Source organism: Prionailurus bengalensis, chromosome C2 (genome assembly GCF_016509475.1).
Source record: "Prionailurus bengalensis isolate Pbe53 chromosome C2, Fcat_Pben_1.1_paternal_pri, whole genome shotgun sequence".
NCBI classification, from domain to species: Eukaryota; Metazoa; Chordata; class Mammalia; order Carnivora; family Felidae; genus Prionailurus; species Prionailurus bengalensis.
Genome location: NC_057350.1, coordinates 90591445 through 90663533, shown reverse-complemented (window position 1 = coordinate 90663533; position 72089 = coordinate 90591445). Strand labels below are relative to the sequence as shown.

Genomic DNA, 72089 nt, shown 5'->3' with positions numbered 1-72089 from the left:
TTCAGATTGTTAAAAGAAGCTGGACGGAGTAAATTGGCAAATTACCAAACTATAAAACTATGCTGAGCCAGGACAGGGGTATCCTGTTGTCAGTTATTTTGGAACACACCAAGTAAATTAAGAGTGCATTTGGAACTAAATAAATAAACGTGGTGATTTTATTGTAGCCAGTCGTTTTGAATGATGCATAGACAATCACTTTCTACATATTTTTTCAGCAAAGTGCCCGGAAGGGATGTTGGATTATTTTTTACCAGCAACTGTTCAGAGGAAACGAGTAGCCTAAGGGGAAAAAAAATCAATAGCATGATTTGGAGTAAGTCAGTTTGCCACTCTGGACCTCAGTTTATTTCTAAAATGAGATGATTAAGCTAAATGGGTCCCTGAGGTCCTATCATGGTTCAGCTCTTGGGTTTCCAGTATTTGACCATCTCTGGGGTCACTAAAAAAAAAGAAATCAAATAATATTTTTTATTATATTTTAGATTGAGAGAGAGAGAGAGAGAGAGAGAGAGAGAGAGAGAGTGTATGAGTGGGGGCGTACCAAGGGGGAGAGAAAGACAGAGAGACAGGGAATCTCAAGCAGGCTCCACACTTAGGGCAGAGTCCAATGTGGGGCTGAATCCCACAACCCTGTGATCACGACCTGAGCCAAAATCAAGAGTCAGACACTCAACCAGCTGAGCCACCCAGGTGCCCCAGGAATCAAATACTCTTATTCAGATACTATAAAATGCTAATCTCTAACTGAATGGGCTAGAGAAATAGCCATGATCATCTGTAGGGACATTAAGTCTCAGAAAATAAAGGTGCAATTAGGGTCAAACTGGGTGATCCAGGAAAAGTGAGGACTTTCTGAGACTAATGCCTCGTAATTCTTAATCCGTTTTGTCCATGTTACTCAACCATCAAAATTTATTTGTTCATATAGTTACATTTATTATTATATGCCAGATATTCTTAAGGTGCAAGGGTATACACAAAGCCTAATGGCTAGTAATACAGATTTAAATCTTTTTAAATTTCTTTATATAAATGCACAATATTTCATTCACATTTCCACTTTAATTTTAGGTTGTGCGCACTTCTAGAGGACAGAATGCATTCAAACAATTTATTTTTACAATCACTTTGTTGATGATGGAGATGACATTGATGATAAGAAAGTATTTCATCTTGAGCACTCTCCAGTCTTGCTGGTAATTGAGTATGTATGCTATTGGCCACAATCAGAGATTTGGGAAATTCAGTTACTCTTTTGAAAGTTGTCTTGAAGCTAGAGACAGAGGATGTGTGTGTAAGTGGAGAAGGGAAAAGGGGGAGTATTATTTGTCAATTCAGAGATAATTTCTCAGTAATGGCAATTGATTTTTATATATTGTGTGAGTTTATAAAAATATCATTTCATTCATAACATTCATGATCATAGATTATTAATCCTCATGAAACTTCCAGACTCTGTTTTTTAAATGATTGAGTGCACATGAAAATAGCAAATATATATGCATACAGAAAATGTGGACTTGCCTCATTCAAAAAATACAGACACTACAGAAGATAGAAAAATGATAGACAAATAGAATATCTCATGATTTTCTAATTCTTCTAATATTTTTTTTTTCTTTCTCAATGTGCTTCCCTTCCATTCATTTGCTTTCTTAGCCATTCTTGTTTACTGCTTCTCTGTTTACCTGTATTTTCTGTCTTCACCATATTCTAAAAAAATTCCCTCTATTTCTACAAGTTCATCTTCTGGGCCTTTCTTGGTGCTACACAGCCAGGATAAAATGAGATGTCCAAATTTGGAGTTGTCAATATTAGGAGCTCTGCCACCTATGGTTACAAGAATCCAAACAGCTAAACACACATCCACTGATTTTTGCCCCATCTCCTCATATGTAACTATACTGCTACAAATTACTCCTCAGTACATTAGAGAGTCCCCAAGAGATATTTCACACATGCTTACAAACCAGTCCCAATTCACTTGATGCTGCTCCACTGGGTACCACAGTTTTCACTGGGAACCACCAAGCTCATTCCTCTAATGTAAATCCCTGATTAGCACAGCTACTACTACCAATATCTTCTGCCACCATAATTGGTGCTCGGGGACCCAGAAGATATCAAAGCAACATGGCTCTCTATTATAGAGTTTCTCAAAGTAGCAAGTTCACAAGAGTAAGGAGGTCCTGCACTCTCTCCTTCAAGAACGTCTTGCTATAATAAAAAGAAAAATATTAGCTGAACTAAACATTATGCTCAACAACATGGTTTATTATTTATGTTCTGACTCAAGCTCCTTTTTTCAACATAGACCAACTGATAGACTGGCACCAGTCCATGGTCCACACTTTGCATAGTTCTGCTCTATTGTGCAGTGAGGAAGAACAATGCCTCTCTCCGTTATGATCTTCAAAGCTTTATAGGGTATCTGGAAAGTAATGCCGATGCCCGGTGCCTGAAGTTTTCAGGGAGAAAGTTTTCATGTTTATTCAAGTACAAGGACTCATGCTTGAGTCCAGTGGGAAGGGCCCTGGGATAGTGTCAAATCCCAATATCTCCTCATAGTCAGCCCACTCTTACAAATCACAAAGATCTCCTTCTTGGCAAGCTTATTATGCCAGATTCTTTCCTCCCTTATGATAACATCTCTTCCAAGAGGCTCCTTGATCTTCATGTAAATGAGCCTTTGGAAAATCTGTCCCACCAGACCACCAGACATGTCTTAATCCCACTTGGGACACAAGCTTGTAAGCAAACGGAACTCAAGCTGGATTCATTCTCAATGTCCTTACTCACTTATTCACCACTGATTGAGCAGTACGTGCTAAGTCATACATGGGGTAGAGTAGAGATGTGGATCAGGTATGGCATTCACATTAAGAAACCTGAAGAATAAGTGGGGATAAGATACGCATACAAATGCACAAACTATTACATTAACTCTAATGAGTATAATGAGACAAATATAAAATGTTTATAGGAAGCAGATGTGACGATTAAAAGAACAGAAAAATATTTGAGTAAGAAGCTACATTTGATCTAAGTTTTAAAGCATGTTTAGGATTTATGATTGGGCAGAAGGGTTAATGCAGAAATCACAGTAAGAGAACCGTGAAACTCTTGGACATTTTTGTTTGTGCTATTCTGTACCCACTCTGTGCCATGTGAAACCTGAGTTGATTGTTGATAATTGCTCATGCTTTGGTCTTAAATGACTATATAAAATAAAACCACCAAATGGTTCAAGGCTAATACTGTATCCACTAAATTTTTTGTCATAATCTTAGTTTATACCACATAAGCATTAAAAAAAGGAAAGAACATGATTTATTTCTGGTGTTTTGTCAGACCAACGCTTTGAGGATGTGAATAAAAGGACAATGATTGATCTAAATGATTCAAAAGTTAATTTCATAGCAGCTATATTTGTGCAAGACAGTGATTATTATCTTGGGAGGCCTTATCATTATTTAAAAGCATTTCTCCTTAAGTCAGAGAAAACTTTTATACCATCAGTAATTTCCTTGCATCCTTTCCCTACTAAACTTTAATTGCTTCCTGTGCTTCCAGTTAGATTGATTTGGATCTCATTAATGTACTGTCTAAAAGCTTTAGTTTATAAAAATGAATAATTTGATGAAGAATGGCAATTAGGACTTGTTTCTTTAACAGCAGTTTCAGTCAATTTAATGCAAACCACTATGGTGTATTTGGTTCAATTTTGAGACTTCTGCTTCCGATTATATTTTGTGTGAACTAAATTTTTCATTGATCCCTGAAAAATAAACATTAGTAATAACTCACAAGGAAACAACCTCCCATTTCCTGTGGTAGTATAACAACTTAAGATGTTTACATATATGATCACATGAAAAGCAACTTCCCTCCCATCATATAATAAAAGATAATGGTTTCTCAGGGGCAGCTAAGAGATTCCACAGACTAACACCAGAGAATATTTTGTTCTAAGTTTACCTCTTAAAAGAAATTCTATGGTCCTTAATAAAAGAAAGTTAATAGATAAGATCCTTCATGATCAGTACCTGAAAGGAAAATCATTGGAGAGGACAACTTGGACTCCTTGGATCTCTCTATCCCCAAGATCCCCTTTTCTCTCAGAGACTCATTAATTTCCACTGTTGTCATCCTCAGCGGGGGGCGGGGGGATGATTTCTCTTAACAGTGCCCCACACCTGTTCCTCTTGCACTGCTAAGGCAGTCTGGAACATTTAGATAAGACTTATGGAATGTTGGGGAATAACAAAAGGCATGTCAATGTGGATACTGTTGGCTTTAGATAAACTGACTAGCTTTTTCTCTATATTCTCAGGTCACATGTGTCCTTGTATGACCTCAATAAAAGGGGAATCTCTCTAAATTCCTCTCTTTCTAGTACAATGGTGAACATATAGAAAGACCCCATCATCTTTCACTGATCAGTAAAAAGATATAATCATCATATGCCTTAGGGTGAGGGAGTGAGTTTAATCCCTGTCTCCCACCTACCAGTTCCTCAACTTTAGTGCCTACAAGAATCACTAGAGAGATGAAAGAAATGAGAATCTACAACCCCACTTCCAGAAAATTTGATTCAGTAGGACCAGGGTAGTGCCCAGAAATTTGTATTTTAACAGATACCTCAGGAGGTTTTAATGTAAGTTCTTTGAGCCACACATTGATAAACTCTATACTAGAGACTTTGCTATGACTTTTCCAGATATTTTCTGGTTATTGTCTTGGAATGATCTCCAGCCAAACCTCATCACAAAATCTCAGCATGGTCTTACCATTTCAATAGGTTAAATTGAGCATAATGATCTTTTCAGAATTGAACTCAATTACATTTATATGAGACAGGTACAGAATAATGAAGTTCCTTCTATATAGGACCTACCACCATGTTGCACCACAACCTTAGGAAAGTCATTTATCTATGTCCCTGAAATGAAAAGGTTTGGCTAGATCCAGAGTGAAGTTATTTACTCCACCATTCAACACATATCTGTTGAATGTCAGTGACGTTGCTAGGCACTAAAGTTTCCAACTATTAAAATAGAACCTTTTAAGTTTTCAAACTATCACAGACCATATTCTCCAAAAGATTGCCAACAAATTTTTAGATTCCACTGATTAGGAAAGCATTGTCAAAACACCACTGCAACTTCAGAAACACTTTAAAATAACTCCATTTGATACTATTCAAAATAATACCTAAATTGGTTTCAAAACTACTGACAGACAGTTCATATAAACATGAGACTTCTTACTTCAGCTAAAGACAAGGATTGGTGTCCATATGGAATTATAGATTCCACACCACAACCCTGAGATCCTCTGTAGACCACAGGCCATACAAGGAAATCACAGGACTAGATGCTCTTCAAGACTCTCTTCAAGGATCCTTAAATTTCAGTTTGTTGAGACTCTAAGACTGGGATTATCAATAGAAAATATATTGATAAACTGGAAGAAAATCTTAAAGTATACAACTTGATTTCTTTCTTATTTCTTCTTTCAAAATGTCAAAACCTGGTTGAGAATGGAATGGAGTTCTCAAGATGCAAACTACTCTAGGAAGAGGCCTTTATGATGGGAGTAAACAGAACTATGAAATTAGCTTAATCAGGTTTATTTAAATTCATTTTAGGACACACTAATTGATTGTTTTGATTGGCTTGTGCCTATAAAACCAAGCCTAATTGTATTAAAAATATTAGAGTGGCATCCTAAGTAGCCCTCAATTTTTCATGATCATTTCTGGGAACCACGAAGAGTCAAGTGGCCTAATATCATCTTCATTACAATTTGGTTAATCTCAGCCTCAGGGAGGCATTTTTGCGTATAAATGCCTTTATAAGTATGGAGGTTAACAATCTGCACAAGTTAGTCAATTCAGTTGGGAGTCTGTTAAACTATACTTAAGTTTATTTTTATGATAATGTAAGCAAACACCTGGATGGAACTGCTTGGTTTTTAAGTCTGTTCATTGGGCATAAATCTGACTCCTATGCTATAGGGTCCTCAAGACCAGTGGCCATGTGTTATTCAATGTGCTGATCCTCACACCTCAAGATCATAAAGGCCATTCAAAAGACCCACAAGTAATATCATCCTCAAAGGAGAAAAACAGAGCTTTCGCCCTAAAGTGGGGGAATAACACCAGCATTCTTCACAGAGCCAGAACAATGTGCTGATCCTGGCTCCCATCAGAGCATTCACACATAGTAAATGCTTCACAAATTTGCACTGAATGAATAAACCAATAAAGGTACATAAAGGCCTTTCCTCTCAACTTTCTTTGTATCATATGACAGATAGTTATGTACACTTGCTTTTTTTAAACCTTTATCCTTCCTGTGCTTTTGTGATAAATATTATCTAGTAACCAGGAAATTTGAACATTGATTCTTGAAGTGCCTATCTCGTTATCAGTGACAATCTTACCTGCTAAAAGAATTCAGCTCAAAAAAAAAAAAAAAAAAAAAAAAAAAGAATTCAGCTGAATGTTCTTTACATACAAATGCAGGTCTTGAATTTTACTCCCAGGAAACTGAACAGAATGTCAATTTATTTAACAATAATCCACTGAATACTAACAATTAAAGGTGAAATGAAGGACAAAAAGAGCATTCAGGCTAAAGCCCTACCCACAAGATTTTAAAATATACTGGGAGACAAAAGGCTGATACACAAATACCTAACTAACTGTTAATAACTACTATAAAGTGCAGGCAAAGTGTTATGAGAAGTAATTAAATCAGCTATAATTACCCTTAACTGGATTTACATAGACTCAAAGAAAATGCCTAAAAGATTCAAGCCAATTTCTATAGTCCTATTTCATCTGTTCTTTATAAGCAAAAGTTCCCATTGCCTTTAATGTGCAACAGTTGATTCACATTTTATTCTCCTATCTCTACTATTTAATTATAATACTTAAGTATATAATCAAATGTTCATACCCAAATCCAGAATTCAAACTGAAAGGGCGGGCCTACGCCAGCCGACTCCATCTTGTTCTGTGTCCTTCACCTTGACCACGCCTCCTCCCCTTAGGTAACCTCCCCCTCACCTGCCTAACAGGACTCCGACCCTTCCCCAGCCAATCTGCTGAGGCCACAGCCATTACCTCACCAACTGCCCCTAGGCCCCAATAAAACCTTTGTCCTTTTGAAACTCGCTCTCTCTCCCCAGTATCTCACAGCTGTGTCGGTGCAGGTAGGGGATTGAGCTCCAGCTAGCTCCAATAAAGGCTCTTTTGCTTTTGCATCAGACTCGGCTCCCTGGTGGTCTTTGGGGATCATGAATTCTGGGCATAACAAAACAAGTTTTTTTGCTTGAAATTGCAAGCCCTTAATTTTATATTCACCTGTCTACCTACCAAGATTCCTAATAAAAAAATTTGGATTAAACAACAACTGATATTCAAATGTTTTATGTGGTCTGGGAAGTCCAATGTGGTATGGTATTGACTACTTCTCAATAGTGTGCCTGAAACTCACATTGTTTGCATTAGTAACCCTTAATTATAGATGATGTTATCTGAAGACCTTCCTTTATTCCTAAATTTGCAACTTAGTTTGTAGCATTTAGGAGCAGATGAATTACCTTCTATAGCTTTGCTTTTCCACTGTACTTTTAAAGTTTCAATCTCTATGTTATGTTTGGAGGATACAGAATAATTTATTTTCCCAAGCATCACCAGCATTTTGTAGAGTTAGATAGATTCTTAGGGGGAGGAATTTGGGGGAAGGGAAGGAGGTAAGTACGACATAAAATCCACTAAAATCCACCTGTTACCTCTCAAGTTGAAGTATTAAAGAATGTAGATAAATGTGGAGATGTAAGAATAATATCAGAATATAACACTAGTGTCATCTTTGTAAAAAAGCGATTGATAGCAATTTACATCTCATATTGGATAAACAAAATGTTGTCAAGCCTGATTAATATTAGAAATGACAATATATTTTTCAGTTTAATAACATATACTCCAATTACTTTACCTGCTATGATTAAGGAGAAACCACAAAACATTTAATAATTATAGATGAGATTGTGACAAATTTATTTACCAAGCTGAATTTTTCCTAATTGCTAAGATAGGTGCATACCATTTAGTAATTCCTGGAATGCAAACAATATACATACCTTACCCAGAGATGGATTCAGGTTTTAGGGACTTGAAGTTTGCACAAATTTGGGAGATCCTTTTAGGGTAAAAAAACAAAAAGAAAAACCAAACACAAAATCACGAATACAAAATCAAGTACAGAGCCTTGGAAGGGTCCAGACCAAGTGAGAGAATATGAAGAAGAGCATCCTCGGCTTCATGGTAATCCCCTCTGACCAAAATTTATATGTTTATTTTCCTGCAATATATTTGGTCTGAAAAGGCACACCATGCACAGGTTGGCTTAGTCCTCCTTGATAATTTGCCCTTCTAAAATTATGAAATGCCATTTCTACTGGCTGGTTGAGCTGGACTAGTTCAACCTAGTGTATGGAGTCATCTCCAGTCTTCTCCCAAGCAGCAGTAGCTAAGAGCTGTGTCTACAGTCAGATTGCTGGGATGTGAACCCTCGCTCTACCCCTATTTGTGCAACAATGAGAAAATCACCAACCATTCCTCAGGCTGCTTCCTCAAATGTAAAATGAGAATAACAATAAGAACACCTATTTCACAGGGTTGTCAGAGCATCAAAGCATTTAAAGCATGTGAACTATCTGATACAGCATCTTAACACCTACCAAACAGGTACTGATTCTCACTAAAAAAATATACTTGTGGGCTTTAAGTACAGTGATAACATGACTATTCCTATGCGCTATCCCTAATAATTTCTACAGAGACTCCTTTGCCAGTGCAATAATATAATACACCTGGCAGTTTATGTAGAGTTTATCCTATTGATGGATACCAGACATAAACCTCAGAAGAGATGCATCAAATTGTTAAATTATTTTATCCTTTCATTCTATGTGAAAAAGTTTTTACAAAATTGCACAGATGACTGCATACATCAGACAAGCCTTAGATATTATTGAAATTAATAAATATCAGATTCAAGCTTTGATCTCCAGATACATTCATCAATGAAAGTAAAACAAAAAATCATAATTATTCATACATTTGACCTTCCTTTAAATCTAGTTGACCTCAGTCTCCAAAATATTTTTGATAGATTGGGACCAGAGCTCCCTATGTGGGTTGATTACTTCAAGGAAATTAAAACAGTGTAGAAAAGAAGAAAACTGTTGAATGAATTGCCCTGACTTTTTGATCACAGATAAATAGGTAACTGTTTTTCCATTTTTAGTTCTAGGGAATATGGATGAGGGCCTTGCAATAAAAGACTTTCTTAATTCTTAATATTGGAAAAGAAGTGATTGAACACTGTTCTCTCCTTTAAAATTTCCTTTCAAAGATTTTCTTCAGAGGCCATAGGGTTTTGATAGATTTTTTTTTCACTTAGCTAGTTCACAAAGTTTCAAATCCTTTTGCCTTCACAAATTTAAGTACATTAATCCATATTTTATTAAATTTGAGTCGATATGTTTCTGAGAAGCTGATAAAGAACAGGTGTGTGCAGAAAGTCTGTATGTGTGTTCATACATATACATTATATATGATATTCTCTCTCTTTCAATATATATATCGAGAGAGAGAGAGAGAGAGAGAGAGAGAGAAAGGCATCTATTGGTTTTAAACAACAAAAGTAAATCAGATTTATTTTCTTATTTGAGAAGTTTGGATATGGCAGGTCACTAGTGTTAATATAATTGGTTAATAATACCATAAAAGACTCAGATTCTGCTCTGCTGCTTTGCATACTTGGGATTGTATCACTATGTGCTGACTGCATCTGTCCCTTTTATCAGAAAAGCCAAAGCCTTCCCAGAATCTTCCTTAGCAGATGCCTGCTTAAACCTCTTGGCCAGAAATGTGTCACTTTTCTTCCATAGCTGAGAGGCTGAGGAAGTGAGTACCTGTCCTACAATCCATAGGGGAAGCAAGCCAGGATCAAGGGAATGGGGACAAATGTTATATTTGTCACCAAAGCAAACACAACATTAAAAATAACACCATACAATTATTATACAATATATACATCTCAAAGCATCTTCATATCTACCATATTAATTAGGGGAAGTAAGGTTCCTTGCTGGATAGTAACTGAGATTCTCTATTTGGGGCTAATTATTTAAAAACTTAACTCTTCATTCATTATTTAAACACGTTTTGAATGACAACTGATGACCAGACACTATACTATTAAGCACTGCAGTTACACAAATAAACTGTTCATAGTTCCCTTCCTCAGGAATAAGCAAACCCATTAAAAAATCAATTACAGTGTGTGGTAGGTAAAAATAAAATACCCCCTGTACCCAAAAATGGCCACATCCCAATCCTACAAACATATTGCTTTGCCTGCCAGAAGAAAATTAAGGCTGTAGATGGGATTGGAGATGGGGAGAGTGTGATGGATTGTTTATATGGGTCCAATCTAATCGTGAGTCCTTAAACATGGAAGAAGAGCAGAAAGATGAGATGTGACTTGCTTGCTGACTTCAAAGATGAAGGAAAGGGGCCAAGAATGACAAAACGTGGTGAGCTCTAGAAGATGGCAATAGCTCTGTTTACAGCCAACAAGAAAACATGAATCTTGCTCTGATAACTGCAAAGAACTGAATTCTGCCAACAACCTCATCAGCCTGGAAGGTGATTCTCCCCTGGAAGAGCCTCTGGAAAGAGATGCAGCCTGCCAATACCTTGATTTTAGCCCGATGAGACTTATCTATACAGTTACAAGATCATCAATTTGTGTTATTTTAAGCCACTAAACTCATCGCCATTTGTTATAGAAACAATAACAATTAATACATAATAATATGGTTAATGACTGCATAAAACAAAAGATTATGGTGTAGCATGGTAAGAGTTTAAGAAATGTCTGGGATGTAATATTAAGAATTTTAGATTCTATAAGTAGTAAGTCACAAGAAACCAACAGTAACTTCACTATGGCTGAAGCCACAGGAGAGAAAAGTTGTAGAACTTCTACACAGCACTTTCCCAAATGACTACTTCCCTAAGTCCTACAATTCCTGGAACTTAAAATGGGTAACACCTATGGTTTGGATTTTTAACTTGTCACGGAGAGCTCCATTTAGTAAATCTCTTTACTAATAAACATCTGATACGGGGCATCTTCTGGAAAATAGACACACTATTTCTGTGAATTTGTTTTCAGAATTGTTAGTAGGATAATTCATGCTCCTATGAAAAGAATGTGTGTAATCACTAAACTAAATACAAAATATTATCTTTCTATTTGAGTTCTCTGGTTAGAATAAAGCAGTGCACATAGCAACTTATTTTCCTGTTTTTAGTACTGTGAAAACCCTTGTTTACCTATGGCAAGCATGCCTCAGGCACTAGTTTCTATTAAAGCTTATATACCAATGCAAGTTTGAAATTTAAAAAGGGCTTCTACAGTGACCTAAATAGAAAGAATACATTTGTCTTTAGTTTAATTAGTGAATAGATCATTCTTCCTGCCATACACCATTGAAAATATTAGAGCGAGAAAAGGCAATCCCAGCTCTTCCAGTTGAGGCAAGAAAAAGGCAACTCAGAATACATTGTTTAATTCAAGTAACAGAATTAAAGTTTTTAATATAGCAACATCAGTATCATCAGAAGAAATTTGAAAAAAAAAATGCCTGCTGTATCTTTCAGTGTGATTTTCAAACTTTATATGTTTACTTTTTTTGAAGATGGCTGGAAACAGAGTTTACTACCAAGTGTACATGGCATGGCCAAATTCACTGGCTAAGCAGATTTGCAATTTTCTGTTGTCTTAGTAACTGGCTGTGAGGCTAACCATCAGCCCGCCTGTGTGGTAAGCCAATTTGTTCATCAAGGAGATATAAAATCCTGGTTCAACTGTGCCTCAGTACATTTTTTGCAGTTGCCTAGCTGTTAGGAATTCATGTCCAGTTTATGACTGGAGGGAAGGATTTGGGTCTTACATTGCAATTACTATCCTGCATCAGGATGCTTTAGTTGTTTACAGCAAGACAGTCCAGGAGCTGGCAGTAGACCCAGCCAATAAAGAAGGACAAATATTTGAGAGATGACAAAGGCAGAGGCTTGCAACAAAAGTTCAGTCTGGGGAGTAATTACTTCCTTTAAAGACCCAACAGTCTCCAGTTAAAATTGAGGCAAAGTATGTAATTGGTTAAAATATGTAATTCTATCTTAACAGCCTCCTAACTGGCCTGCTTGAATTCACTCTGACCCCCTCCAGTTCTCTACAAGGCTGTGTGAGAGATTTTCCCTAAGATATAAAGCTCAGCAAGACACAACAATGCCCACCCTTCCACCTAAAATCCTCCAATGGCTCCCCATCCCCTTAGGATAAACACAACCCTCAGCAGAGGATATGTGGCTGCCACCTGCCTACTACCCATCTGATATCACTGGCCTTCCTTTCTGTTCCCCAGTTACACAGGTCTTTGTGTTCCTTGTACCTGCTGTGCTGTCTGCTGCCACAGGGTCTTTACATGCACTGTTTTCTCTAATTGGAAGGGGTCTTTACATGCACTGTTTTCTCTAAATGGAAGACTGTTTCCTCCCTATTGCCTAAATAATCTCTACTTTCCCTTCAGGCCTTAGCTCAAAGATCCTTTTCTCAGTGACATCTTCCCTGATCGTCCTAAGATAAATCCTTTTTTCCAAGTTCATACCCCATGCACCAGTTTGTATAGCTTTTACATATAATTATTTGACATTGTTTACCTCTGCCACTAATGGTAAGTTCCATGAGTGCGTTTTTACTCATTATCGTTTCTCTAAAACCTGGAAGTGCCCAAGACATAGGCACTCAAGAAGTATTTCTTAAACATACCAACAAATAAAGTAAGAATATTTTCAGGGATTCCTGATTACATAACCTCTATTACACATTGTTAAGCCATTATCCTCCACAAAGAAAATGAACCACCATATTGTGCAGCATAATCCTTTCAACTATCAGTTGCATAATGCATGTTTAAGAACTAAAATTAAAGTGATATGGACATAATTGTGTTTTACAGACAAAATTCTCTATACATAGCCCAGGGAAAGGTTCACAATGGTTGTTTTTGACCTATATAAGTTAAGAGCAGAGAGAAAGAGCACCAGTTTTCCTACCTGGAGTAGGTGGTTCTGGAAAACACAGCATATAATATCTTTACAAAGTCACTGAGAGGTAGCAGATACTCTTGGGTTGTACCTTATGTAGATCAGCCAATACTAAAAAATCAACTTAACCCTAAAGCAGGAGTTATAACTGAACAAACAGGTTAGGGATCCATGAACCCAAGAGTTAGAATATACTTCATAGATATACATCTTCATTCTCTTCATTCTGTAGTAGATAGACTAAGCCCAAAGAAATATGTCCAGGTTCACATCTCTTGGGTCAACATCAAGGCTAGAAGCTGGATGGCACAGTCAGACATTCTTGAGTGGTTTCTATGTCTAATACAAACTGATTCTTTAGAGAACTGAATTTTTAAAAACTCACCCATCCATTTGTGCATACGGAAAACATTATTAATAGATATTTTTTAAATATAAACATATAAATAAAATATAAATAAAAATATAAATAGATGTTCTGATTTCCAAAATCATAATCAAGGTAATTATTACTTCAAAAATAAAATTTGAAAAAAAATCATACAAGAATGAAACTATAATTATAGAACATTACTTGGCTGAATGGCAAACAATATTTCTATAGTCATAATAATGTAAGGAGTAACTATATTAATTTAACCAAATATGATATTACTATGGGGAAGACTGGAGAAATATAAGAATGGATAATGTCTAAAATTGATAAACCCAGAAGTATAGTGTAAATAAACTAAGTATATATGTATGAAATATGGAAGTATGTGAGACTATTAAAGTATTACTTCTGGGGAGTGGGGACAGGTGGTGTGGGGAATAAGCTTAGGAATTCCCTGAGCCTGCACTGATGGGTTAACAAGGCATAAAGAATTACAAAGCCACAGGATGTTCACACCCAAGTTTGGGTAAACAAGATTAGATAAATAGGGATAGAGTGGGGGTGGGGGGCAAAGGCCCCCAGGATAGAGGGGTGGGGGGACAAAGACCCCCAGGATAGAGACAGTGGGGCAAAGACCCCAATACAAAGGTATATAAGGTAAGCAAGATCAGGTATTCAGGACAAAAGCTCCTCCCAATTTAGTACTGTAGCAGAATGCTACTTTCACAGGAAGGAAGGACCAAATTAGTTAAACAGGTAAATAGGGCCATTTAGTTGCCTAGAGCAGAGCTGATTAACAAAAGAAAGGTGCCTTGTTAACCCTGAGGTTGCGTGCTCTGTTTTATCCCCTAGGCTAGCTAAGATAAACAGACACAGCGTCTCCTGTCTGCCGTTAACAACCATCTGCCCATCTGCCCGGCGCCAGGATTTTGTTTTATATTAACCCAAACCCCTAAACCCGAATATCTTCAAGACCCCCCTTTCCCTCAGATCCATGAGTTAATGTTCACAGTTTGTCTTTTTGTGCATGTCCATCACCATGTTTGTAAGCCTTCTGATCCTAATAAAAATGGAGCAAGGACCCTTAATCGGGGCTCTTGTCTTTTCCCAGACATTAGCCTTCTCTTGCTTTTAATACTACGTCCATTCTCTTGCTGGACAAGAGAGAACTGTGGACTTAGAGTCTACGACAAGGTGGTACAACCCAGTCATAGAGTCAGGTACTGCTGCTTTTCTTCAGCCTTTCAGCACTTGTTTCAGTTAGGGTCCGCTTAGGAGAAAGTAACTACCTAGTTATTTGAACAAGAAAACTTTAATATCAAAGAATTATTAACTATAACAAGAGATTGGAGTACTGAGATATTAGCTAGTAAAGGATAAAGAGGACTCCAAAGAATGTAAAAACAGATATACAGAGAAGCCACTACTCCTTGGATGGTGGCAGAAGATGCAAGGAAAGAAGATATCTAGAAGGTGCCCCCCCCCCCCCACACACACACACTCCAGGGCTAAACTCCAGATCTTGCTTCAGAGAGTCCAGCTGTGGCCTACTGCATGGCATAAAAGTTCTTTGAGGTACCACATTGGCAAGATTCACTGGGAAGTCATCCTCCCAGGTGCCAAAGTAAACCATCCATAAAAGAGATGCCACAAAAGGGGCTCTCACCAGGAAATTGGTCTCTGGAGTGCCAGAGGCTGTACCCACGAGGAGGTGTCTCAGAATGCCCTTGGAAGCCACTTGAGTGGTAATTCTGAGGAAAGCTCTACAGTGAGGTGCCACACCTCATGACTCACTATGGGTGGTGCATGGCAGCTGTCCATGGGGAGATACTGTTCCTTGGGGCTTGCTACCAAAGTTCCAGGACTTTGGCACAAAGAGGTGCCAAGGGAAGCCATCCACCAGAAGGAGCAACGCTAGGATAATGGGATGCTGGGATACTGTTCTCAGAATGCTATGAGAAGCTGCCCATAGAGACATACATGATCTCCAGAAACCTACTAAAAGGAGCAGGTCAGAACCAGGAAGAGAAACACCTTTCTCTTCCAGTGTCTTTTTAAAAAGTATTATTATTTTAGAGAGAAAGAGAGAGTGCTAATGGGGGGGGGGGAGATAGAGAGAGAAAGAGAGAGAGAGAGAGAGAGAAAATCTTAAGCAGGTTTCATGTTCAGTGCAGAGCCCGACACAAGATTTTATCATATGACCTTGGGATCTTGACCTGAGCCAAAATCAAGAGTTGGGTGCTCAACCTACTGAGCCACCCAGGCTCCCCTCCTCCAGTGTCTTTCTAAAGCACTCTACAAACAAAGTTTAATGCCATGATTGCTAGCAAAGGAGTGATATTTAGTTCAGCTCTGGTTTTGCACAGCAGGCAATGAAGAACAGACTTGGAGCTGAGGTACTACTGTCTATAACTTGCTAAGTAATGTGCACTGATATAAGTCAAAATTAACCTTTTAAGAAAAATTGCTAAGAAAAGTACAGCTTGTCTGAGGAAATAGCATCTTTTTTTCTCTTTGATGGTAAGAAGTCTATTACTCACCTTGCTCCCTTCCAATTTGGCACCTATAAAAAATCATGTTTTCATTCTTAAGGTGTGCATATTTATGTCATTCCCCTTACTATTATCCTCATTTATTAGGTCACTGTTCTTTGCTCTGAGATGCATTTACAACTGTTTTATAATACGTAATTTTGAAGGTGGTATCAACAGCTTCTAATAAGTAAGAGTTAGTCTCTAATTTCCAGAAGTGTATTGTCTGCCTGAGGCCGTAAGACAAACTCCCTTAAAACAATTAGGAAAAAAAAAAAGTACAGAATCTTATTAAGTGATAAATTTTACAGGACAAAAATCGATGCTCTGGGAGTTCCTTGAAGGGAAAATATCCAAATTGTAACAGTCAGTAAAAGCTTCCTGAAGACTTAAAGTGAACTTTAAAACGAGAAAACAATTTGTTTCCCCCAAGTAGAAGCAGAGGAGAAGCAGAGAGAATACGTTGCTTCATCCTCAGGGAGTTCCCAGGCCTGGGGAAGGTCAAAGTTTGATAAACTAGAATCCACTGTTGGCCACAATCTGGCCCCACCTGACCCTCACACATCAATCATCTTTGACCCCTGTTTGACAAAAGTTCTTTACTTCTTTTGCTTTGGCGTATCTATTCTATTGCCCCCAAAACATCCATTCATATTTCTTTTTTGTGTGTGAGAGAGAGACAGAACAAGAGAGAATGAGAGTGAGCATGAGAGGGACAAAGAGAGGGAGAAAGAGAATCCCAAGCAGTCTCTGTGCTGTCAGCACACACCCCACGACTGTGAGATCATCACCTGAGCAGAAATCAAGAGTCAGACACTCAACAGACTGAGCCACCCGGGTGCCCCTCTTATTCACATTTCTATTAGACATTCTCATCTCTCCTCCTTGGAAGTCACCTTGCTCCCTCCTCTTCATCTGTCTGAGTCTTGACCATCACTCAAGACCAAGTATTCTGGCTTACAGGGAGTTTTTATCTTTTCTGAATTTCTATAGTACTTAATTCTGTATCACTTGAAGGTCATAATATTGCGTGGCAAAGTGGAATAGTGAAAAGCACATGGGCCTATCGTCAGAAAACTTGGTTTTAAGTTCCTGGCTCTCTAAAACCCTTGCTGTATTCTCTACCCTTTCTCAGCCTGTGTTTTTGCAAACTTAGGGCTGGTGATATAGGCTTCATTGAGCTGTTATAAGGGCTGAATGGTATTATAGCTGTATATGTACCCTGAAATTTTTGCTGAATAAAACATGAGCTATGGCTTTGTGTGTGTGTGTGTGTGTGTGTGTGTGTGTGTGGTGTGGTGTGTTTCCCCCCTACCTCAGATATAAATTTACAGATGAAAGAATGTCTAATAATTGTTTGCATTCCCCTTAGACCTACGACAGTGCTCAGGCACTAAATAAACTCTAAATAAATGTTTTAAAAGAAACCAGTTTCCATAAAAATAAAATAAAATAAAATGATACATCTGCACTGATTTGCTTGTTTGTATGCATTAGATGCATCTAAGTTACAAAATTAGTCACTGCAGAAATTACTGGTGAAAAACAATTTGAACTGGTAATAACCGTCTTTGCTGAATCAAACCCTGGGCTTATAAAAGCAGTCTGGAACTCATGAGCTGTCATAGCAATAACGCTCACTTGATACATTTTACAGATAGCAATTGCTGGTAAGTGTTCTTGCAATGAAGTACTCAAATAACTGGTATGACTAGGAATGTCAGTCACAGATCAGTCAAGTGGGAAATCTTAGGAAATCAATTTCACCAGCCGTTGTGGAATTCCTCATATTTTTTTTCTTTCAAAATATAAGTCATGTCCAGGAAAGTCCAAACAAACTGTATTGACAGTGCAGTTCGGAGGCAGGGTGGAAAGGGGCAGAGCTAAAAGGAGTTGGTTCTGTGTCATAACATAAACAGAGCACACTTTGGAGCCAGTCACATCAAGGGGCAAATCCCAGCTCCATCATTTACTACCATCTAGGCATCAGGGCTTCTTTGAGTCTCGATAGTTTTGTATATAAAATAACAATAATGCAGTTGTCCTGAAAATTAGAAATAAGATTCTAAAGAACCTAGCACAGAGCCCTGTGTGAAACCTGGGTGATAAGCACCGCGTAACTCAAAAAGATGAGATAATATTTTAAGGCTTGCGCAAACCTGTTCCAGGACGTTTCCAACATTCAGGTCCAGCAAGTTGGCCACCTCAACACATACTCATGGCCCACACCATTCCAAGGGTCTTGCCCAGGGTCATAGACTCAGTTAATAGTTCACTTGGGCCCAGACTTGCCGTGTTCAAGACAAACTCTGTGACAGCTGTATTTTCCAACATATTCTCCCCGACCCCCTTATCCCCAAGAACAACTCCTTGGGAAAATCATTTGGTACCCATGGAGTAAATAGCAGTCCACCTGATACCATCTAATGAATTCACTTGTGATTAGTAAGGACCTCTGCTTTAAAGGAAAAGATGATCCCTCCGTTGTCCTCACTGGGACACTACAGGAAAGGCTGTGACCGAATTTGATGAGATCTGACATTGCATCTCTTGAAGAACTTAACTTCTGTGAGATTCCTGTAATATGCTTGGGCAGGTTAAATAAAATGAGATCTATGAAGCACTCAGCATAGCGTCAAGCATACAGTGACCAATAGTAGCAGCAACAACAGTGTTATTATGACAAATCCTTCCTTTAGGGACAGCTCCAAGAACCCCCAGAAACATCAACCTTAGAAGCTGCTATAAAGGCTTATGCATTCTTTGTAAATTAGATCACTTTTCAAATGTTAAAGTGAAAGAGGGAAACAAGTAGGAAACAGCTGTGGGAAGGTAACAGTGTGACCTTTTACTGTGGGTGGCTGTTTAAGGGAGCTGAGTTCTACCCCTGGCTGTGCTGCTGCTTTGTGGTTGAGGCAGCACCTTGGGCAAATCACTTCATGTCACTGCGACTCAGTTTCTCTGGGTAGGCTAAGGCTGTTGGAATGGAAGTGTTTGGGTTGCTTTCAGCTCTACTACACTATGATTCTTATTTTAATTTTTTTTAAGTTTACTTATTTATTTGGGGGGGGGGAGACAGAAAGAGAGGGAGACGGAGAATCCCAAGCAGGCTCTGCACTGTCAGTGCAAAGCTCCACTCAGGGCTCGAACTCACGACCATGAGACCATGACCTGAGCTGAAATCAAAAGTCAGGCGCTTAACCAACTGAGCCACTCAGGTGCCCCTACTACACTATGATTCTTTTTTTTTTTTTTAATTTTTTTTTTCAACGTTTATTTATTTTTGGGACAGAGAGAGACAGAGCATGAACGGGGGAGGGGCAGAGAGAGAGGGAGACACAGAATCGGAAACAGGCTCCAGGCTCCGAGCCATCAGCCCAGAGCCCGATGCGGGGCTCGAACTCACGGACCGCGAGATCGTGACCTGGCTTAAGTCGGACGCCCAACCGACTGCGCCACCCAGGCGCCCCGACACTATGATTCTTAAACATGGAATCTGTTCTGGTGGTGGTAGAAGAAAGCTCTGTGGTAAGAGAGAACAGGAGCAAATTCAGTGATAGAAGATCTTGGAGTTGAGATTAAAAATGAAAATGCTTTAAGAGAGTAACCAAGCAATATATTTGCTTAGAGCTATGACTTTTTAAATGTCTGCCACTGACTGCATGACATATTTGCTTGAACACAGTTCCTAGAGTAAGTTGACAAGAATTTGATTTTCTCTGTTGCCTGACACTCTAAATTCTTATTTCCTAGGTTACCAAAGAGCTCTCTCCAGCCAATGTCACTCGGTAAGTTTTGACCGTGCAGGCTTAATGGGATGGCAATTTTGTGCAATGCTATTTACTCTCTATCCCTTCAAATTAGATATTCTTCTATTCCTGAAAATAAAATATCCACAGAGCTACTAGACAAGTCTTCAACTTAGTAACCTCTCAAAAAATATAGCCCTTCTATTTCCGTCTGCTGAGAACATGAGGATTTTTTTTTTTTTCTCTTATTTTGGAGCAATGTGTGCAAGGGGGCAGGGAGAAATGTGCTGGATGGAATGGGTTGGAATCTTAAGCTAGAGTAGAGGCAGGTTTCCTCAGGGGAGCCTCTAAAAAGAAAGAAATACAGTATGTGAAGAAAGCAAAATCTTTCATCTCAGAGCAGGTCAAAGGAAGCAGACGCTGAAGTGTGTATGTGAGAACAACAATGAACATAGAAAAAGGTCCACTCCTCTCTAGCTCTTTCTCCAGCACAAGGAATACCCTCCAAAATCTTCTCAAGATTCTCGTTTCTCTTGCAAGCCCCACATGGGTCTTGCTAGATGAAATGCAATTGCTAGGAGGGCATATTTATTCGCCACTCCTCTGGTTTCACTTCCCTCGAAACCCCAGGCCTCTTGCTCTGCCTTTCACTCATTTCCAAAGAGGAGGAGCATGTGACCTGTTGGGTGAAGTCAAGAGAGGAACACCGCATGCCTCACTCAGCCTCTTGCACCTGCTGCCCTCCGGGAAGCAGCTTCCTGCACAGGAAGGACATCTGCTTCTGCTGAAGGGCCCCTGCCCTGAGGGGAGGCTGTCTCACTTCGTGTCCCAGCATTAGGAAGCCTGCACGCAGGCACAATTAGATGTGCAACTGATGTGAGTCCTTTTTGATCTCTCATCTTCCCTACTCTTTTACCTTACTTCACCATTTTGTTCAGAAAGCAGGTGGGAGGAGAAAGTTATTGCGGCTTCTCCCCAATCATAATTATATGACTATATGTTCTAGGGGGAAATCTGCTATAACTTCTTCAGCCATTTCCTTCACTTCTGTTGGTTCCTTCCCCTTCCAGTACCTCTTTTTTTCTTGACGTCATGTGCCTGCTGACTCATGGATTGATTATCAAGTGAGCCATCTGTGTGAGCCATTGATTAATAAAACAGAATAGTCTAGACCAAGAAAAGATTAGCTTCATATTTAATGTGTTTCAGCCATCAGTTTAACTAGACTATTAACTGCTTAGAATTGAACCCTGTTGTAGTGGAAATGTGGGCTGGAAATAACTCTGTGTCTATCTAAATGGGCTGTCTAAATCATGGAATTAAACTAGAAGGAAGCATATATGGTCTGAATCCTCTCTTTTTTGCATCTGAAGTACAGTGACAGGCATAGTATAGGGTTAAAAGTAGCATGGTTTACTATCTAGGTTTTGTCACTGATCTGCCATCTGTAAAATTTTCCATCTGTCACTGATCTGTAATAAACACTTCTGAACCTTGGTGTTTTGTTTTGTTTTGTTTTGTTTTGTTTTCTATAAAATGGGGACAGTAAAATCTGCCTTGCAAAATTCTAGAAAGATTAAATTAGATAACTCATGGGAAAATATTTATATTGTATAAAATATATATGCATGTGTGAATTGCTAATCCCACAGACTGAGAAACTGAAAAGAAAACATCACATGTCCAAGGCCACATAGCTATTTGGTGCCCTGTCAAGAGTAGAGCCCTTCTTCTTGTCGTCCAACTTCTATTAGAGTTTCTGAAAGTGAGGTCCAGGGACTACTTTAAAAAAAACACATATTTTTGAAACCACCCAAGCTGTAAATCAGAATATCTATAGGAAAACCCTTGAATTTTTATTTTAACAATGAACACAAAGTTTGGGAGCCACTGTATCTGGTCCACATTTTTTAAAACTTATACAATGTTGCATTCCCATCAATTATAGATGTGACTCCCCACCCCCTTTACTTGAAACCATCTTAAAAGAATCAGTTCAGTCAAAATATTTATACTTCACTCTATTTTAAACCAATTGGGTCACTCTAAGTTGGAAGTACATCTCTGTGCAGTTTAAAAAACAGCCTTCAAATTCTGATAGCCAAACATCTCCAGCTCAAATTTTCCACTCTCCTAATGATTAATTCTAATATTTATTTTCTCTTTCGTTAAGGTCAGTTTGCAACTCTCAACCCTTGGGCAGTGATAGGCCTAGATAAAAATCATTCAACCATAGTGTGACCTATAATAAGTTTAGCAGGTGAAACCCAATTATGAAAAACTTCATGATACTGACAAACAGTTACATTCTAATACAATTGGGTTATAGTGGACACAGTGCCAGAAATTAGGTCCAGCTTTGTGGAACTTGGAAAGCAAAATGGTTTGACTTCCAGAATCTTTGAAGTGAATTAGAAACTGCTTTGAATACAATACAGATACAAAGACTGCATTATGTAGGCTGGGAGCTGCAGAGCTTCTGTTTTTTTCTGCAGGGTGGTCTTCCTGTAAGTGCTGACCATGCATGGATTAGGACTGTGGGTGAGCTGGAGAGCCTTTAGATTGTGAGCAGAGGGGTAGCATGACATGGCCTTCATTTTCACGGCATCTCTCTGGCTGTCATGTTGGGGCTGAGGTAGGAACAGGGAGACAAGTTAGAAGGCTATGGCCACAATCTACTGAAAGACACTGGGTAGTAGCAAGGGAGAAGATGAGAAGCAATTAGCTTCTGGGTATATTTGAAAGGCAGTGGGGCGCCTGGGTGGCGCAGTCGGTTAAGCGTCCGACTTCAGCCAGGTCACGATCTCGGGGTCCGTGAGTTCGAGCCCCGCGTCGGGCTCTGGGCTGATGGCTCAGAGCCTGGAGCCTGTTTCTGATTCTGTGTTTCCCTCTCTCTCTGCCCCTCCCCCGTTCATGCTCTGTCTCTCTCTGTCCCAAAAATAAATAAAAACGTTGAAAAAAAAATTAAAAAAAAAAAAAAAGAAAGGTAGAGCTGACAAGATTTGACCCTCAGAGTTAATTTAACTGAGCATTGTCCATATGAAAACGGCTCTGCTCTATAAAACACTTTTCAATGACGTATTTTTCAAGGAAATAACCTTAATCTTAAAGAAAAATGGACACCAGAACAAAACTAAACAATTATATACACACATAGTATAACATATAACATACATATGTATCATATGTGATACATAGTATAACATGTATCATATGAAACATAAAATAACATAAGAAAATAACATACATAAATACAAAAAATAAATATAATCTATTCACACATGCAACAAAATATATAGCCTGCATATGTTTCAGTGCAAGCATTTTATAAGCTAGGTAGGTATACTCTCAAATATACTCAACCAAATTCAGTTTTGTTTTGTTTAAAACATGGTATTTTGAAAAGCTCCACAATATAGCTTTAACAATAGCTATATTGTTATTGCCACGTTCCCTTTTTTCATCTATGAATTTTATTTTAATATCCAGTTTGAATTTTTCTCCCTTAAACTAGCTGTTCACTCATAGTATAGCAGAGTTTCCTCCCTTTCTATTTTTCTTCTGTAGGCTCAGCTTATTATCTTGCCCTTCCATTGTCCTCCAAGTTCTTAGTTTTTGAAACTGATCTTCCACTCACACACATTTCCCCCGGGAAACTTCTGTTCCACCTTTCACATTGCTGACTAGTTTTCTTCATCTTCTCTCTTTGTTTCCTTGAGCTCGCTTCCTATTGGTGGACCAATCAGGGAGGACTATTTCCCTTCACCCAGGAGGCTTATAAAACCATCTCTGCAAACTAACTAGAGGTTCTGTGATTGAAGTCAAGATATCAGTTGAAGCTATAAATAAAATGTAGCACTCAAAGCTGAAGCAGTGTTTTTTTTCTTTAAGTTATTCAGCAGGACACCATCATTTCATCTCTTCTACACATCTTTTTATTACATTGCATTTTAATGTTCAATATGACACCCCAAATGAAATGCTGAAGCCCCCTGTGGACACTTTATTGTGTATTCCATCTCTTTTCTGCTTGGAATCAGGATATTAGTTTATAAAATGATTTTCTCAAATGAAATTAGAGAGTAAAGCAGTGTGATTCAGGCATTCACAATTGTATATCAGCCTCCTATTGTGGAAGGATTAAATGTGATTTCAAACAATAGAAGGAAATCCTAGGAAAAAAAATTATGCAGGTGAATGTGCTGATTATGATGTCACAAGTGGGCTTTGGGTTAATATCCTTCAGCAAAGATCTACTGATAACAGCTTTATTAGAGTCATGATCATTCTAGGATCAACTTTGATCACTTGGCTATCCAAAGTTTGCTTTACCTTTGAGGCTCCTCCATGTATATTTTCATGTCAAGTCTCTTTTCTTGTTTTAGTGGGATAAATTTGCTTTATGATTGTCAATAGATTACAATACGCTTGGTTATTACCATTTTGTGTTAATCATACAAGTCTTGAATTCTCAGTCAGTATTGTTTCATAATTACACTTGTCATGAAAACACAGCTTAATTACTATCCTCACAATATTTTCAAAGCACAGAGATTTAATCAGCCTGTATGTAAACAATTCTTTTCTATTGTGGTTTATGACTGCATCATCTTCATTTATAAAAATGTATACATTATGCCCACCATGTTGTCAAATACCTGGACAGAAAATAAAATCTCTATTAAATGCCTAGGTAGAAAAAATTTGATCATATTTTCTAAAGAATGTTTCTGTTTCCATCCTATCTACCATCATATTTGTTGACCATTAGAAGTAGTCAAATTCCTCTATCTTCCATTCATCTCCTTTCAAGTATGAATCACAATTTATAATAATTATTACCTTACAAACATAATTACTATGAAGTAGTTACTGTTATTACTCCCATTATACAGATGAGATAACTTAACCTATGTCATAACACTTAAAAGTGGTAGAGCTGTTAATTGAAAACAGAGAAATCTGATTTGCTGCTTTGTCCCCTATGTGACATCAGTACCATCCCACCACCCCATCGCTGCCAAGGAAGAGGATTGGCTCCCATTTGAGAAGCAGTGCTTTAGCTATGTTTTTAGGAGTGCCATTTTGGAAAAAGGTAAATATCATCAAGCACATGGATCTGAATACTCATCTTTCCATTCAGAGTGGTTACTTTCGGTCCAGCTCAGAATTCCTGCATCCTTGCCCATACACTATCATATTAATAGTACCCAATACAACAATGAGTTCTAACAGTACTAACAATGACTAAACAAATTTGAAAATGTAGGCAGTTACATAGAAAACATCTCCCCAAAAGGGCAAAGTAAAAACATTCAAATTATCAAGACAAAATGAATTGGTACCTAACTTCCACAGAAAAATTCTAAACCTCATTTTGCTTATATTGAGCTCTTGTGGACTCAAGGACACAATCTATATCTATACTGTGAAAAAAAAACAATCATTCTTTTATCCAATACATATTAGATGAAACTCACTAGGCACCAATTGTATGTACAAACTAGTACAGACCATGAGTGACTGTACTACAGTGTACCTGGTTAAAAAAACAAAATTGTATTCCCAATCCCAGAAAGTACAGACAAGCTAAATATTTAACACGATATTTCTATTAAAAAAATTTTTTTTATTAGTTTTCTTTATTTTTGAGAGGCAGAGAGAGACAGAGTGCATGTGGGGGAGGGGCAGAGAGAGGGAAACACAGAATCGGAAGCAGGCTCCAGGCTCTAGGCTATGAGCCCAATTCGGGGCCTGAACTCACCAACCACGAGATCATGACCTGAGCCGAAGTCGGATGCTCAACCAACTGAGCCACCCAAGGGCCCCTAACATGATATTTTTATATTTTAAATTTGTATTAGGAGTTTTATATTCATACACATGCAACAAACAATGACAATAGGAACCCTTCATAGATCACAGATAATTTGTTTTAATCCCTCATCTCCCCCTCCCCTAGAGCTTTGAGGCCATGGAAACATAATTACAAGCAACACAATCTCTGCTGTCAAGTTCAACATCTGGAGGGGACTACCTCCCTGGCTGGCAGGAATTTCACATGACCCTTTCTACGTGTATGCACACCTTCTTATTCACTGCCTTCAACGTGTGTCCTCTGACTGACCCAGTTCTAACTGCCCCTTCATAATTCTGGTAGGTCATCTTTGTTCTTATTCTCATCCATCCCAGCTTGATCGAGGACTGCTCCAAGGTTGTGGGCATGGACTTGCCCAGCACCTGTACTCCTGTGAGCCCCATCTGACCCACCGTGGGCTCCCAGGCTCTGCTCCCGGGCATGCTTCCTGCTGGGCAGGCACCTGGCTCACCATTTGCTTGGCTTCTCTTGCAGCCTGGCTGCTCTCCTCATACACACCTCACCTCCCTTTCCCACCTCCCTGGGCTATAAGAGCAAGCACATAAATCAGTCAGTATTTACTTGTTGACATCCAAGAACATTTCACACAAAAACATTCCATTTTCTAAGGCAGGAAATAAAGTGAAATCAAAGACATGCTTACAGGGTAATACATTCTTAAAGTCTTTACTAGCTGAAGTTTAGAGGTTTAGTAAGAGTTAGGTTTGCTCTTTTATCTTTATTTGAGATATTAAAGAACTAAATGAATAACATGCTATTCAGATCACCACAGGCAATGGAAAAGGACATGGTGTAAAACCCAGTTTGTAAATCTCCAAACAGTCAATTAGCATACCAATATGAGCAATGAGTAGACCTTACAGCCTTTCCCAAGCAAACACGGTAATTAAAAACAAATTACTATGTAGCCTGGATGTGGTGCTTTACAATATACCCCACCTGCCAACCAGCAGCTAGATTCATTCCAAGACTGTCTGGCCAATTAGCTGCTTCCCATTGGGTGACTCAGGCTTCCTGTGTGAACACCATTTGCAAGAATCCACATCAGATCGGGCCTTTTGTTCTCAGAAGGCAGATTTTGCTGGAGACTCAAGAGTGGGTCTCTTTCTGGATAAATTCTGCCTCAGCCAGAGAGTGTATTCTTTGTACTTCACTTCACAAGAGGTTGGAGATATTCCAGTTCCAACACCAGAATAGAATCCCCAGGTTCTAACAAGAAAAGAATACTATCACATATTTTTCCTACAGGTAATTGTAATTAGTAAAAGAAAAATCAAACATTGGATTTTGACAACTTCATCAAAGTCTCTTGGCAAAAAAATTCAAGTAAAATGTCTAATTTTTTCTATTAAATAAAAATAAATCCAGGAAACCAGGTCAAGTGAAATGTACTGGCTTATTTTTGCGACTTATTTTGCACATGTGTGTCGAGATACAGATGATTAGAATTAAAAGAAAAAAAAAAACCAGAGCTTAAATCTTACAGCTGAAAAAATGGAGAGCCAAGGTCATATAAAGGGGGAAACACAAGCAAGGCCTAGCACCCTCCACTTCACTATACTCTGAGTGAATTTATATTTATGTATATACTCATAATATATGTATATATTTCATATGCATAAACTAAATAGTTCTTCACATGCATTTTTATGTGAAGGTGAAGGTGTGATCCTCACCTTCCGTATTCAGGAGGGTCCAGTAGCAAAAGACTTTGCTGACAGAATCACTCTTACTTTATGTCGTAGGAGAAATGAGATCCCGACTATGCAAATAGAGAATTTTTTTTTTCGTTTTTGGGAATCTGGAACATTTCATCACCCATTCAATGAACACTTATTTAACACCACCATGTGCCAGGCATAGAGACAGTGAAACTTACAGCAGGAACCATAAATAGGGTTCAATTCTTGAAATAAAACCAATCAGCAGCAGCTCACTTCTAGTGCTGTGTTAAGAAAGATTCTAAGGAGCTATCTGAATTCTGCACAAAAGAGGGATTATGTATGATTTTCACTGACCATAATAAGTGTAAGGATGGTAGCAAGTGTTTTATTTAAATGATGCTCCTATTGTAGGATTCTTCTTTCAGCTCCAGTATTCCCTATAGGTTCTATCTCCCCTATTTCTGTTTAAATGTTTGCCTGAAGTTGTAAAAAAAGAATAGTTGCTTGTGGATATTTGCTTCTCTCCTTATTCTAACATGAAAAGACAAAAAAAGGGGGGGGGGAGAATCCAAAGAGTTAGGATTGGGGTGACAGAAATGCAGGGCAATTAAAAACAACCAGTGTGTTCACTAGGGAGGGATTTCCTGAATCTGAGCTTCACAGCTGCAGCAATAGACCATGTTAAAAATTACTGCTTTGCTTTAGCGACTGGGACAAAACACGAGAAGTATTTTGGAAAGGTTCTTTATTATAAAACTTTGTTTTTCTCTTATGACTTATAATAGTGATTTATTGAGAAAATTCACTCTTTCCTCAATGATAAATGCAGTCCAATCTTCAAGTTAAAACACTTTCTGAGTAACTTTATCAAATCAATGAGTCTTTCTTCATCAAAATGAAATCATAGATATACATTAAGTATGTGTTTAAGCTGGAAAGGAAAGAAAATCGAAATAGTTCTATTATTTCCCTGTTGAAAAGCCTTTTTGTAATCAGTACAAGTCTTTCAGTGGTGGTTTCTTTAATCATTTGGTTGGTATAAAACCATAAGTGACATGCCCTCAAAATCATGAAGAGAAGCCAGGAAGTCAATATTAAGTTCACTGTAAGAATATGATGAATTTGCACTATTGTCTGGTCTCATTATATTCTTTGTCACAAAAATGAGTTATCACAGAATTATAATGTCTAGTATGTTCTTCTTTATAATACATTCTTATTCACATGACAAGAATTACGACAAGAGGAGAAAATGGACAAAATTAATCCACCCTCATGACAGAAAATACTGCATCAAATTAACTTGTGACAGGCTAGTATTTTTGTGAAGGCATTTATTGATGGCATCTGTCTTATCAGTCTACCTACATCAGTTCTTTATGTGCCTCATCAAAGATCTATCACGAGTAGAACCCTGGAAAAAAACATCTTCTGAAAATAGTTTAGATGTAAAGGAAAGAAACAAGGGTCATTTTGTACATGATCTTTGGAGGAAATCTCTAACTAAATCAATAACTTGGATTTTACAGCCCTCCTCTTAAACAAACTCCATCCTATTTTATCCCCTTTTTTGAGAACTTCCTACCACTGGGTTTGGCAGCAGAAATTTACTTGCAGACTATATTTTAGGATTAAAAAAAGAGAGATAGTAACATTTCAAACACTAAATTAATTCACACCTTAAGGTATATTTGCTTTCTACTTTGGATCTAGGTAGTAATCAATATAAAAAAAATCTTACAATAATAGATATATTGCAAATCGTTTAGCCAACACAAATTAGCTAAATATGAAAATATAATGTAGTTATTCTAAGCAAGAGGGAAATGATGTCGAGGATGAACAACCATAAATGACTATAATTCATATGTAGATAACTCTGACAAAGGTAGGCTGGAATGAACGATGTAGAGATTTTTTAAAAGAAAAACGTGCAAAGCAGTGTGATGAAGCAGAGAGGTCCCCAGCCTCGGCCAAATAGTTATCTTCAAAAAATTAGGTCTTGGGAAGTATTTTCTCTGGGAATTTACCAAAATCCAGGGTATGGCCCACAGTACTGTAAATTCTGAAACTTATGCATGCTTACTGTACAAGAAAGTTCTTTGATACGCGTCCTACCGAAAGACAAGTATTTTTTGTTTATTTTGCTTAAAATGACTACTTTAATGATTGAATTCATTTTCAATGACCCATAATAGTTATGGGTTTTTTTTTTAATGTACCCAGAAAACTACATGGAAAAATGTTCTTCTTGTCATTAAACAAAAACAAAAATAAAACTATCACTTCAGGGGCACCTGGGTGGCTCAGTTGGTTGAGCATCCGACTTTGGCTCAGGTCATGATCTCGCAGTCCGTGAGTTCGAGCCCCCTCGTCGGGCTCTGTGCTGACAGCTCAGAGCCTGGAGCCTGTTTCGGATTCTGTGTCTCCCTCTCTCTCTGACCCTCCCCCGTTCATGCTCTGTCTCTCTCTGTCTCAAAAATAAATAAATGTTAAAAAAAAAACCTATCACTTCATTTCTGTGTAACGGAGGTAAGGAAATATGACAAAATATGACAACTTCCACACCATGCTTCCGTTAACTCTCATTTGGATATGGATGTAAGCTAGATGATAAATGAGAAAAGACATACATGGAGCTAATCAGATCCCCAGTGATTATTCAACTGCACACATAGCAGAACACAACAAGCTCCTCAAGCAGGGTTCTCATTGATGCCTAAAATATCTTTGCTGGTCCTCCACAGTCAGAAAATGTGACTTAGCATGGTATTGTATTTTATGCCAGATCATATGCCCATTTAATTTTCTTCCAAGGTAAACACAAGTAGCATTTAGCTCAAGTGCCATTTCTGTAGGAAGGTATGAAATTTATACAAGTAAACGCCAAACTTGAAAGTACCACAAGTTGCAAGTCAATCTTGGTTTGAAGAGTTATTCTAATTTCGTTAAAACACACAAATAAGACATCTACTCTTCCAGGTAGATTTAACCAATGGGTATTTGCCATTGTAATTACCTATTTCTTATGGGAAACACACACTAATTACCTGACCTAAATTTAGAATGAAAGTATGGGGGCTAGAATCATTATTCTGAAGACTCTTGTCTGTGCTTAAATGAAAAACAGTAATGAACTAGTCAAACCAAATTGAATTCAAGTGCTTTGGGAATTGCTTAATATTTTTAACCAGTAGAACAATGTATCTTCTAAAGAAACTGTCATACGCATTATAAACAATTAAATTGTGGAGACTGACTTATTATAGATGTATATGCTCTGTTAAAATAATTTAGGATTACCTTTCACATTAAAACAAAAGAACAACATCTTGTAAATATGTGATTCACTTGTCCAAAACATTGTCTTCAGTGTGTTATGAGAAATTTAGCAATATTTCATCACCAAAAATAATAAAGCAGGCCACAGTAGTTATTTCAAATATAATGAATGTAACAAAGCTCATTTCATCAATTTTACAGTGAGAAAAATTAATTTCAAGTTAGAAAATTAGGTGAATTCAATTGAAAACACACACACACGCAATCTCATAAGCCTACCATGGTGAAATACTATGTCTAAGAGGAAAAAGAAATGATCTAATTAAATCCTTGAACTTTAAATCTTTTATAATCATACAAATGTTGACCTCCATCATTCTTACCTCAGCACCTCTGTGTAAGGAAATAATATAGGATGTCACCAGTACTTACTACACTTCTAAACTTTTCTATTTTAATAATCCTTTATATATCTTGAAATATTCTGGGCTATTCTGCCATTGGCAATTACTTTTTAATAGAGTATAAGTAAATGATTTTCATGATGCTGTTGTCTTTAAAATTATCCAGTCTCATATTTTTCACTGAGGATAGTGGGGCATATCCTATTCATTCTGGGATAACACATGTCGGCTATTGACTGTTCCTTCTCCCACCCTCACTTGCAGCCCTGCAGACATCTCTTTAAATTTATCCTGAACCCAATTCCATGCTTTGAGCTGCGGGAATTTGGCTGATTTCTTCTTTATACATCTCTACACCATAGAGTCTCCTTCATACAACTCGAGTTGTGCTGGGACTCTCTAGATGAAGAACCAAGATTCTTTACTAGTTTCCACATGAAATTCACTTTTCTTACATATTCAGGACTTGTTAGCTTGACTGGGTTTGAGGAAGGTCATGGTCTCTGCTCTCTCCAGGCTGTACCCAGTCTCTCTCACCATCTCTAATTTCCCCCTCCCACTCAGGAATAACAAGCAAAAACTCCCTCTTACCCAGAAGTATAGCTCCACCCAGATCTCAGGCCCTTCCTTCTCAGATCTCAGCTTCTATTCTGAGCAATGATCAAATCATGTTACCAAAAACCTTTACATTCTCCCCTCTTAAGACAAATCCTGATTAACTTAATCTCATTCCATTTCTATAACCCATGACTCCATGCACACAAATTATTTTTCGTAAATGTTTATGAACACACACTTCATTTACCACTTAGGGGGCTCACACAAAACTAATGAGGTTGGAGTGGAAGAGTCCTGATATCAATCTCCTATTACACTTGCTGTGAAACCTAGGAAAATTACAAAGCTCTCAGACTCTTACTTTCTTCTTCTAGAAAATGTGAACAATACAATGTGGTTGCTTAAATCAAAAATCAGTTATGACAAAGTGAGAGTATGAGACAGAAATAACATTTCGCATAAAGCAGTAATTCTGTCCACTATTTCACTCTTTGAAGTCATGTCCACCGGCAAGGGTAAGAAACCTGTGCTAAATCCATTGATGATCCTGTTGGTTAAAATTATGAAAAGAATGGGTAAATTATTTTAAAGGTCTCCTGGCCTTTGACAAGTGCAACATTGTTCAGGTGGCTAGCAAGCTCATGCAAAGACATCTTAAACATTCCAAGAAAAACACTAAGGAATTAATAGTCACTGAGAAACACTGACTGAAAGAAAGTTGTAAGAACCGACAAAAATCTTCTCTAGATAATGATGACAGCCAGGGAGAGCCTAGTCTGTTAGGTAAAAATCTTTCTTTTTCATTTGTTGAAGTATCTCCAGGAGGGAAACATTGAATGGTTTGATTTCTGAATGGGATCTCTACTGAATTATATACAAACTATATTACATTACTATATGCATCATATAGATTTGCATTACTGGAGGATTCATTGTAGAATTTGTTTAACTATACTGAGTCTATTTACATAACATCTTATTAATATACAAATTTTCAGGAGTACATCTAAAGACTTGTAGAGCTAGAAAAATCCATAAGATCTTCTAGTCTCATTTCTTCATTTACAACTAAGGAAATAGCTATATAAAATAGTTGTACTATACTGCCTGTCCGAATAATAATTCAAGACTCTTGATTGCTAGACTAGAAGATTTGTGGTTTTTTTTCATCTCTTCCATCAGTGATTCTCAACATAAGCTGCATATTAGGATCAACCAGGGAGCATTTTAAAAACAGCCATTCCCATGTGTGACCCTAGAGATTCTAATTGAATTGGTTTAGGGTGGGATCTGTCATCTACATTTGTTTTAAAGCTTCCCAAGTGATTCTAAGATGTAGCCAGAGTTGAGAACCCACTATCTTCTTTTGTGTGTGATGCTGGGCTATTTACCCTTAACTCCACATAACTGATGGCAGAAGGCAGGGTGCAAGGAATACACATGGTGATGAAGTTTACACCACTGCCCCCTGGAGGGCATCCTCAAAGTCTGACCCCTAATTCTCTAGTTCTTAGATCATGCTCTTAATGAGCTTGGTCAAAATGTGTAGTCCTGAAACTAATACAACATTGTATGTTAACTATAGTGGAATTAAAAGTTTTTTTTTTTAAAAGTGCAATCACTAAAATCAAATACTCAAGTTATTCTCTTAATTCAGAGAACAATATTAAGCTAATGAAATAGCATGTCCCCGGTGTAAAGATTTTCCCCTATAATTATTTCTAAATCTTTGACAGATGTTAGAGATTATGCTAAAATCTAACACAAGATGGTATCTGATTTGTTTCCTTTAAGTTTAGGATAGCAATATTTTATTATTTTGCCTATTGCCCAGTAAACATCCTGAATGTCAGATGTATTGCCATCTAAACAAAGTAAGAACAACTAGCCAAATTCCTTAATCTGTATCCCACTTGATTTCAGTTTCCAAATCCAGAAATTTTACTTTTGTTTTGTCTACAACAATCTTGAAAACAGTAGATAATAAAAGAAATATTCACTGGATTGGATTTTATTTTTCTCTTCTAGTTTTCTAATAATCTGTTGTTTAAGATATTTCCTTTTTTTCCTAAAAAATAAAAGTCTAAAAAAAAGATATTTCCTTTTTTCTATTCACAATTTTTTTTCAGCTTTGTCTCACTCACTAAAGATTCTAGTTTAAGATTCAAAGAATAAGCCTAAGTCACTAGATAAACAGAAAATCATGCAAAATCTCTGAAGTTAAGACTAAAAACTGGTTTGGTGAACAAAAAGCAGAAATTCAGTATAGTACGTGGAGGGAGAAAGAGCATATGAATGCTAAGAAATAAGGCCAAAAGGCAACCAGCTGACCATCAGCCTATTGTCAAGACTGAATGACTTCCTATATCCCCTGGGTCTTCACTCTTATCTGATTAGATCTTCCTGTGCTAAAGCAGTGCCCTGATCATCTTCACAACCACTGACTATGGCTATAAATTTCCTGATCCACACCAGCTGCCAAATTACAATTCCTAATATACTACTTGGCACTTCTTGTTCAAAAAAATTATACAAACTTTCCTTAGCTAGATGAGTTTTAAAGTTCTACAGTCTAGTCCCAATTTACTTTCCATCCCTTCATTGTCACTGGTGAGGAAAATGAGGCCAAGGTCACAGAGTAGTAAGTAGCAGTAAGTAAATGCTCTGTCTGGGATTTTAACTTAAATCAGTTTAAAGTATATCCCTCTCACACATCTAGGAAGCATTATTAAAGGGTTAATATTGTGGTTATAGTGGTATTTTGAGCTGGACTTGGAAGTCAGTAGGGGTGGGAAAAGGGAGTAAAAAATGAGCTAAAAAGGGCATGTTGGGGGCACCTAAGTGGCTCAGTCAGTTAAGCATCTGAACCTTGATTTTGGCTCAGGTCATGATCTCATGGTTCATGGGATGGAGCCCCATATCAGGCTCTGTACTGACACCATGGAGCCTGCTTGGGATTCTCTCTCTCCCTCCCTCTCTGCCTTTCTCTCTCTCTCAAAATAAATAAATATGAATTTAATTAAAAGGGGGACATTTACCACCTAGTAACCCTGGTATTTTGGAAAATATGTCCCTGCCCCACCTCCAACAGGTCTATAATTGCTATGAAGATAGCATATTATCAGACATGACCCTGCCTTCTTGGCTACAGCTGAATGATCTAGAGATGGGTGGACCCATGTTAGACAAACCAGAGTCCTTCCAAGGTGGGTGGTTGTTGGCCATATTTCCCACAGTGGCGAATACATCTAGGCAGTAATTAAGAATGACATCACAATGGCAGAGAGATTTCTAAAGGCAGTTAAGTCCAGGGATTCATTTGTTAATGCAGCCTAACTGCTTTGTGATGCTTCCTCCTGTAACATTATAGCTCTATAAAACAGTCCAGTATATTTTGAATAAATCTCATCTTTTCCTTAAACTGAGTCTATCTGAGATGTTGTCACCAGAAATCCAAATAATCCTAATTCATACATACACTTTCAGGGATGAGTTGTTGCAAGTGACAGACCTGACTGAGTCTGGTCAAGTGGGAGAAGAGTGAAAATTCCAAGGTCCTGAGCAGAGCAGATGGCAGTCCTTGCTCCATAACAGCAAAACAGTTGGTTAAACTATCACTGCTTGTCTTTTGAGTGCAGATTAAATGCTCTCAAATCTAGAGCAACTGAGGACAAGAGATCAAAATTTAAGGAAACTAGAGAATGTTGGCTAACTCTTATAACGTAAGTACAGTATTAATGGGGAAAAATGCTGCAAGCTGGTCCCCTTGAAAGCAGTAGAGAACAAATGGAAGAATATAAATTTGTTATGGAAAATGCTTTCTATCTAGATATTTGAAACCAGATATTGAGACCAATGAAGATCAGACAGTCAAATGTTTTTGTGAATAAGAGAAGAAAACACATTATCATACTCCAAAAGAGGAGGCCAATTAATAAACTGTAAATACTAGAAACAGGAGTGAAAAAATATGAGAAGAGTCAGGGACTCTGTGAAACCTGATCATCCTAGTGTCTCCATGTGCATTATACTTTCTAACTCCTGTCTGTCAAGGAAAATAATGCTTCTAATTGGAAAGCAGTTTTTGAGCAGCAGTAAACTTTCTAGTGGACTTTAAACCTGTACAGCCTCCTCCCTTTTGGGTCCATTCATGTTTTATTAGGTTGTTAGCTGCAGAGAAAGAACTCCCAGGCAGAATGTTTAAGAAGCAGAAGCCCAGGGTCCAAATACAAAGAGCATGGGCTTGACTTTCAAAGGTAGATGAGATTTTAGCAGACAGAGAAAGAAGCAAAGAGAAAGACAATCAAGTCAAAGAGCAGGATGGAAAACTCCACTTTTTGTAACAGGAAAGGTGTAGTCTAGTGAGACTGAGCGAGGTGCACATGTGTAAAAGAACATAGGAAATTAAAGTTGTTGGCAACATCTGCACCACACAGTACTTTCCAGAGGCCACTCAGAAGCCTATTTCATTATTTCTGACTTCTTAGCTTCCCTTCTTATAAGCGAAGTTAACGGAACACTGTCTGCTGGATAAGTAGAGTGTTACTTTAAGTCCTCTTAGTTCTAAAGTAGCACATCACCTGGCTTCCTTTAAAATAAATCTCCAAATTCTTAATAGTAAAATATACTTCCTATAAAAGAGCTTGAGCTTTTTCTGATTATAATATAAATAAACATAAAAATGTAATTGTCTCTATCTCCGCTTCTACTACCCACTTCTCCCAACACCAACAAACACAAATGTACCGTGTTGAGATTACTCAATAAGACATGGTGTCTTAAGTAGAAAAATATTTTGAAATGAATATCGTTGAACTTGCTCGAGAAACGAGTGTCAACTACTGCATATATGCATATAACTGCACTGTTTCAACCTGGTAGCCGGTAAGCATATACAAGTCTTTAAATTTAAATTGAAAATGAGTTTCACAGGCACTCTGACCACATGTCAAGTGCCTAACTGCAACACGTGGTTAGTGGTTACTGCATCAGACAGCACAGTAAAGAATATTTCCATCACCAAAAAGGTTCTGTTGAACAGCACTGGTTTACATATCAATTATTTGGAATTATCTAACTGTAAGGCTCAGTAAAGTGGCTTTAAATCTTGTGTAACAAGCAGTTAGACTCCCCGTTTATGAGGGGTGCAGGAAAAAAGGTTTGTAAAGGAGAATTAAGCTTTGGGGGAAAATTATAAAAGAACAGAAAGATGGACACTAAAAGTAACTAAACAAGGTCAAGATGAGCTTGATGCCGGTTTGGTAATATTTCAGTGGTATTTTTAACCCCCCTATGGGTCTTTTCCCAGCTAGAGTCTTTTCAGATCCGGCCATTATTCTGAAACCTCCTTTAGAATCCCTTTCTTATGTTTTCTAGTCACTGAAAAGGAATAAAAGCAACAGGATAGTGTGCCCAATAATCACAAGATTTGAACTGAGAGTCAGAGCCAACAACAAACAATCATTTCCTCTTTTCAATATCTAAACAAAACAAAACCCAACATGACAACAAAAGCCCACAAGCATCCACATGTGGGATGGCAGAGGGGAGGGGATGAGGCACCCTCCTGCAAGCAGGTGTTTAGAACAAGTGCACGCATGAGCACCTCCACATACAAATTGCGAGCTTCATCTCTGCCGTTAAAATAGTCATTCCTCCATGAACAGGAAACTTCCTCAGATTTTCTGGGAGATTTTGAATGTATATCAGAGATAGAAACTGAAAACACCCGAGTAGACAATATTTGATTCCCCTCTTTATTTCCTTCCCAACTATTGTACAACTCATACTTCTCGACCTGTTGTAACTGGGACCTGAACACGACAATGAGTCAAAATCTTCCTTTTCAACGTATTTAGAGATTTGAAATAAAAGGCAAAATCAAACAACTTCCCAGAGGCATAGTGTCTACCTACACATCCACAACCACTGCTCGCCCCAAAAGCCGGGCCTTTAGTTTTGCTTAACCTCGACTTTTTAATGTGACAGTGCAACCAAGAGATTGCAACATCGCCATGTACTTGATTAAAGATGCAGCCCCTTTATAGCACATTTCCAGTAAGATAAAATATTCAGTAGCATGATTTCTAGACAATAAATTTTCCACAGTATGACTTATAGCTAGCTCATCAGCCACAAAAGCTGAATAATAATCAAAGTTAACCTCCATATTTCTAAAAGGAAGACACTGGTGTTTCCGATCTTAATTCTTGCCTGACATTGGTTAAAGAGGTGCTAATATCCCACATTTTACAGTGCCATCAATATTGCAAATAAATGCACAACACAATGAAAATATTTATGTGTGGTACTATCCAGAAAGATATAGTTAGGAAAAATATGGTAAAGTAGAAGTAACCTTGACAAATTAGGCCTCATTGAAATACTTCCCAGGCCTTGCCCAGAAACATAAATAATTCACAGAGCCCAGCACCAAATACAGATGAAGAGCATTTGTTATTAATCCATCCCTCTTTTATTTTGGCCAGAGCATTATTCTTTCATAATGAAACTCATTGTGAACCACTTTCTGTGCTCCCTCGTATCATAACCTGCAAGTTATGAAATGTCAAATTCATCTTTATGCAACTAGTTATGCCCAAATATGGGGTGTTTGTTTGTGTGTATGTGTGTTTGTAAGCAGTCACAGGACTCTTGCAACACTAAATCATCATCAGATCATATATGATAAATTAATGTTTGGAAAGTTAATGTCACCTAGGAACTCAATATAGACTGACCAATCCATCAGTAAAACATGTGGCTATATGACAGATGTCCTTTACCTGAGAGTGGGAATTATTTAACCAGCAAAAATTTAAATTCAATTTTGAAAGTTAAAGAGACACAGTTTATTCTTCAAGAAAGTTAGTGAGAAAATGTATGGATAGAACAGGAATTGGTGAACTTGGACCTTGTCCTAAAGCCCTCTCATTAAAAACCAGAACACTTTATTCAGCTGAGTCCACTTTAAAAAAGAAGGAAACGAATTGTTTGACCTGGCTGACATCTGAAAAGGCAGTTGATCTGTTCTGTTTTAAATAGTAGCTGATGTTCCAATCTCTTTAATTTGTAACTATTATTTGGTACAACTGAATTTTTCTTATCCTTTAATCTGAGGGATATATATATATATATATATATATATATATATATATAACATTGAAGATCTTCAGTGAAATGAGAAAAAAAGCATAGATTATAAAGAATGGGGGGGATGATGGGATGAAAGAGAGATAATATGTAAAAATAGAAGAAAAGATGACAGGGAGACAAAGTTGGAAAATCACATGATAGAGGATATGAACTCATCCATACAATAATCTATGGGGGAAACAAAAGAGATATCATTAACCTTTTCAGACTCTGCATGAGATACTGGAATGGAGTGAAACTTACACCTGAGTTTGAATCCCAACTTTGCCCATTATTAGCACAGTGTCCTCGCCAGGTTATGGAACCTCACTGAGAATGATTTCTCCCAATTGTTAGACAGATAAAATAATTTTGTTAAGGGTGCCTTGAGGATTGAATGAAACAACCTATGCAGAGTGTCTGGCACATGGTAGAAACTCCATTAATGTTAGTTTCCATCCCTGCTTAATTGAAGACACTTGTCCTTTGGTGCTGGGTAAGCATCTCTCTGGGCTCTATTCCTAGGAATGGAATCACTAAGTTATTGTGTGTGTGTCTGTGTGTGTGTGTGTGTGTGTGTGTGTGTGTGTCCCCTCCTTGTGCACGGGCCATGCTAGTCTTCTCCGTATTGTTCCAATTTTAGTATATGTGCTGCTGAATCGAGCACTCCGTATGTGTGCTTTTATTACTTAATCCGGTTAAGTGCCGCCAGTTTTCTCTCTGAGCTGGTTCTCCCCAGACTTCACACCCACAAACAGTGCACGATCATCCCTGGTCCCCACATCCTGCAGAATGCTGTGCTCGACTTACCTCATTTAATCTGCATGACAACTCTAATTAAAAAAAAAAATAGTGTTCTTCTCTCCAGCTTGTGGATAAGAAAATTAGGACACGGAGAACTAAATAACCTGCCCAATTTCACAGCTGACAGTGGTACAGACAGGGTCAAACCCAGGTGGTCTGTTTCCAAACTTTCTTTTTGTTGTTATATTCAATGTGAAACCTTTGCCCTCCTTGGCCCTGGGCAAGAAAGGTAGCCCAAACCAGTGTTCTGATTCACAGTCTCTATTCCAAATCTGTCTACTTTACACTTTGTTAACAGAAACTAGTACACTAGATGTGCAGGAGACTACCTAAGAAAATTTGAGACAAAACTCAATAGCACACTCTTTGAGCACCCCATTTTGGCCAGATGCTTTCTAGATGGAACACTGCACAGACATTCAGTTGAATAAGAGTTTTCGTCTTGAAGGAACAAAACATATGTTCCTAGAAATCAGGAACGTATATAAGCAAATATTTAGTCATTCCCTTTTACCCCCAAAATGCTGCCAGCACTTTCTCTGGTGATTCTATAGATGGAACCTGGTTCTTTAAGCTATTAAACAAAAGAGAGTTGCCATTTGGGGAGATTCCAAAAAGTGGCAGGGAGGGGGCCGTAAGGGGAATAGTCCGCCCACTTGCCATCCCACTATTCTCCCTGTGCAGGCAATAAGAGGGTGTATTGTCTGTAGAATACTGAAAAACAGTAATCAAATCAATTTAAAGAAGTCTGCTTTTTAAATTATCACCATGCAGTGGCAATTCTAAACAATGTCAGTGATAAAATATTCAGTTTCCACCCATTGGGGTAAACCTACCTTTATGACACTTATTCTAAGAAACTGCTATATTTCAAAAGCAAAAGCTAAAATTTGACCTTGGAGAGCCTGTTAGATCCTTGTTTACCACCTTAATGTAGTTTTATTCGTTAGTAACACAAGCAGTGGCCCATTGTTCTAGGGCAATCCCTCACTTGAGAAAGAAATGTTAACGCATTCCATCTCATAATGTAAAAACTCACTTCACTGGGAGAAGTATACAATTCTATAGAGGTTATTCTGCCAACTGTTTTTTTTTTTTGCTACCTTTGTTTGAGATGGGATATAGAAAGAAAAGAGAAAGAAGGTTCCCCAGTACAGGATGGATAAGCTGTTGGCAGGCCCAGGTAAAACGCTGGTTTTAGAAAGGGGCATAGAAAACAGACTCCAAGAACCATGGTGTCAGATATCTGTATTTAGAGTTTCCTACTCCATACTACAGGAAAGCTTTGTCAAAACACTGCAGTCTAATGTTATTTGCACTTTGAGGAATCACAGGAAGGATCCATGTCCACACAGAGGATGACAGGAATACACAAATACCTTCAGGAACATGGGGTAGCATTTATGAGATGATAAAAGGATACCAGCAGAGAAATCCAGAGAAATTCGGAGGACAGTGTGTCTAGGAACAAGAAGAATGAATGTGGGAAACGCATAAGCCTGAAAATCACAACTGTATGCCTAGAGGCACCATGACCATGAAGGGTTGAGTGGATCCTTGAAGAGTTCACATCTCTCTAAAAGTTCAGCCAATACCCACCACTAGCCAGTTGTTTTCCTGTGTATAAAAGCGTCTAGATCTACTACTATGCTAAGGGAATTCCAAACTTTGAATTTAAATAGGAAATCTCATTTCTTAAAGGCTGAAAAATAATGGAAAAATAGTATCCTCCCTTATTGTAACTGCTGATACTCATGACTTAGAAATTTTCATAATTTCCCAAAGCTCACATGAGGGGGATTTGAAAGGCACGTGACGAGAACATGGACTCTTATTGTATGATAGAGAAAGGGATGACCCATTAAAAGCAGAGCTTGAATGTGTTTCTTTTATAACTATGATACAAGGCAGATCATGCTACATATGTATAACTATGATACAAGGCAGATCATGCTACTCTAAGGATATCGTAACAGGTTATTATAGAAGATTCCACAGAAAAAGGGAACTTGAACTGGTCATTACTAATAGGTAAATTATCAACAGGGAGAGTGGATGGGAAGAAGCACAAAAAGAAGGAAAGGAAATATAGAATAAATAAATGCATTAAGAGATGCAGTTAGAGATTTTAAACAACATAATGTGTTTGGAGAATTACAGTGGTACAGATTCACTGGATAGGAAAGTATAAGAAGGAGGGGGACATAATGCTAGAAAGGTAAGTACAGTCACACCATAGAACCTTGGAGGACAAGTTGAGTGATTTGCACAATGTCTGGTGTGCATGTGGAACCCTTAAAGAATTTTAATGGTCAGTTACTATAAATTTGTTCATTCATTATGCAACTAGATTTCCAAAAACGTTATCAATAATGGAAAATCCATAGAATAATTTTCCAAACCATGCCATAGTACTAGCATCTTCTGTTAAACTTTAAGCAACAAAAGAAAGTTGTGATTAACTAAAATCACCATACCTGCTGCAATGAATGATGATCATGGTTCCAGCAAATACAGCAAATACACAAGATAATGTGAATATACTTTTCCTAAAGCAAAGGATAAAAACCTACATTCAAATTTAAGGGGGGAAACAGTGTTGCCCTATGGCTACTGGGCATATTTTGTCACAAACACAAAACATTTATGGACCCCAAATGCTTAGCATTGTTTTTCAGAGTCCCCAACGTCCAATGTTTTTCCTGCAGTGCAACATATGTAAGCTGCTTAAATCAGCTTCTGACATCGTTGCAACTTCAAACTGGAGGCTATGCGAGGCTTAGCAGATGGCAAAACCCATCCAGTTCTCTAAGTGTGTGTTCAGCATAAGGTGCTCGTATGTTCTCTTGGACCCAGCTAGGCAGAAATCTTCCCTTGGAGAAAAAAATACACGGTGTTCAGTTTTATAGTGAAGAGTCAGAACTCCAGCCACTTGAGCTGTATCTTGCTTTTTTTTTTTTCTTTCACAAAGGTTAAGAGTGTAGTCACACTGGCTTACCTGCCTCTTAACCAGGCTTACGAAAACGGAAAGATGATTAATTGCCTCGTGACTGTGGTTAAATTTAAATCTGGATAATTCAAGATTCTCTAATCATTCCAGAAATTTAAAATTTCCTTCCTTAAAACTCAAGTCTTCATTTTTAGAATCCTCCTCATGAAGTCCAGACTCAGAAAAAAAAAAATCAACAGTAAAGACAGATTCAATAGTAAGAAGGTACTGATACCTTCCAGATAAAAAAAGAAAAACAAGCAAACAGAACAAAACCATGAAAAAGCCAAGCATCTCAATTTACTGTAAAACAATCCTAAAGTCCCCAATCTGGCATTTGGTGCTTTCCACAGTCTGACCCCATCTTGTCTTTCCAGACCCGTTACTGTATGCATCTACAACCATTCAAACTGAACTGGTCCCTATTTTCTCACATCCTATGTTGCCTTCACCTTGGTCCCTTTGCATAAGCCAGTTGCTTTTCCAGAAAGGACTTTTCTCCCCGCCAACTCCAACCTGTCCTTGTGAGTCTGGCAAGGTTAGAAAATAGAGTCCACAATGGAGGTGAACTGGGGGAAGGGGGAAGGGAGTTGTCAGAAGGGAAATGGAGATTGAAGCCAGAGGCAAAAGGCCATGAATCTTTTACTGGGGAACTTGAACTTCGTCCTGTAGGCCACTGTTTCATAAACTGTCAATAGGCCATTTGCAACTGAACCATCTGGGGGCCTTTTTAAAAAAAAACATATTCTCAGATCCAAACATCCTAATTAGTATCTCTGGGTATGAGGCCCAGGACTGGATTTTCAATTAGCCAGTTTAGGCTTATGTGATGATTTAGACTTAGGTAATTCTTTTCTATATGAAAGTCTGAATGCTATAGACATCCGATAACTACAAGTCTAAGAAAGCAAAAAGATTTGTGTGCTAGGAGAGAGACTTAGGACAGCAGAATGAGGTTAGTGAGCATGGGAGAAGGGACTAGAGGCAGAGAGACCAGTTAGGAAACTATAGCAGTGGTCACTATTAACCTCTCTCTCCTGAAACCTTCTTCCTTCCTGACTTTCGCGGCACAACTCCCTCTTGATTATCTTGCTACCTCTGCATCCGCTCTTCTGAATCTTTCACATTTGTCCTTTTATTCCGGCATCTCCTTCAATGTTAATGTTCTTCCAGGTTCTGTCTGAAGTTCCCTTCCATGCACAGTCTCCTTAATATCTTATCTACTCCCTGAGCTTTGAATACCACATTTACACTGGTACCCCAAACATTTATATCTCAATAGATCTCTACCTAATGAGATAGTCTACCTATTTCGTGGGCATGTCCAAAATTTATACTCTTCACTATCTCTATACCTACTTCTCTTTCATTGGTACCTATCAATGAAATACCAGAAAAATAGAGAGACAGAAAAATTCACCCAGTACTCCAATTCAGACAACTGAGCATCTCACTTAAAATCTGCCCTGTCCTTCATGCCACTCCCACATTGTTTGGTTTTTGCCCTAGTTCCTACTAAGAGTTATCTCTTCAAACCATACCTTCCTATACATCTCCACCCCCATATCTTTGGTAAAGACCTCAAATCCTGAAAACTCAACCTTTCTGCAGCAAAAAAAAAGCCAAATATCACATGCATGAAAAACATGGGGAAAATCTCCCTAACCAAAGGTAATTATGAGTGTGACATGTCCTTATTGAAGAAGAAAATCTTTAATTTAAGGATTTACATAAGCAGAATTGATTTGCCAAAATGTAAATACCTTTCTATCATATAATTCTAATTGTACCTTGCTAAAATTATAGCATTGGTAAAGTGGCCTCAACTTGTCGCTAACAGGACATAGTGTGATCTCATAGCTACCATGCTGATGGCATGGGGGCAGAGAAACACTGAGGAAAATTAGAACTGACTCTTTCAGACCAGCTTGTTCTCTTACCATTATACATCAAAATAGTAGCTTGCAGAGAGAGGGGAAAAAAGTGTGTGTGTGTGTGTGTGTGTGTGTGTGTGTGTGTGTGTGTAAACAATTATGGTCTCTTCCATCTGCCTGCTAATTGGGACCAAAGTGAGTAATGATGGTGGATTTAATGTGATTCAGTGTTCCAAAAACTCAACTGAAAATGTTCCAGAGTTGCTAGATTAACTGAAGGCTCTTGAAAGAATGGAAGTTTCCCTCACATGCATTTTCAGTGACTGCTAGAGAACACTGGGCATGGGCAAAGCACACATCCACACAACTGAGCCCTCAGTAGCAGAGGATTTTGAAGATGGGATCCTTAACTCAGCAAAGGAGGTGGAAGACATTCTCATACCATGGGCCCGTGCAGAATCTCAGCCTTCTTGTGGCCCTGAATGCAACCATGAACTTGACTATGACCATATTCGCCACCACTGCCCCCATAACAATTGTTCTTTCTTTAGCACTTTGTACAAGATATACCATTTAGTTTTCTCCTACAACCGTATGAAGTAAGTGTTATTTCCAATTCAAAGGCAAGGAAATAGTTTCAGAGAGTTAGGAAATTTCCTAAAAGCTGTACAGCTGGTGGGTGTTAGATCTGAATTACATAAATTCAAAGTCATCTCTTTCTATTTAGCTATGCTACCTTTACTGCTCTGTGTCCTGTTAATTGTTTTCTTCTGATAACCCTGTGATAAAAATGCTAACAAGTATCAACAGTGCTTGTCACATATTTCAAATAGTCCCAGGAGAACAGGTGGGGAGAGGGTAGATATGTCATCAAAGGCAATATTCCCTGAAATTAATTTCCTGTATGATTCACAGAAGGGTATACTGACATAAGGGTTATGTCTTTAATGGTTTTGCATCTTATAATTATCAGTAATTAAAAACCCAGTAGGAATTAGTTTATTAGAGCACTTTCTAAAGTGGTGGTAACTGAGCTCTAAGATGGAATTTAAGTTGGAAATTGTCACCATTTGAAGACCTTCTTAGTCCAAATATAGAAAGAAGGTGGAAATCATGAATTCTGGCGAAGTCTAGCTTTTTTTTAATGTTTGTTTATTTTTGAGAGAGACAGAGAGACAGAGATAGAGCATAAGCAGGGGAAGGGCATAGAGAGAGGGAGACACAGAATCGGAAGCAGGCTCCAGGCTCTAAGCTGTCACCACAGAACCGGATGCAGGGCTTGAACTCACAGACCGGGAGATCATGACCTGAGCCAAAGTCAGATGCTTAACCTTGACTGAGCCACCCAGGCGCCCCTGGCAAAGTCCAGATTTTAAGGGTATTTCCCTCCCCTAAAATGTTGTCCTGAAGCCATAGCTTTGCATTCAATTTGTTTCATTTGCTTAGATTTTAACATATGAAGTGTAGCTTATACTTGGTCAATATTTTTATTTGGATTGTTTATTCTTCCCTAAAAACAAAACTGGAAAAGAAAGAAAGAAAAGGCTTGACTGCATTTACTTTTCACATACTTGACACATGCTGTTAAAGGAAGATTTGCACTGCAAGTATGAATCTTCTAAAGATTCATAAAATACGCCACTTGTATTTTTTAGCATCCCTTTAGGCATACATCCATAAAAGAGTGTGTACTCAGTCTCCTCTGTAAACAAATTATGCACACATTTTTCTTCTTTCAGATTTCCCAGATAAGCCCTTTCCCTTCTCCCTGTTTTGTTTTTTCCTTTTCTCTATTTTCCTACATGCAGGACTTAATTTCTTGGAAATTAGAAAACAAGTTTGGGATGATGTCAATGAGAATGGTGGAATAAGGACCTCCAAAAATCTACTCTCATAAAAAGCAACTAAAACACTAGCAAAAAAAAAAAAAGCCAAAGTCATCTCCTACCTGAACCCTTTATTCTAATTATACTTCTATCACCAGTCTTACATCATTTAACTGTCCCTATTCTATGCTCAACTGGTACCCTGTAAGTGCCTTTATCATAGCTACTAACATGCTGTATTTTAAAAATGTATTCACTTAACTGTGTTATCTAGCATAATAAAAGTTTCCTCAGTATAAAAATTACATGATTATTTGGCCAAGTATGTTCACAAACTGTATAGTACTTTGTTTTATGGTTACATTTGTTAAATGGATGCTTCTGCATTAAAAAAAATGTTTTAAAGCCAGAAAAAGTAAAAATTGTCAAAACCAACTTCTCTGAACTCTGGAAATTAACTAAAGCCTTGTAATAACATGGAAAAGCTTTATTCAAGAAAATTGCTGATTTTTGGTATGAACAGTGAGTTTTGTGGCATTTTAACTTGCCCTATTCCTGTCCCCCTCTCCCGAGTTCTCTGATAGTCACAAAAATCAACAGCCCATAATTACAGTGTAAACCAGCAGTTGAATATCCACAGGAAGAGTCAGAATGGGGCTGCAGCTCTTTCAAAGCCTCATCTCAAAAAACTGTAGTTATTTTACTGGTCTGGTAGTTCCTGGGAACCCTAATCACAAGGTACGTCTTCATTTTTTACTTAAAGTTCACCCAATGAAAATAGCCTTTTTCCTGGCCAGGTTTGTCAAAAACAATTAGTGGCAGTATTTTACTATCACAGCTGGCGCGGTGTTGATAACAGTTGAAGCAAAGAGCAAGCTAATCCAAAAAAAAGGAGAAACTTAAAAGAAAAAGAATGGGAAAAATATGGCAAGAATGTGGAAAAATTGGAACCTTAATACGTTGCTAGTGGGAGTATAAAATGGTATAGCCACTTTGTTTTTTTTATAAAGTTTATTTATTTTGAGACAGAGAAAGAGAGTGGGGGAGGGGCAGAGAGAGAGGGAAAGAGAGTATCCCAAGCAAGCTGTATACTGTGAGTGCAGAGCCCTAAGTGGGGCTCAACCCCACAAACTGTGAGATCATAACCTGAGCCAAAACCAAGAGTCAGACACTTAACCTACTGAGCTACCCAGGTGCCCTGGTATAGCCACTTTGGAAAACATTCTAGCAATTCCTCAAATGGTTAAACATAGAGTTACCACATGACCAGAAATTCTAGTCCTAGAAGCACCTGGGTGGTTCAGTCATTTGTGCGTCTGACTCTTGATTTTGGCTCAGGTCATAATCCCAGGGTCATGGGATTGAGCCCTGTGTTGGGCTCTGCAGTGAGCATGGAGCCTGTTTAAGATTCTCTCTCTCTCTCCCTCTGCCCCTCTCCCCCACTTGTGTGTGCTCTCTGTCTAAAAAGAGAGAGAGAGAGAGAGAGAAAGAAAAAATTCTAGTCCTATGTGTATATATCAAAAAGAACTAAAGCATATGACTACACAAAAACTTGTGCATAAATATTCATAGCAACATTATTCATAATAGTCAAAAAGTGGAAACAACCCAGATGCCCATCAGTTAATGAACAGATAAACAAAATGTGGTATATCTATACACTGGAATATTATCCAGACCTAAAGAGAAATGAAGTGCTGATACATACTACAATACGGATGAACCTTGAAAACATGATAAAGTGATAGGAGTCAGACCTAAAATGCCACATATTTTATGATTCCATTTATAAGAAATGCTCAGAATAGGAAAAGAAATAGAGACAGAAAGTAGATTAAAGGTAGTCAGTGGTTGGCAGTTGTGGGGAATGGAGAACAATTGCTAATGGATGTGGGATTTTATTTTGGGATGACGAAAATATTCTGGAATTTAATAGTAAAGATGGTTGCCCAGAATTTCAAATATAGTAAAAACCACTAAGTGATAGGCTATAAGAGTGGATTGCATAATATATGAGTTGTTTCTCCAAACAAATAAATAAAACCAGAATCTGTGATTAAATTCTATGTTCTGAGGGAAACAAAAATGATAACACAACATGTGGGACAGGCACTGACTGGAGAGTTAGTAGTAGTCTTGAGTTCTAGTACTAGTTCTGTCACTAACTATTTAAGTTACCTGTACCAAGCTACTAACCACTCTGGGCTTTATTTTCCTTTAACACAAAATAAAAATATTTCAATATATGATCTTTTCCCATCACATCCTATGTAGTCTTGAAATTCTATGACTCTATATATTGAATCATTGCTATTATGATTAGAATCCTCATGCATGAACCCAAGATAAAAAATGCCATCCTGGTTTCTGATAAAAACAATAACAATGATCCATGATGTACTCATACTATCCTGAGTAATTGAGATACATCATTGAATAAAATATGCAAAGATCCTTGTCCTCATGAAGCCAATATCCTCACTAAATGTATTCTTCCTGTCTGACCCTACCAAAATTACTATCAAAATACAGTAATTTTGAAATTTTGATACCAAATAAGTTAGTTATATTTGTCTTCTTAAAAGTTACACCATGGAAGTATACCAAGATCAAAGTTCTATTGGCCACATTTCTTATAAAAAAGAGACATAACCATCTAAGGAAAAGATTATTACCTGGAGGAAAAGTTAATGCCAGGGTCTACATTTAGTAAGTCAATGGCAGAAGACCCTCACATTGGACCCAGAGTAATAATAATTTTATTGTAACATTGAAGACTTCAGAATCCTATGAGCCTGGTAAATAATTCGTAGCATATCACCTATTCATCGTATTTATTAACACATATTAGATTTTAGAATCCAAGGCTAAACTAGTTGGTCATAACTCTCATGCCCTATATTTTATAATCTTCTGCTTCTATTTTAATTAGAATGAATTTCACAGCATTGTCTCATCACTTACGTTTTCTATATTTCATCCATAAGGCAGAATCAACAACCTCCATTTTCCACTCCTCCACATTCCTTAAAAAGTAGGTCAATGAAAAAGTCCATATAATATTCTCCTGTGGAAGAAAAAGAAAGCATGAGCCTTTATGTATTTAACTTTGTTTTTAAAATGTATTTTTAAAAAAATGAACCATTAGGACTTTCTCAAGATAAAAACTTCTGCACTAAAAAGGAAACAATCAACAAAACTAAGAAGCAACATACCAAATGGAAGAAGATATTTGCAAATGACATATCTGATAAAGGGTTAGTATACAAAATATATAAAGAACTTATTGAACTTAACAGCCAAAAAACAAATAATCCAGTTAAGAAATGAACAGAAGACATGAATAGACATTTTTCCGAAGAAGACATACAGATGGTTCACAGACACATGAAAAGAGGCTTAACATCAGTCATCATCAGGGAAATACAAATCAAACTACGATGAGATAAGCCCTCACACCTGTTAAAATGGCTAAAATTAACAACACAGGAAACAGAAGATGTTGACAAGGATGCAGAGAAAGGGAAACCCTCTTACACTGTTGGTGAGAATCCAAATTGGTGCAGCCACTCTGGAAAACAGTATGGAGGCTCCTCAAAAAGTTAAAAACAGAGCTACCCGATGACCCAGCAAATGCACTACTAGGTATCTACCCAAAGGATAGAAACATGCTATCCAAAGGGGCACATGCATGCATTCTGATATTTATAGCAGCATTATCAACAATAGGCAAATTATGGAAACAGCCCAAATGTCCATCGACTGATGAAAAAATAAAAAATAAATGTTTATCAACTGATGAAAAAAATGGAATATTACTCACACACACAATGGAATATTACTCACCATTAAAAAAGAATATAATCCTGCCATTGGCAACAAGGTGGTTGGAGCTAGTGTATTATGTTAAGTGAAATAAGTCAGAGAAAGACAAATACCATACGATTGCACCCCTATGTGGAATTTAAGAAACAAAACAAATGAGCATAGGGGGAAGGGAAAAAAAGAGAGGGAGGCAAACTGTAAGAGACTCTTAACTACAGAGAACAAACTGAGAGTTGATGGAGGGTAGGTGGATAGAGGATGAGCTAAATGGATGATGGGCATTAAGAAGGGCACAGTGATGAGCACTGGGTGTAATGTGCACATGATGAATCACTAAATTCTCCCGAAACTAATATTACACTATATGTTAACTAACTAGAATGCAAATAAAAAGTTGATATAAACAAAAACAAAACAACAACAAAAAATAAAATAAAATATGTGTTTAAGTTCGTTTCTGTGTATTGGTCTACTTGTGTCTTGTGTGTCTATGAGGTAAAGAATGTTCAAGATCTAACGTCTATAAAGACAACTATCAGTATTTAATTATGCAGAGCTTTTGTTTTGTTTTGTTTTATCAATTCAAACCATAAAATAAGAGGAAAAAGTGAACCATTTTTGAGGGATTTTTTTTAAGATACTAAAATCCTTTGAGTTCCAAAACCTCCATCAAGGACATTTCCATTCTATATTCTTCACTATGTACCCATTTTTCTTCTGATTCCACTGTTCTAGAAAGCTTTCCTGAAGAGAGTAATTATGAATTGGCATCTAAACTTTTTGTAAAAGAATAAAACTGTATCAAATATATTGATTCTTAACTGTCTGAATCACATTTCAAGAGCTTAATGAAAATTATAGATACAGATCATCTGAAAATATATATTGCTACCGCACATTTTTGCACACAGATTCAGGGAACATATAAATACCTAAAGCCCATCCACCCAAAGAACCACCAGACACAAAACACCAGCTCCAAAAGATAAATGATTTAAAATTTTAAATAATGCTTTATTCCCCCCTTTCCTTTCTCTCCTTTTATTGCATTTTTCCTAGCTGGAAAAACAGAAGAATAGCAAATTTATAGAAAATAAAAACCAATGGCCCCTGACCATATAAAAAAGATGATCTTCATAAAAATAATAAAAGAAGCACACATTAAAACAAATATGAATGGTTGCATTGTTTTATTAATAAGAGCAAAATTTATCAAGGGTGCAAAATATTAGGCACTAAATATTGCTGACAGGATTGCAAATTTGCCCCTCATTTTGGGAGGTGGGGGAGGCAGGAATTTTGAAAATGACCAGGCTACATATCCTTTGATCTGGAAGTTTCATTTTAAAACTATCCTCAAGAATTCACTTTCAGATCTTATTTTATTTTATTTTATTTTATTTTATTTTATTTTATTTTATTTTATTTTATTTTATTTTATTTATATTGTTTTAATTTATTGTCAAATTAGCTAACATACAGTGTATACAGTGTGCTCTTGGTTTTGGGGGTAGATTCCAGTGATTCATTGTTTACATACAACACCCAGTGCTCATCCCAAGTGCCCTTCTCAATGCCCATCACCCATTTCTCCCCTCCCCAACTCCTCCCCCCATCAACCCTTAGTTTGTTCTCTGCATTCAAGAGTCTCTTTATGGTTTGCCTCCCTCTCTGTTTGAAACTAGTTTTTCCCCTTCTTTCCCCCATGGTCCTCTGTTAAGTTTCTCAAGTTCCACACATGAGTGAAAACATATGATATTTCTCTTTCTCTGACTGACTTATTTCACTTAGCATAATACCCTCCAGTTCCACCCACATTGCTGCAAATGGCAGGAATTCATTCTTTTTCATTGCCAAGTAGTATTCCATTGTATATATAAACCATATCTTCTTTATCCATTCAGCAGTTGATGGACATTTGGGTGCTTTCCATAATTTGGCGATGGTTGATAGTTGCTATAAATAACCATGGGTACATGGGCCCCTATGAATCATCACCCCTGTATCCTTTGGATAAATTACTAGTAGCACTGTTGCTGGGTCATAAGGTAGTTCTATTTTTAATTTTTTGAGGAAGCTCCACACTATTTTCCAGAGTGGCTGCACCAGTTTTCATTCCCACCAACAGGGCAAGAGGGGTCCCCTCTCTCCACATCCTCACCAACATCTGTTGTTTCCTGAGTTGTTAGTTTAGGTCACTCTGACTGGTGTAAGGTGGTATCTCAATGTGGTTTTGATTTGTATTTCCCTGATGATGAGTGATGTTGAGCATCTTTTCATTTGTCTGCTGGCCATCTGGATGTCTTCTTTGGAGAAGTGTCTACTCATGTATTCTGTCCATTTCTTCACCGATTATTTGTTTTTCATGTGTTGAGTTTGGTAAGTTCTTTATAAATTTTGGATACTTAACCCTTTATCTGATATGTCATTTGCAAATATCTTCTCCCATTCTGTCAGTTGCCTTTTAGTTTTGTTGATTGTTTCCTTTGCAGTGCAGAACCTTTTTATCTTAGTGAGGTCCTAATAGTTCATTTTTGTTTTTATTTCCCTTATCTTTGGAGATGTGTTGAGCAAGAAATTGCTGCAGTTGAGGTCAAATAGGTTGTTGCCTGTTTTCTCCTCTAGGGTTTTGATGGTAACCTGCCTCACATTTAGGTCTTTCATCCATTTTGAGTTTGGTTTTGTGTATGGCGTAATAAAGTGGTCCAGTTTCATTCTTCTGCATGTTGCTGTCCAGTTCTCCAAGCACCATTTGCTAAAGAGACCGTCTTTTTATGCATTGGATACTCCTTCCTGCCTTATCAAAGATTAGTTGGCCATACATTTGTGGGTCCAGTATCAGGTTCTCTATTTTATTCCATTAGTCTATGTGTCTGTTCTTGTGCCAGTACCATACTGACTTGATGATTACAGCTTTGTAGTAGACGCTAAAGTCAAAAGACCTCAAATAGTCAAAGTTATGTTGAAAAAGAAAACCAAAGTGGGAGGATCTCAGAAACTTATTGTTAGGGGGGTGGTGAGCCAGATAGCCTGATAAAACTGGTACACGATGAGAAATATCCTTCAAACACATACATAGATTTGCCAGAAAATAAGGGAAATTCTCAAGGGCCAAAAACAAATGGAGAATGGGAAACCAGGGTAATAAACTAATGTTGAAACAATAATTGCTGTGGGAACATTTGACAATCTTAGCAATCAAGACGCTTAGGTTTTGATGGCCATGCAAAGCACAGAGCACAAGGTCCACATGTGAGTTAGAAGTGTGACCAGTACATAAATTCAGATTATTTTACAGAATATACTCTTGATTTTAAAATAAATTAGCTTCCACCAAAAGAAGATGATGTGGAATTTCTCTCTTCTGAACTTGAATTCTAGATAGGGAAAAGTCTCCCCTAAAATGCATAACCACAATTCTTGTTTCCCATGAGGTTAAGATATGGATTTATGCAATCTGAATGGTCCTGAGAACCTCAAATTAAGAAATCAATTTAAAGTAGGGTTGGGCTGTTAATACTTCTTGATGCCTAGTAGGAACAGATGCAAAGCTTCTCTCAAAGGATGAATCCTCAAACCAGGCCTTATAGGATTTTCACAAATAAAGCCACCAAACAAACATGGTAAGGAAATAAAACATATACAAATACTGAGATAAGACGAGATCGGGTGCATTCAGGGTGGTATGTCCGTAGACTAAACATATACAAATACCTAAGGCAAAATGCACCAACAAGAATAAGTAGAACAACAGAAATCTCAGATATTGAGTATTAAATAAGAACAATTAAAGTAATAAAGAGATTAGAAACATAAGAATGCTAGAACGCACTATTCAAACATACCAGTAAATCTTAAAAAGAAAAGGAAACAGGGGCGCCTGGGTGGCGCAGTCGGTTAAGCGTCTGACTTCAGCCAGGTCACGATCTCGCGGTCCGTGAGTTCGAGCCCCGCGTCAGGCTCTGGGCTGATGGCTCAGAGCCTGGAGCCTGTTTCCGATTCTGTGTCTCCCTCTCTCTCTGCCCCTCCCCTGTTCATGCTCTGTCTCTCTCTGTCCCAAAAATAAATAAACGTTGAAAAAAAAATTTAAAAAAAAAAAAAGAAAAGGAAACAGATTTCTATAATGAAAAATTAAATCAATGCAATTAAAATCTGATATATGAGTTAAAATATTTAACATGAATAAAAATAAAAGGTTGACAAGGCAGAAAATAGATCAATTTTATGAACATTCTACATGTGCTCAGGAAGAATAAAATCTCCAATTGTTAGAATAAAGGTGCAACATTCTTTGGGTGAACTTTTATGTTAAAACCTGTACACACATTATAATGTATCTACTTCATCAATTACTGAGAAAAGTATGTTGTTATGGAAGTAAAAGAATTTCATTTCTTTATGCTCATTTAGAAAATGTGGTTTTAGGGGTGTCTGGGTGGTTCAGTTGGTTCAGTTTCCAACTTTGGCCCAGGTCATGATCTCGTGATTTGTGGGTTCAAGCCCCGCAGGCTCTGTGCTGACAGTTCGGAGCGTGGAGCCTGCTTTGGATTCTGTGTCTCCCTCTCTCTCTGCCCTTCCTTGCTTGCACTCTGTCTCTGTCTCTGTCTCTGTCTGTCTCTCTCTCAAAAATAAATAAACATTAAAAAAAATTTATAGAAAATGTAATTTTAGAATTATACACACACACACACACACACACATATATAAAATTTACGATAATAACCAAAATATGTATGTAACCAAGAATAAATCTAATAAAACATTTCTAAGACCCTTTTAAGAGAAACTATAAAATCTAACTGAAATACATGATCAATTATCTAAAACAGTGTATTTAACTATTAACTATGGTATATTAAATACACCATATTCGTGGATAAGATATTATTAAATCATTAAGATAAAAGTTACACAAAAATAAAGATTAATCAATTCAATACAATTACCATCAAAATCCGAAGAAGGTTTTCCATAGCACTTGATAAACTGATTAAACAATGCACATGGACAACTAATAACCAGCACTAGCTAGGACTCTAATAAAAAAAAAAAGGAGAACAATTAGACCTACTAGATCTCATAACTGATTGTCAAACTCTATTATTAATTGTGACTAAACACTGACACAAGCAGAAAGGAATAAAGATAATAAGGAAGGCCCTTGTGAGGAGCACTGGGTGTTATATATAAGTGATGAATCACTAAATTCTACACTGAAACCAATTTTACCATGTATGTTAATTAAGTAGAATGTAAACAAAAACTTGAAATAAAAAGAGAGAGAGAGAGAGAGAGAGAGAGAGAGCTAAGAATAAGGAGCTCAGAAGAGTATAAAGAACCCAGAAAGAGACACTGGAAATTTTATACATGATAGATCAGTGGAGAATGGGTGGAATTTTCTATAAATCATGAAAAACAATTGGTTTCCCCTTGAAGAATAATACACCAGATCCCTATCTCACAGTGTACATGAACTTCAAATCCAGGTGTACTGAAGGTACAAACATAATAGAAACAAAACTTTAAAACTCTTAGCATAAAATATGGGAACCTAAGTATTTGGTATAAACAAGATGTAAAAACAATCCCATAAAGGAAACTAATGATAAATTTACACTGATTACACTGAAAACTTCTACTCAACAACAATAACAACAACAAAAACAAAAAACAAAAATAAAAGACAAAGCTCAGAATGGAAGAAGATGCAGTATTAAGTGTAGATTACACATAAAATTTTGAAGACTTAGTACCTTAGAAAATAAACCTTGGAGTTGATATCATTGTCATCAACTTTTATTTATGTTCTTCCCACATAAGCATTATTTTTTACTGTTTGTCTTAGCTCAAGCTACTATAACAAATTACCATAAACTTGGTAGCCTATAAAGAACGGAAATTTATGTCTCACAGTTCTGGAGGCTAAGAAGTCCAAAATCAAGTCCCTGGCACATATGGTGTCTGCTGAGAGCTCACTTCCTCACTCATAGACTTGCCATCTTTTTGCTGTGTCCTCACATGGCAGAATGAGCAAGGAAGCTCTCTAAGGTCTTTTATAAGGACATGAATCCCATTGATGGGGGCTTTACCCTCATCACCTAATCACTTCCAAAAGGCCCATCTCCTAATTCCATCACATTGGGGATTATGTTTCCACAATGAATTTTGGGGGACACAAGCATTCAGCTTATGACACTGCTTTTTCCCACTTTGTTTTCATCTTTGGTTGTCCTAGATGCCAAAGGTACATGTAGTAGGCATTCAAAAAGCATACCCAAGTCAGTACATGTTTTTTCTTATTTCTCATATGGATTTTTTAAAAGAAAGTACTGTTGCTTTTAGTAAACATTAAATCCATACAAACATTTTTAGGGAGTTGAAATATTTAATCCTCATTTCAAAATATAATACGAAATATCTGAGACACAGAGGTTAGGTATTATAAACTAAACTTGCTTCCAAATTTTAAGCTGTATTTCTGGTTTATAGATAATCATGGCATAAATACATATACAATTTTAAATTTTAATACAGGGGCACCTGGGTGGCTCAGTCAGTTAAGCGTCCAACTCTTGATTTCAGCTCAGGTCATGATCTCATGGTTTCATGAGTTTGAGCCCCATGTGGGGCTCTGCAATGACTCCTGCAGAGCCTGCTTGGGATTTTCTCTCTCTTTCTCTCTCTCTCTGCTCCTCCACAGTTAATGCTGTCTCTGCTCTCTCAAAATAAATATATAAACTTAAAAAAATATTTTAAAAATAAATAAGAAAAATAAATAAATAAATGGTAATGCAATTTGCATCCATTAATTAACAAATGTGAGTCACAATAGGGACAACATTGCTCTGTTATTTCCATACATATTTAAATACTTCTTGAGAAACATAACACCTGCAGACCCAATACACAGGTTACATTCTAAACTTATTGGTGAAGAGAAAGTGAATAGATATTCAATATGTACCATAATCACTAATCCAATCAACTAATGTCAACACCCTTGGTAAACAAATGTTCCCACAGTGCCCACTGAATCCTGCTGGCATAGCAGAGGGTGCTGCAGAATGAACACTGAGCCTGTTCCAAAACCCTGCAGTAACGTTCTAAATAAACATGTCCAGATTTCTGAGATGCATTTCATACAGCATCCTCACACTCATAAAAGAAGATGTCATGTTTATCTCTGCAGAGAACAAACTGAAGGAAATCATAGTTGTCTGGTGATTCAACCTATAAATGAGCCAGAAAGACAATGTAACTTGTACTGGTCTTGCCATCTGTGTGACACTAGGTAATCTCTAAACTTACTGAACCTCAAGAAACACAAAGTTCAGTATTCCACAAGGTATATTCTTAATCAGTTATAAGATTTTGCTACAATCTAGGATAAGCAATTCCTAATAATATATTCTTACTTATTCTGATTGATAAAGCACAGTATGTGTGTTATTATAACCATGTAGACCTGTATCTTTGACCAAAAGAATACAAAAAGCAGTTAATAGGCATATTTACATCTGGGAATGGGTAATGAAGTTATTTCCATGTGGGGAGTAATTTAACAGTTTACAGAAAAGATAATGATGTTAAGAGAATGACAAGTAGAATTATATTAATGTCAATGAAATTGCAATACTTCATAAATTCACTGTTCTATACCAGAGATCAGCAAACTTTTCCTGTAAAGGGTGAGATAATAAATATGTTGACTTTGTGTGCCATACAGTTTGCCACTACTCAACTTTGCCATTGTAGCATAACAGCCACAGACAATACATAAGTGAATGAATGTGGCTGTGTTCCAACAAGATTCTATTTACAAAAACAAGCATTGAGCCAGATTGGTCCATTCAAGGTAGATTGGCAATTCCTGTCCATACTAGTCAGTGCTTTACAAATTGGACCCAGCAATAGCACTGCTAGGAATTTACCCAAGGGATACAGGAGTGCTGATGCATGGGGCACTTGTACCCCAATGTTTATAGCAGCACTCTCAACAATAGCCAAATTATGGAAAGAGCCTAAATGTCCATCAACTGATGAATGGATAAAGAAATTGTGGTTTATATACACAATGGAATACTACGTGGCAATGATAAAGAATGAAATATGGCCTTTTGTAGCAACATGGATGGAACTGGAGTGTTAATGCTAAGTGAAATAAGTCATAAAGAGAAAGACAGATACCATATGTTTTCACTCTTATGTGGATCCTGAGAAACTTAACAGAAGACCATGGGGGAGGGGAAGGAAAAAAAAAGGGAGCCAAACCATAAGAGACTCTTAAAAACTGAGAATAAACTGAGGGTTGATGGGGGGTGGGAGGGAGGGAAGGGTGGGTGATGGGTATTGAGGAGAGCACCTGTTGGGATGAGCACTGGGTGTTGTATGGAAACCAAATTGACCATAAATTTCATATTTAAAAAATTGGTGATTGTAATCTCCCCATTCACAATGACATGGATGGAACTAGAGAGTATAATGCTAAGTGGAATAAGTCAGTCAGAGAAAGACAAATACTGTAAGATTTCACTCATATGTGTAATTGAAGAAACAAAACAAATGAGCAAAGGGGAAAAGAGAGAGAGAGAAAGAGAGAGACCAAGAAACAGATTCTTAACTATAGAGAACAAACTGATGGGTCCCAGAAGGAAGGTGGGTGGGGAGGTGGGTTAAATAGGTGATGGGAATTAAGGAGTGCACTTGCCATGATAAGACTATATGGAATCGGTGAATCACTATATTGTACACCTGAAACTAATAAAACATTGCATGTTAATCACATAGGAAATAAAATTTAAAAAGATAAAATAAGAACTATCTAGAATGACTACTTTTTAACTCTTGAATTGTTTAAGTAGCATTGGTTTTTCAATCAGTTCATCACTGATAGAATTTTTCTGGAATAGATGAAATGGGTACCTTTACGTGAAACAAATTCTTTGTCTTTTTTTTAATGTTTATTTAGTTTTGAGAGAGAGCACGAGAGGGGGAGAGGCAGAGAGAGAGAGGGAGACACAGAATCCAAAGCAGGCTCCAGGCTCTGAGATGTCAGCACAGAGCCTGATGCAGGGTTCAAACTCACAAACAATGAGATCATGACCTGAGCCGAAGTTGGACGTTCAGCCAAATGAGCCATCCAGGCACCCCAACACAAATTCTTTATATAAATGTCTCTGTTTCTTCTATGGATACTGTTCTTTAGAATCAGTATCACTATGTAGGTAAATATTGATAAAATACACATTCCTGGAACATATATCATCTACATTTGCTCATGAATTTGCATTGAATTGAATAAATTTGTGCCTATTTTCCACATAAAAAACAAATTTGTGATTGTATAGAAGACTGTACTCATTTTTCAAACAGATAATACAGTTTTAAATCTTGTTGCACTCATCAGATATTTAAGCTAAAATAATCTTGTCTTTTATAAAATATCTTTTTTTACTAAGCTAGACATGGGAAGAAAAAAAAGCCAGTTATATTTGTTCTTTATTATACTGTTATATACCATAGTAGATTTTTCTTTACCTTTTAAAGGCAAACTTATGGTCAAAATCAGTATTGCCAAAGCATTATGATAAAATTGGTCAGAAGGTACAATGAGAACAATTTACAGAATGAATTTCCGGAGCCATACCATTTATGAGACGGGGAATATTGATTACTAAGAAAACTCAGCAAGCTGTACTGATCAGATTTCTCATGCCAGGGCTTGTTTGTTTCACCACAAAGAAGCCATCCTTTCTTTTATTTCCTTTGTGAAATTTCAAAGACAAATATATTTTGTTCCATATTCAGAGAGGTAGTGCACTCTTGAATGAACAGCTGCTGATCACTTTAGGAGCTTTTGAGCTGAAAATCAAGGTAGATAAATATTTCGGCTCAATCAAAACACAAAACAAAATTATCTCTTCATTGTGGATTCTCTGCAACACTTCTCTATTTCAAAAACTAAAAATCCTCAGTGAAACTGAACAATAAACATAATAAACCAGATGCTTTCTGTCATTTTCCTGTTTTATGACTCACATATCCTGAAAGTATAATTTATGTCTATATGTTAAATAAATTGTGTTGCCAGCAGCCATGGCTTTGTTTGCTGTGGAGAGATCTGTGGACTGACAGAGAGCTAGATTCTAGTTCTTATTCTGCTAACAGCCAGCTGTGTCCTTGAGTAGTCTGATGAGGAGCAAATATTATTCCACAGAATTGGAAGCAGGGTGAAGACATACAAACTGTATAGGCTCCTATGGACATAGCTTTACCTGAAACCTGACAAATAACAGTATTTGTCAATGAACATCCAGTGATCCATGAAAATAAATTGGTGTGCCTTGTCAGACTCTGAAGAATATAGATGCCCCGTTGGAGAAAAAATGCCCCAACATACTTTTGAGAAACAAGAAATGGGCCAGGTCAGGAGAAATTTCTAACGCTAATGAGAATGGGCATCTCGCTGAATGAGGGGCTACAAAGCTCTCAGGCAACTTCTCTGTAATCACAGGCAACTGAACTTCCAGAAGAATTTCCTGATCCTGAAGTGTAAGAGTGTAATTCACAGTTTTGTGAGCAATGCTGCAAATAAAACAAAACTAAACAAAAACTCCAGGACAAATCAGAATTGGGCTTTAAAGCTTTTCCAGCAGAGGGCAGCAGAGGCAGGAGCAAAGAAGGCAAACCCATAATGGTGAGAAACCATAGGAAATGAAGGCAGTGTGTAGATACAAAGGACAGAAGGCAAAGCTTCAGATGGTTCCCATCCGCAAAAATGTTAGAGGTTGCCACTACTCAAGTTATATATCTTACGGAATTCGGAAAGACAGCGGACAATGAAGTGATGTCTGGCCTTAAAACCAATTACAATGATCATTCATCCTCTTAGTTACTTTAGGTTATAAGCAGTGTGCTCACCTTACATACACAACCATACAAGAATTCATACATGCAAACTGGACATATGAACACAAAAGAGTTCAATAAGCCACCATATATCTGTTTAAGCTACAGTCCTAAGAACAACATTGTCCTTTCTTCTCCAAAGTTTCAGGGTGAGAGACAGGGAGTATCATTTGAGGCAAAGATTCAGTCAGTATTTGAGCAAGGAGAAAAAGCCATCTAGGGAGTACTAAGACCAGAAGATACCCATGTATCTTCTAAAGCCATGGCCAACTATGAAATGTTTCCCCATGCATCTGTGGACAGCTCCCAGAAGCTATATTGATGTTGCTATACAGCCACACCAGAATCCTGCTTCACCCCAATTCTTCCATATCAAAAGGAAAATGAGTTCAAATTGTAAATGGCGTAATGAAAACATCATATTGCTTAAGGACCGGTCCAAGCATTTTTAGGTTAAGAAAAATAGAAATCAGGGAGCCTGGCTGGCTCAGTCATTACAGCATGAGACACTTGATCTTGGGGTTGTAAGTCCAAGCCCCATCTTGACTATAGAGATTACTTAAAAATAAAATCTTGGAAAAGTAAAGTAAAATTTTTAAAAAAGAAAAGAAATCACAGCAATTGACCCAGAGTGAGTAAAACTAGGAAGGTTTCAGTGTGTTCCAGACCTCAAGACAGTTACAATGCAGGTCAGGTAAGATAGGACAATGTAGAATCCAGAATGCACTGAAAGAAAAGGATCCACAGTACTGCCCTGATCATTTGTGGCTAATATCTTTACCCTTTACCCTGAGGGAGTAGGGACTTTGAATTAAGAGAACAATACTATATAGTTCTTCACAATGTGATACTATGCCCAGATCAGTTCAACAAATCTATACATATGAGAAAAACCTATGCTAAGATGCCATTGTCATTCCTAAATATTTGTTCCTAATATTCTTGCATTAGCTTCAAGTATCCCCAATAGGATTGTGAACGAGTTGCTCCTTAGGTTTGTAGTGTATGCAATAAATAAATAAACAAATAAATAAATAAAAGACTCTCTCATCAGTTATGTGTTAAGTGTTTATACCATAATTTTAGGATATATTTATTTATTCAACAACTTCTTCCATTTATTGAGTAACTTCCTTTGCCAGACACTGTGCTAGGGGCTGGCAATTTAGTCATGATTCATGCCTAGATATGCTACCAATAATTAGAAGCTGTTTATCCAGGAGAGAAATTGAACAATTTTTAGTTATGTAGCAAGGACAACATAGCTTATATGAGGAGTAAGGTACATATGATTTGCATTCAGTGTGGGTTCTGTTGAGGTCAACCAGTTACCTTTAGGCATAGTTATCTACAGAATCCTCTATGAAATGGACCCTACATATTAAATATTTTGATGCTCAGAATAATCAAAACAAATGTCAATCTTACCCTTGACCCCTTATGGAACTTGGTCTTACCAAGACTTATTTATGATCAAGTAGACAATATCTTAAATTACACTACAAGGATGGAAATTAGTCTTCCCAGACAAGAGGATGGAGAACATGTCCATTAGATCAAGGTTCGTCAAACAGCACCTACATCAGCAGGTCCTAGCAGGACCTAAATAGCAGTTGGAGCATATTTAAACCCACTGGTGAAGTACAAATGCCCTTTGTTTCTGAATGAAGGGGAAAAAATCCATAGGTTCAAATACCCATAATATAAGGAGCAAGGAGGGAGTTCTATATTGACAGATGAAAATCCCAGCTTGTATATTCACCCAGAAGAGAAGCCATCTTAGTACCTCAAAGAGATAAGCTATAAGGGTGCCTTCAGGCAGACCGGTATTTTCCTCAAATTGGATTTCTCTAATCCCTGAACTGTGACCAGCAAAGACCTCAGCCTGGAAAATCGATTTTTCAACTACACTTCCTGAGGACTCACCAGAGCCACAAAGTAAAAGAAACAATAATTCTTCTTTGTCCACTGCATTGATGAAATGAAATCACATGGTATTTTTATACCCACTGGTATAACTGAGAAATGGTTCTGCAATTGGTTACCTCTTCATAGTTAAAATATTACATTCACTATGGGAGGAAGGTTGTTTATGTGCCATGTGGGGTGATACCATCTATAAGTATTTTGTTTATTTGATTTCTTTTAGTTCTGTTCAATAAATATTGAACTGCCTGGCCAGAGCTTCTTCAAATGCTTCTAGGAAAGAAGATGACTGAAAATACAGTGTGGCCTCCACCTGAGGCTTTAGTAGGAACACAAAGACAAATAAAACACGGTCTAGACCCCCAAGGAGTTATAATCCATAGGTTGTTGCATCCTACAAGGATGACATAAATAATCAAAATAAAGAAGTGCTTTGGTAAAAGTCTGCCATACATTTTTATTTTAATAGTTTTGAGTTCATATCACTGCATGTCACCACGTGTGGGCTGATAGACTAGACATATTTCACAGCCCATCAAAAAGGACAGTATTGTCACAGGGCCGAGTGTTCCACTGGATGCATATCCAACCACCAGCAGGAAAGCAATCCCTTGAGCATCTTAAAAGGAATAACAACTCCACCACGGAAAACAGATTGTGAATCATCTTCCTTTGACACCTCCAGAGGCAAAAGAAGAGTTGTATTTTCTCTTATCCCTTCAGTCTCTTTTGGAGTACTTTCTAGCTCTTCCTGGTTTTTTACCCATAAATAATTCAACAGGTAAGTTCCAATAATGACATGGGTACATGTCATTTGGAGTCATTTATTAAGATTCATTTACATTTTAAAATGTCTCTTACCTATTTTTATTAACAGAAATTTTTCATTCGTTATTTTTAACTTCCAGCATTAGATTTTCTTTCTTGTCAAAAAAAAATTAACTCAGCAGCTTAGTCATATTTTAGCACTATTATTAATTTTCAAGCCATGGTGAGTTTTAAAAGATTATTTTCTCTGTCATTTCCATCTTGAGGTAGTTCTATATAACACCAAATACTCAGTAATTATTTAGGTTTTATCTCAAAAATTTGCAAGTTTCTTAGGGACAGGATTTATTCAGAATGGACCTATTTTGTTCATAAATAATCATGTCATATTTATTGTTTATTCAGCATCTCAAGACGTTGTCGATTGGTCTCAGACATAGATTATTCATGTACTCTACCTTTTAACATCTATAGTGGGCTCTTCAACTGTTACATGAGATGCAAGGAGATGTGAATTTCAGGCAGTAGTGGTCTTGACTTTTTAATGAAATTTCACTTATATGGACTTCAATATCCTCCTATATAAAATAAAGGTGATAGGCTGGGTGTATATGTATAAAATTCATTTTAGCATTTACATTTTAAAGTAGAATAGACATTTTATAATGGAATTTCCTATGACTAGCTTCAGAATATATGCCTTTCTTGCCAAAACATTTCAAAATATTCAGTTAAAATTATATGAAAAGTCAACATAGCATTTACTCATCCATTTAATATAGCATTTAAGTATAGATAGGTCCTTAGAAAATGTGTAAGCATAAATGCTTTCTTTAGAATATAAACTGTTGTTTTTATAAGGATAACATTATTCTACAAAACGGATTTTCCAAAAGTAGAGCTGATATCAACTGTTGTAGTTTGCAAAGAGATAAATCCAAGCTCAATATAGCAAGACCTTTTTAACAGTCATATTTCTCCAACAAATAAATTGGCTGCTCATAGGGATTTGGGTTACCCCTCTAGGGAATTAAGGCAGGCTACAACTAACCACTTGCCATTAATGAGAAATTAGACTAAAATATCTATACAGTTCCTTCAAATCCTAAGATGTAGGGTGTTAAGACACAAGCAGGACTCTGAATTTATTTTTAAAAAAATCAGTCTCTTTCCAACAATCAGATGTGTTAGCAGATTTAAAAGCCTTTCATCAATTTTTTATACTGCTAAGCCATTAAGATACAGCCATTTTAAAGATCAAGATTTACAGAGGGCTTACAGAGATATACTTGCTTCTTCCAAAAAAGGGATAAGTATCTGGCAGAGTTCATATAATAAGCCGAATTTATGATGTTTTGCTCTATAGGAAAAAAATCAGTTGCAATGGGTAGAAACTACAGCCCCCTGTCTGGTGGATTTGATGAACATATGACAGTCGTATGAATTTCAAATAGACATCATCATCCATATACAAAATCATTCCTAAATAAGTGCATTAAAGACATGGAGAAACCATAGCTCTGGAAGATTAAATTTTTATTATCCAGAGAAGCATTTGCTTTATGGATCACAGATTCATTTGAAAATCCAACAAAGCAATGGGCATGGGATTATGAAAACAGGACACCATGACAATGGCTCCTTTCTCACCTCCTCCCAACTCTACATCATGTAGAGTAGACTTAATTTTATAGCCTTACATTATGTGGAGAAATTAGTTTATGTTCCACCAATAATAATGTTATATTTATTGTTTTTTCAGAAATTCCAAATCATGTTTAAGCGGGTCTCTGGCCTATTGAGACTTAGAGACAGCTTTGCTTAAATAAGATCTGGACTCTATTGTGTTCCAAGCTGAAAGAATTGTTGAGAAACGTTATTCCCTATGCCTGCACAAGCATCTGAGAAATAACTTCAGAGCTCAGAACCAAGGAGAAAAGTTGCTGTCTTGGGAAGATACTGGTTCCCAGAAATCACAAGCCTCTACTAAAAAAAAAAAGAGTCTACATATGCTCACTCAAGTGTGCTGGCTTTCTTTGATTGCAAAAGGCAGGAGATGAAAAGGCTAACCCCTGAAACAAGAAGAGAGCAGAGAGACTGGAGAGACCAGAGATCAGAGAAATTTCCACCAGCAATTTAACAGGGCCTGACAACCTCCCAATTATGCACTAATAATGCAACTGCTCTAGTAAAATTCCTGCTATTCAAAATAGTATGAGTAATAGACCTGAGCCCAAAAAAAATTTCAAGCAAAATGTCAACTCAGCTAAGAGTGCTAAAAAGCTACAGTTAACAATCAGTCAAAACAGTCAGAATAGATATTTTGTGACACAGAACTGCTAGAGAAGATAAACTAAGATTTGAACAAAAATACATGCATCTTAGAGTTTTTCAAGCATAGAAACTTTGTGGAGCCAAAAGATACAATTTCCCAACTTTAAAATTCAGTAGATGAATTGAGGATTAAGGTACTCTTGAGATCCAAATTAGTGACTTGGAAGATCAAGTATGAGAAATCTCAAATTATCTTAAAGTACAGGGCAAACTACAGAGATGAAAATCATGGAAGGAAAATAAAACAAGAGAATTAAAGGACAGATTCCGAAAACTTCACATGAAAATATTAATTCCATAGGAAGAATAGAAACAGATGGAGGAAAATCAAACAGATTAAAATTAGAAGAAAAATTTCCCCACGAAAGGGAGAGACCTGAATCTGTCAATTCAAGGGGCTCACGAAGGGCTGGATTAAGGAGAAAACATACACAACTAAGCACACTCCGGTAAACTTCTTGAACTCTTAAGATATTTTTTAATGTACTACAAAGTTTTCAGCAGAAAGAATAAAGTGAAAATCAAAGTTAGACTGATACCAAAAATCTTAAATCTGGGATAACTAATAGCCAGTGCAATAGCATCCACAAGACTACTAAAAGAAAAGGACTATAATCTCAGAATTCTACACCCAAGCAATATAACAATTACTGGTGGAGGTTAAAGAAAAACAGTTTAGGATATATAGAACATCAGATATGTCTTATATCTGAGGAAAATACTGGAGAGAATATCTTAATCAAGGAAAAGGTCAACAAAGGATAGTTATTAGCAGTATTGTTCCTAAACTATCTTATGCAAAACAAAGTAATCAGGTAGGAGAATGAATGGTAAAATCAATCCAAACATAATAATAAATGGGATGGAAAAGAACTTCCAAATTAATAAGGGGGAGGGTGAGCAGACTGAATGGAAACGTGATCAAAGCAATAAAGAAAAAAAAACAAAATTTGAAAAGAAAAACAGAATCTGAGAAATAAAAATATTCTAACATTGGTTGGGGGAGGGAAGCCTAGCTATATTTAAAGGAAGTGATTTTTTAAAAATTTAATGAAAGGATAGACAAAGAAATATCATGTAAGAGAAACAAAATAAAAAATGGGAGTGAGGAGGAGAGGAGAGCAAAGGAGAATTTAACATTAAATACACTAAGAGATAAAAATGCACGTAACATAAATAGCAAATATAATCAGTTACTATTTGATGTTGACAAAAAAAGTGTGTTGGTATTGTCATAAATTTGTATGTAACAATCAAAACAGCTGTTAACTTACAAATCCAAAACTTTTTAAAGTGTGTGGCTAGCTTAGGAAAAAAGTACAATTATTTTGGGAGTTTTCAAAATGTTTCCTTTAAAATTAGATCTAGTGAACATAAGCATGGGTCATGTTAAAAAAATTTTTTTTCAACGTTTATTTATTTCTGGGACAGAGAGAGACAGAGCATGAACGGGGGAGGGGCAGAGAGAGAGGAAGACACAGAATCGGAAACAGGCTCCAGGCTCTGAGCCATCAGCCCAGAGCCTGACGCGGGGCTCGAACTCCCGGACCGCGAGATCGTGACCTGGCTGAAGTCGGACGCTTAACCGACTGCGCCACCCAGGCGCCCCTAGCATGGGTCATGTTAAAATTGAACACTACTGGGGCACCTGGGTGGCTCAGTCAGTTAAGTGTCTGACTCTTGGTTTCAGCTCAGGTCATGACCTCTCAGTTTCGCGAGTTCAAACCCCATGTTGGGCTCTGTGCTGGCAGCCCTGATCTTGCTTGGGATTCTCTCTCTCTCCCTTGCTCTCTGCCCATTCCCCACCCACACTCTCTCTGTCTCTTTCAAAATAAATAAATAAACTTAAAAAAATTAAAGTGAATAGTACTGTTTCATTTAGTGTGAATTAATATATACATGGAACTTATACATCCCTCAAAAGAAATAGAATTTCACTAAGTGTGTATTCAGAGAATATTTACAATAATTAGTAATCTTGTTCACAAAGACAATCAACAAAATTTTTTTAAAGACCAGGTCACATTCTCTAAGCATAATGCAACACAATTAATGTTTAATTTAATTTTTAATATTGAATTAAAATTATTTTTAATTTTTAACCAATATTTTAAATTAATAAATGTAGAAAATATAATTCAGGCACAGACTAAGCATTCATATTTATGATATAAAAAGAGCTCTTAAAAACCTACATCAAAAAGACAAACAACCTGACAGAAAAAAATGGCAAACTAAATGAATGATCACTCACAGAAAAGACATCAAAAGCCTAAAAACATGCGAAACATGTTCAAATTCACTGATTATCACTAATAGGAAAAGGACTGAATATTGTTATATGTATTATATGCAATATGTATTATATTCCATGTACATAGAAACATATACCTAATTTCAAAACAATGAATTCAAGAATCATCATTTGACTTGGAAGAATTTCCATTGCACAATATCAAAAAAAACAAGGTAGTCAAATTTGCTTAAAGACAGAAAATAGATTAGTGACCACCTAAGGCTGGAGTAGGAATTGATATAACTACAAATCCCAGGACAGATCACACTGGGGTGATGAAAATATTCTAAACCAATTATGTGATGATTGCATAACTCAATAAAGTTACCAAAAATCATTGAGCTGTGCATTTGAACTTAGTTTTATGGTATATAAATTATATCTCAATAAATTTAAAAACATTTAAATAGCCACCTGTGGTTACTTGCTACCATAAAATTTTATTTAAAAAAAAAAAAAAAGGAAGAGGGGCGCCTAGGTGGCTTAGTCGGTTAAGCCTCTGACTTTGGCTCAGGTCATGATCTTGCAGTCCATGGGTTTGAGCCTGGCATCAGGCTCTGTGCTGACAGCTCAGAGCCTGGAGCCTGCTTCAGATTCTGTCTCCCTCTCTCTCTCTCTGCCCCTCTCCACTCATTCTCTGTCTCTCAAAAATAAATAAATGTTAAAAAAATTAAAAAATAAATAAAATTTTAAAAAGAAGAGGCAGAAGAGTAGGCTTAACATGATACCGTTTTTACTTTTTATACAAAATACTAACTGATGGAAATAAAAAGGAAGAGCAACCAAGAACTAAAATAAAAGAAAAACAGAATATTACACTAAAAATAGAATATATATGTCTGCATTTATATAAAATGATATATGTGTGGTATATGCATAAATGTTAAGACACATGTAATTAACTTTAAAATACTTCAGCATAGAGAGTATATAATTATTAATATATAAATAAGTTTATGATTCCACTCTAGGGATAGTCAATTGCCCTAATTATGCATCCATACTCTAGTTGAAAGTAATATAGATTTTTATCAGAAGTCCATAAACCAAAAGTGGCCATTACAAGTGCTTCTATTTTCATTATCTTGATCATTACTGAATATAAAGAATATCAGAAAAAAAAATTTTTAGTGCAATTATTGGCCTGTTAATCACCATGGCAAATGTTAGAATTGGGCTCTCAATGGTTAATTAAAAGTATTCAAAAAATGAATATTGGTTAAAATACTTTAAGAAGTATTTCCCTCTTCTCTCAAATTCCCTGCATGAACAAGACATAAAAATATAGCTATGTATGGCCTAAATTCTTAGGAAGGTATCAAAGCCTGATCAATAAGCAGCCTTCTATCCAGCCATTGTAAATAAGCATGACTAGGAGAATATCAAAACCATGCCTCCAGAAAAGCTCAAGTGAACCTTTCATCTAATATAGAGATTGAAACTTAAAAGTATAGAAAACTGGTCTTTGTCAAGCTGACAGAAATGGATACGTAAGTTGTTTCCTGCCTGTTTATTTATGTTTGATTATTTAGTAAATTTACATGTGGAGGAATTTGGTCTGATATTCCTTTCATTATAACTTACTAGTTTAGATTTGGGGTACTTCTAACCCTCACATCAAACTGCATTGTCTACTACTTTTCCCAACTGAAAGAACCTACAAGTTGTATATAGCCAGGTTAGTTTATGTCGGTTCACAACAATAAAAAAATAAAGATACTTTTAAAAAATAAATGTACTGTTATCTCTTCATGAAAAAAAAAAGAAAAACTCCATAAGTACATATAAACAAAATGTTCACATGCAATTTTATTTTATTTTATTATTTTTTTTAAAATTTTTTTAACGTTTATTTATTTTTGAGACAGAGAGAGACAGAGCATGAACGGGGGAGGGGCAGAGAGAGAGGGAGACACAGAATCGGAAACAGGCTCCAGGCTCTGAGCCATCAGCCCAGAGCCTGACGCGGGGCTCCAACTCCCAGACCGCGAGATCGTGACCTGGCTGAAGTCGGACGCTTAACCAACTGAGCCACCCAGGCGCCCCATCACATGCAATTTTAAAGAGGCCACAGGTTTGCCCAGATCTATTCATAGATTTCTAGCTGGATGGCTAACAGGTAAGCACTTGAAATGTAGATCTAGACATGTATATTCAAACCTGACCTCAGTAGTCAAATGTGAAAATTGAAGGACATGGGTAGGATCCCTGATTAAGTTCAATTTATTCCAGCATACCTTTGGGAGTGAACTTATAACCATGTACTGCAAGACAGAGTAGTTATCTGGTCATAGGGATTTACAGTTCTTACTCTGCTAGCACAGACTAGTGTGTATGCATCTCTTTGGCTGATTGCTAACCATGGTCTATTAGAGAACACCTGAGATTTCACCATGGGAAAGTCACTGTAGAAGTTTCCTTTATTATGTGGGAATTTGGAAAACAGACGCACTAATGAAAGGATGGCCAGAAACTTTATCTCACTGGAAAACACACAGTAGAGGAGGCTTCCTAAGAAATTAAAGAAATTAAATTAGGCAGGGGAAGGACAAGAGAACCTCGAACACATAATTGGAGATTTTGATTTAATTGAAATAAGAACACCAAGAGAGGCTTTTGAGTAGCTCAATGGGTGACCTTTATCAACAAAAGTTACTAAGAAGAAAAAATAACTGGCATTTTAGAACTAATAGAAGGCAAGCTGGGGCAGGGGGCCAAGGGCAGAAGGGAAGGTGGTCTGAAAGCACATAAGAGAAAAACAGAAGGGATAGTGGCTAAATATGAAACTGAAAAACATAAGAAAATATAAATATATTTAAAACCTATTTTAAAAGAAGCTACAAGATTTGTTGATAATGAAGCTATGAAGGACACAGGATCGTTTCCCATTGATGTAAGGTGATGTAAGTATAAAATCCATCCACACATTAACACCAGATGAACCTTCCAAAAATGCTATTTCCAACATGCTGCCTTTCTGTCCCTGAGGGAAAGAATCTTATTCTAGAGTCTTAGAATAAGGTCTAAATTCTTTATCTTGAAATTCAAGATTATTTTTTTATAGCATGGTCCCAAACTATCTTTTTCAAAAGTACCCTTAAAAATAATTCTGATTGCAAAGGTTTTGTGAGTTTCTGTTTTCCAGAACTCAGAAGAAAATTTTAAATTAATTTGTTAGACTAACTAGGTAATTTAATTAATTAGAGCAAGATTTTCCCTTCACTCCACCATCACCTTTCTGGGCCTTCCACCCATATTCCAGGGTGGTGAGATGTGCAAGGGTGACATATATGCCCTCGCATCTTGGTGGGATACTGTCCAAGTGGGATGGATGGATCCTCAGGGGACCAGGCCTGGGCAGTCATAAGCACAGATGAGTTAAGCAAAGGACCATGGCACTGTGCTAGCCTCACCAGAGGCCATCTCCCTCTTGAAGAGCTTTTTATTTCTTCATTTCACATTCTCCTGCCAATGGGAACCCAACTCCCTTTCCCCCAACTTCTGGATACTTTTTAACTCATTCCTGTCTTTGAAACTGAATCCTTAGCATCACATTTACTTTGCCTAATGATTACATATTTGCAATCATCCTGGCTCTTCAATGGATCACTCCACACCTGCATCAAGTTCTGGCACAGTTCGAACTATAGGAAAGAAGAGGCCTTTGGGGTACAAGTAAAAGGAAGTCACAAAAATAACTTTGAAATAGTAGACTAGCTTGCCATGATGTTACTTCATACGTCCTAATTCATGACTGATTCA

At 37.1% G+C, this 72089-nt stretch overlaps 1 non-coding gene across 1 annotated transcript; it reads right to left on the bottom strand.

Annotated features, from left to right (window-relative positions):
• Window positions 1-39336: 39336 nt before the first annotated feature.
• Window positions 39337-39444, bottom strand: LOC122492473. The gene has a single exon (XR_006299658.1). It is a non-coding gene; the product is annotated as a U6 spliceosomal RNA (small nuclear RNA).
• Between the last annotated feature and the right edge of the window lie 32645 nt (window positions 39445-72089).